Source organism: Nipponia nippon, unplaced genomic scaffold (assembly GCF_047370975.1).
Source record: "Nipponia nippon isolate SJK-2023a ecotype South Korea unplaced genomic scaffold, ASM4737097v1 scaffold_8, whole genome shotgun sequence".
Lineage (NCBI taxonomy): Eukaryota > Metazoa > Chordata > Aves > Pelecaniformes > Threskiornithidae > Nipponia > Nipponia nippon.
The window spans coordinates 18,679,925-18,752,013 of NW_028262402.1; the positions used below are offsets into that span (position 1 = coordinate 18,679,925).

A 72,089-nucleotide genomic window follows, 5' to 3' on the forward strand; every position below is an offset into this window, starting at 1 on the left:
TACTCTGAAATTATTTTTTAGAAGTCACTGAAATTAAACATTTCATTAATTTAAAGCAACATTTGAATATTTGCCTTTGGAAGATTTTTGCATTTGAAAATATGCCTTTGGAAGAAGGGGCAGGTGACTCAGGGGGACTACAAGGATGTTGTGAGGATACGCAGGGAGAAGATCAGAAAAGCGAAGGAGCAGCTGGAACTTAAACTCGCCACCGCCGTGAAAGACAATAAAAAAAGGTTTTATAAATAAGTTAGTGACAAAAGGAGGGCCAGGGAGAATCTCCCTCCTTTGTTGGATGCAGAAGGTAACCTGGCCACGAAGGATGAGGAGAAGGCAGAGGTACTTAATGCCTTCTTTGCCTCAGTCTTTAATAGTCAAACTAGTCATTCTCGGGTTTTTCAGGCCCCTGAGCTGGGAGATGGAGGTAGGACACAGAGTGAAGTCCCAGTTGTCAAAGAGGTGGCAGTCACTGACCTGCTCCTCCACCTGGATGTTCACAAGTCCATGGGCCCAGATGGGATCCACCCGAGATAATGAGGGAGCTGGCAGAGGAGCTGGCCAAGCCACTCTCCATTATTTATCAGCAGTCCTGGTCAACCGGGGAAGTCCGAGATGACTGGAAGCTAGCAAATGTGACGCCTCTCTACAAGAAGGGTCAGAAGGAGGATCCTGGGAACTACGGGCCTGTCAGCCTGACCTCGGTGCCGGGGAAGGTCATGGAGCAGATCATCTTGAGTGCCATTATGCAGCAAGTGCGGGACAATCGGGGGATCAGGCCCAGCCAGCATGGGTTTATGAAAGGGAGATCCTGTTTCACTAACCTGGTCTCCTTCTATGACAAGGTGACCTGCTTAGTGGATGAGGGGAAAGCTGTGGATGTTGTCTACTTGGACTTTAGTAAGGACTTTGACACAGTCTCCCACAGCATTCTCCTGGCTTGGATGGGTGCACTCTGCACTGGGTTAAAAACTGGCGGGACGGTCGAGCCCAGAGAGTGGTGGCTAACAGAGTCAAATCCAGTTGGCGTCTGGTCACGAGTGGTGTTCCCCAGGGCTCAGTACAGGGGCCAGTCCTGTTCAATATCTTCATTGATGACCTGGATGAGAGGATCGAGTGCACCCTCAGCAAGTTTGCAGATGACACCAAGTTGGGTGGAAGTGTCGATCTGCTGGAGGGCAGGAAGGCCCTACAGAGGGACCTGGACAGGCTAGATTGTTGGGCCAGGGCCAACTGCATGAGATTCAATAAGGCTAAGTGCCGGGTCCTGCACTTCGGTCACAACAACCCCATGCAAAGCTACAGGCTTGGGTAAAAGTGGCTGGAGAGCTGCCTGGCGGAAAAGGACCTGGGGGTGCTGGTTGACAGCTGCCTGAACGTGAGCCAGCAGTATGCTCAGGTGGCCAAGAGGGCCAATGGCATTCTGGCTTGTATCAAGAATAGTGTGGCCAGCACGACCAGGGAGGTGATAGTGTCCCTGTACTCGGCATTGGTGAGGCCGCACCTCGAGTACTGTGTTCAGTTTTGGGCCCCTCACTACAAGAAGGACATCGAGGTGCTGGAGTGTGTCCAAAGAAGGGCAACGAAGTTGGTGAAGGGTCTGGAGCACAAGTCTTATGATGAGCGGCTGGGGGAACTGGGATTGTTTAGCCTGGAGAAGAGGAGGCTGAGGGGACACCTTATTGCTCTCTACAGCTACCTGAAAGGAGGTTGTAGCGAGGTGGGGGTCAGTCTCTTCTCCTTAGTAACGAGTGATAGGATGAGAGGAAACAGCCTCAAGCTGTGACAGGGGAGGTTTAGGTTAGACATTAGGAAAAACTTCTTCACCGAGAGGGTGGTCAAGCATTGGAACAGGCTGCCCAGGGAAGTGGTTGAGTCTCCATCCCTGGAGGTATTTGAAGGATGGGTAGATTACAGTGCTTGAAGACATGGTATTGATGGACTTGGCAGTGTTAGGTTAATGGTTGGACTCGATGATCTTAAGGGTCTTTTCCAACCTTGACGATTCTATGATTCTATGATTTGACTTATTATTTCAAATGAAATTTCAAATGAAATTAAGACATAAAATAGAAGGACAAATGCATACTTCAGATTGGAAATTTTGCTTCATATCAGGAATTGAAAAATGTGTGACTTTTTTTGCTTGGAAAGAAAATAACAGTTACAAAATGTTTTTAAAAATAGAAAATATTTTTGCTGAAATTAACATTTTTCCATATAACATTTTACCTTCAACAGGTTATATTTTTGGCTAGCAACATTTTCAAATACTTTCAGTCTCTAGTGATGGGTACTGACTTCTGACAGTTGGATCCTCCATAGTCATCCACACATTGAAATATTTTGACAAGTGTCTCCAGTGATCCCATAGTTATTTTCTAACAAATTAGGGCAATTTTTTTTTCTCCCTCATACAAAACTTTGAAACATGCAAAATATCTGTTTGAAACACAACCATATTTTTCTGGCCCATACTAACTCCTGAACTATGCCTTAAAATTGTCTGGAAAGTATAAACAGAACTGTCTCAGGGGCCATTAAGAGCATAAGGATATCTTAAGTCAAGTTCCAGCATCTAGGAATGTTTCTAGAGAATATTTAATCTACTGTTGTTTTGAGTCCTTGCTGATTTAAAAGCTATAGAACATGACTGATGAGAATCCAGTTTGTTCTGAAATTTGCTAAATGAAATTTCTGAAAATGTGTTTGTAGCCCAATACCTTTATTCATTTCCTTCTATGTAAACACTGTAATTTCTGTGGAAAGTGTACATAACACTTTGTGTGGACTTTCAACTATCTCTAAGTATAGATTCCCTATTCCATCCATCTTGACTTGGTAACAGGGAAGATTCAGTGACATTGGCATGACATATTCACACCTGAGACAGTTCCCATATTTATAAATCTGTACCAAGAACATACAGACAGCTTGTGATCTTGCTGACATGTCACACAGTCAGCGATAAAAATTCCAGCTAAAATCCATACTTAATATTCTAATTAAAATTCAAAGAATTCAGCTGCTTTTTTAAAAAAAACTGTTCACCTACATAAAAGTGTATTGAACCAATACTCTACTGCAACTATTAGGCAACATTCTGTAAATACCTGATCACTAAGGGGATATTTATTGCACAGAAGCATATTCTGGCCTATTCATGGCCAGCATTATTTTTTTCCTAGAACATAGCAATGGCCTCATTTTAGACAGCTGCCAACTGCCTGAGATATGAGAGACTTTTCTTTGGGAAGAAACTTTTTCAGAGGATTGCATATGTAACAAAACTGATGCTCTCCTCCTGGGAGAAGCAGCTGATCTAAACACTGGGTTTTATTGCCACTTAGAATCATAGAATCACAGAATGGTTTGGGTTGGAAGGGATCTTTAAAGATCATCTTGTCCAACCTCCTTGCCATGGGGCAGGGACATCGTTCACTAGATTAGGTTGCTCAAAGCCCCATCCAACCTGACCTTGAACACTTCCAGGGATGGGGCATCCATAACTTCTCTGGACAACCTGTTCCAGTGTCTCACCACCCTCAAAGTAAAGAATTTGTTCCTAATATCTAATCTAAATCTACCCTCTTTCAGTTTAAAACCTTTTCCTAGCTTGTACCGAGAGAACAGAGCCTGTTTTTGCCCAAGAGCTAGAAAAACTGCTGAAGAGTTGAGAGACAAAATGTATTGCTGATCACAGTAGATTCATAGACTACACTGCCATGACAAAACAAGAACTGGGAAAACCAAGTAGATGAAGTAAGAAGGGGATAAGACGAGGAAAGCATTATTTACAAAGAACATGGCATTGCCTGAGCTCAAACAAAATCTATCACAGCTCTCAGACTCTTCTGCCTATTGTGTTGCCATAATCAGGAGCCATTTACTTGACCTTCCATGGAAGCTACTGGCTAGGAAAGGTGGCATACCATCTCCTCATACCATTTTGTGCAGAACCTGAGCCTGCCCTGAGATATACTGCATTGCACCATTAAGCCTTCAGGTAGTTTAATGACTTCAAGATTGAAAACTGGGATGCCCAATTTTGTGTCTTTGCAGGAACGGGCAGCAACTGAGAAAGAAATTTATGGAACCAGATGTTGCACTAAGATGAGGAGAATAGCAGTTGCATTTAAGACCTATTTTAAGAATCTAGCCCTGAAAAGCAACACAAATATGTGAGGTAAGAAATGGTCTTCAAAGAACATGGTGTGATTTGAAAAAGAGAAAATAATTATGCAGCAATTTATGCAGTGTAAGAGAGTAAGAAATACTAAATACCATATAAATAAATATGAAAAACCTCTGACTCTTTCAATTTCCTTTTTAAGAAGTCTTTCAAAATGTGTTTTAAAGCAACAAAATCCTTGCATTCTTTCTAGCAGACTCTCTGCCTTTTTCTTTCTCTCAAGAATAAAATGACCATCCTCCCATTTTTCAGCACCTGAGTTCTGTCTGAAATCTATTAGGAAAGCTTGGTATCATGCAATGATCCACCTGGAAAAATCTGCTTACATTAAGTATGGGATCTTATGGGAGATGGAAAATGACTGCTCTATGCCTGTTCTCAGAAATCACAGTATACGTTGTCTACAGGTATCCTTACTTGCTTTGTTTTCCGCTTGGACACTGAACACATTGCATTTCGTGGAACAAAATTTAACCAGCAGTGCTGATCTTTCCATTAGTCTTCTCTTGGGTATTTCTATTTTTCAACTTCAATTTTTTCTGCCATAGGGTTCCACTCTTCCACTTAATCTTCCATCCTGACATTTCTACATCCTCCTTCCTCTCTGGATTCTACCTTTAGGGGTGCTGAAGGATCTGAGAATTTTTCTTTTCTGTACCCAGGCTGATACTTCGCATCTCCTGCCCTCATAATTTTATTCTGGTTTTACTCCGTAGACAAAATGGAGGAAATTAAAGTGTCAGCTGCACTTATGCTTCATGTACGAGTCCAAAAAGAAGGGTAATAGTCTTACAGAAATAAATTCAAAATCTTCCACCTAGATTCAGACAGAACTGTGTCTCCTACTTACTCAAGAAACAGTCTAACCATGTTTCCTATGGAAAGAGAGGTGTAAATTAAGGAGGTTTAAAAGGAGGCATGAATCATATGATTACAGTGATTAGTGTGGTCCATTTGGGGTAGAGGACGAAAGAAGATTGTCTTTACAAATAATAACCATTTCAGTTCACATTTTTATTACACTATAGAGCCTATCAACTCAAGGGAATTAACAGAGATTTAACATCTTGCCTTTACATGGTTTCTCCTGTGCAACACTGAGTATTACGTAGTAGTTTTACAGCCTGCAAAACACGTAAGTTTCCCAGTATTTACTCACACATATCCCATTTAGGTGTTAGCTTAAGATCATGGAAGGCAGTTGAGAATCCATAGGTCAAAAGATAACAGTGATGAAGGACTAAAAGGAGACCAAGACCAGCTAAAGGTTGAGAATTGAGGGGATAAGAAAGAAACAGAAGTCCCAGTTTAGAAATGGATTAACAACGAATGTCAGTGCCAATAAAAAAACATTTAGGCTTCAGTAAGTTCTGAGTTCAAAACAGTAATGAAACTCAAAATGATGGACCGAAAATGCAATGTGCAATCAGTGATGTTGCTATGTTCATTTCATTTTTATTGTCTTGACCCTTCCCAGCTTGGAGAAGAGAAGGCTGGGGGGTGACCTCATTGCAGTCTACACTTTCCTCAAGGGGGGCAGTGAAGGGGGAGTTGCTGATCTCCTCTCTCTGATGACCAGTGAAAGGACACAAGGAAATGGAATGAAGCTGCGTCAGAGGAAGTTCAGATTGGGCGGTAGGAAAAGATTCTTCACTGAGAGGGTGGTCGGTCACTGGAACAGGTTCTATGGGAAAGCGGTCACGGTACCAAGCCTGTGAGAGTTCAAGGAGTGTCTGGATGATGCTCTTAGTCATATGCTTTAGTTTTAGGTAGTCCTGCAAGGAGCAGGGAGTGGGACTCGATGACCCTTATGCGTCCCTTCCAACTTGAGATATTCTATGATTCTGTATAAGGCAAGGGCATAGTCTGAGGTCTAAACCAAAAGTTATACTAGAGATCTAAATCTATGTGTTCAGGGTTTTTCTTCACCCTCCATTCTCCATTTCAAAACTGTAAGCTGAGCTACCATAAAACTGAAAAATTAATAATATGGAAAATAAATGCATTTTCATACTAGTACAAATCACTTCAGGGAAAAATTGTGCATAGAATTTTTTCCCTACAAAAATAAATATTTGAACATGCCCACTCCATTAAGTTGTTTTATGTATGCCACCCTCTACTTTGACATAAGTTTCTGTCTCAGAATCCACCATGAGAGATATGCGGTATATGTTGCCCATTCTCGTTTTTCATATGTCACAAAAATAGAATTGTCCATCCACTGAAAAAATGCCAGGTTAGGTTTCTTCAGAGATAATTGTCTACTGAACCAATCTTAAAAACCACATCAGTCTGTTGTACCTGTCCTAGTGGAGTTCACACACTTCCTTTTCACCATCTTTACCTTTATCTATCTTCTTCAGTGGACAATTCATTAATGTGATTATACAGAGATATTCCTTAGTGCTTTGCACTTTGCATACTGTACTTTCTCCCATAGTACACTTAACTATTTTTTCTTCATGCAACACTTACTGTGGAGTAGGGTGCTCGCTTTAAAGAAATAATATTAACACAGACATGCAATTCATGTGTCGAATTTAAAAGATTACATTCATAGATGGACAAAGGATAAAACTGCCTCTTCTATGTTCATGGACAACATGAGTTCAGGAGAACATGAGCACCAACACAGTTTATTTTGCTGTAAAGGTCAGGATGATAGTGTTTAAATAGTTTATGCGAAAGCATGGTCACTCTATAAGTTGTGAAACTGCCGTTTACAACCTTCATGATGAAAAGCCATTGATATTCTGTGACAAGAGCTTCATTTCTGAAAAGAATTATGTCTTTCATAATTCATAGCCGGAGAATTTGACTGAGTGTGCTTAAATGAAGGTATCTGAGATAACATAATATACAGGATACGGTTCTACGCATTCTGCACATTGTGGCAGAGTTGTGGCTTTTGGTGGTTCTATTTAGATGCATTAGTCTTTTCCTTTATAGGTCAGTTATAAATCACTCCTGCCAGCAGGCACACTACATAAAATAGGATTCAAATAAATACTTACATTCATTTAAGGGGCTCTTTAACTTATTCTCACCAGGATTCCTAATTGTTAGACACTAATAAAACTAAGGTTATAATTCCTGCTAGGAATTTAAAAGAACAGAAGAATCATAATAAATGCAAGCAAAACACACCTTTTACAGCAGTATTTAAGTTTTCAATAAATGAGGTTGTCATCCTTTAGTTGTCCAAATGTTAGCCGAAAAAAAAAGAAAACCCTGGCTTGTTTGAGGAAAGAGGAAAGAAAGAACCATTAAATATTTTCCATTAACTGATAATACATGAGTCATTTGATAGAACAATATTGGCCATATATTAGAATAAATACTTTCTTTACAATATGAAAGTATTTCTTCAGAGGAAGAAAAGTAAAGTCGTACTTTACTGGTCTGAAGAACAACTCAAGAATGCCAAAGCTCTCCAAAATTCAGATATATTGTGCATTTGAAGTTTTACAGTATATTTTATAAGGCATAGAGTAGTTCTGTTACATTTTTAATCATAATTTGAAAATCACTATACTTAAAATACATTATTTTAATACATCACTCAATAAAAATAGCATTATCTCTTAGAGAAAGGTAACTTCAGCTGTTCTCAACTGAGGACAATAAGATAATTTTGTAAAAGTAAAATGTATCTCATCTAAATGTAATGAAAATTATTTTTTCTCCTCATCCTTCATACCTGAAATATATTTGAAAGACTTGTTCCTGGTATTCACTCATTCACTGTTCTGGAGCAAATTCTGGAGCAAACTTGGAGAACTCATTCTCCTGGTCTATTAGTTGCTGCATCCTATTTGATTTCTTCCTTGGCAGCTTGAAAAAACTGCTTTCTTTCACTTGAATACTTAATTCCTGCCACTTTCAGCAAAAGTTAGCATCCTCATTGGTTTTGGGCACTGATCTAAATCAGACACTCCATTTGTTAACAAACCTGAAATCAGAATTGACAGTATGCTTAAGAACTGAGACTCCAAACAAAAGAAAAAGGAGATATTGAGAGCCTTACAGTTGCATCTGGGGATCATCGGAGGGTTTGGTGCTCTTCATTCCTCCCTCCAGGTCCTGGTGAACCCCTTGAAATAGGGAGCCTCGGGCTTGACGCTTAGTGCTGCCTCCCTGTGGCCAAGAAAATGACTAAGGATGATCCCTAAAATGTCTAAGCTATTACACATCAGAATACCAGGAAATCAAGGACTTTTTTTTAATTAAAAAAAAAAGTGTTTATTCTTATAGAGAATTAATCTGTATTTAATTAAAGAAAAGGAAGGAAAGGACTCACGCAAGGAAACCTTGGATACCAAATAACAAACATAAATTGCTTAACATTAAAGTGACTCAAATTAAGTATTAGCAAACATGCGTTGTAATTTTCCCACAAACTCTGGTTGATCTGCAAAGTGGAGCTCTGTATACACATCCCTTTTTAGGGATTCAACCTCCTTTCAGAAGGGTTAAGTCACCAGTGACATTAATTCCTGGCTATTCACAACTTCCTGACGCTGCAGCGGCCTAAAAGAGACAAGCAGTGCTGAAATTCATGGAGTTTGGTTGTCCCTTGTGTGGCTGAGGAGCCCAAACTCTTTTCAGGACCTCTGACTGTGGGAAGTCAAATGTTGCCTCTCGGTTTGCTGCAAGCACTTTTCACTTGCAGCTGCTCTGACTCAGACTCCGACTCCCTAAAGTGTCACGTCTGCCCACATTCAGCCCAGTATGACAAACCAGTATTACACTCAGATATGCAAATGGAAATCTGGTGCATTAATTTCTCCTCATGTCTGCCTCAAACATCAGTAGTTATGTCTAGGACTTACATGTTGGAGCAATCTCTTCCTGGTCAGCAGCTGGTCCGCTAACTTGTCTTTTAGTCCAGCCCAAGGATTGCACAGATTGTGGGTAGACTCTGCGGTGTCCTCTGGAATCCAGCATCCCCAGACTTCCTGTTAGTTCAGTATTTAGGCAATAATAGTACAGTAAGTCCTCATTCAGAATAAAAATGACCCTTTCTTATTCTCATATTTCATTATTTATCTACGTATAACTACACTGGTTAGACATACAACAGAATCTACTTTAGTATAGGAAGACCAAGCCAACCATCTAATTTATGTTACATGATAAGATGGGACATACCTTTCCCTAGTTCAGAAAAGACACCTTACTTAAAAACTGACTCGTAAATAAAGTTGTTACATCCTTTTATTACTCCTTCATAAGAAAAATAAAAGGAAAGCTTATGCTCTCATTTTTCTTGAATGAAAGAAGTGAATGATCAGAAGTGGTTACACTAGCAAAGAGTTTTTGATTTGTCCTACCTGATACAAAGTTTGTGGCAGTTGGTAGTGGACACTACATCTTATAGTTCTAAAATGAAGATGTTGCTGCTTCTCGTCTGCTATACCTTGTCTGCCTCACCTGCTTAGTTTCTAAGCTCTTGGTCTGTTATTATACTTATGTTGAACCATTTATGTTGAACCATACACAGTAAATCCTTGATTCTACCTGGGGCACCTTTATCTTTCTTGTTAGAAACATTTTGTAGGTAAAGAATAAAACCAAATACAAGTGGTTGGGAAGGAAACAAACCAGCTATGTACAAAACAGAGCACATAGCTGTATCACAGCAAGCCAGATTGCCGACATGCATCTGTTACAAACTGGAGTAAAGCATATCCTCAGACAGAATTTAAAATTTACTCCTGCCAGATAAATGGTTCCTTCAACCTTTTGGTCTGCCAAGCACTAAATTCCTGCCCAGTCTTCGTTGAGAAATAACTATTGAATTCTAGATAATTCATGCAGTTCACTGATCCAGCTTTGTAACAGGTTATTCAAAGCAAATCAATTCAGAATTAGTTTCTCTTGGAGAATGAAGTAAATTGAAACCTGTGGAAAGCACCCTCCAAAGATGGGTCTTTCTTCTCAATACATCATCTCATATCTCCTAACCTCAAAGCAATTCCCCTTCGTTCAGAAGAATCTTTAAAAAATATTCCCTTCCAAAACAATCACTAATTTAAGTTAATAGGTCCCAAGTTCATCCTCCTTTTTTCCTCCTTATTACTAGCCCAGGTCTCCAAGACAAATAACTTTCCTCTAATCATAGCAGAAAAAGTTGCCGCCTTGTGCATATGCACTGCAATACAGTCATTAATTACATAATCAGAAAGCATTTTTCCCGAAGGACCCTGCTTCTTTCAGCATACCAGATGGAGCACACTCGAGGAATGAACTAGGGATACATAGTGATTAAAGATCTATATGCTTTATTACAAGGTTAAAAGGAAAAAGAAAGGGAAACAAAATTGTACAATACTCTACAGAAAGAGATTCTACTCCAGGCTCTGCCACTGAGTTTCCAGGTGATGCTAAACAAATCTTTTAATTCAAAATTTGTCCAGTTTGCCACTTGCTATATATTTCTCATTTTCTGATTGATGAAATTAAGATTCTGGCTCTGATCTGTAAAAGTTCTTACAACATAACAATGAATAAAACAACACATACTTAGAACATGTGAAATGCTTCAACAACTTGAAAAATCATTTCTAGCTCTTTTAACTGAAGTAAACTTACTAAAATTACTAACATTGTCATCTCTCACAGTCTCAGTACCTTATCTGTAAAATGGGAATAAGAATTTCCGGTGTTTCTGTGAAAATTGATTTGGTTTTATTCATTTGAAGGTCTAAGCTACTATTGGCATGGGTGTCTTGGAATAAAGCTAAGAGGAAAGTCACCATTGTTTCTGTAGAAAAACATCTGAATTCAGGAATAAGGCCTAAATCATGCAAATATGTGAGGAAAACAGTACATTGAAAATTTATTTATTAGTTGAGTTTCTTCACCCTGCAGTAAGCAAAGAAAGTCCTGTGGAAAAACCATTATATATTCAGTAATAATGATAATATCATTATGTTTATACACATGTGAATTAAATTAAGGTTGTGCAGAAAACATGTATGATGTTTTCCAACATTTAAGCATTTGATCTTTTATTGTAACTTCAGCTATTTTTAACTTCTTTGTATGCAATGTGGACACACACATACACAAGCAGCGAGAGAAGCAAGAGTCAGAAAACTTCTATTTGAAATGTTGCTTAAATAAACATTAAGAATCAGTTCTCAACGAAGAGATCAACTATGTTATTGAAAAGGTTTTAAGATTAAAAAAAAGGTGTGTAAACCCAGACCATTGTTACTTTAAGCAAATGCAAAACAGCAAAAAAGGGAAAACCAAACTTCTGATCATGAAGAAGGCCAAAAAAAACCCTTGTGGTTACTAACATTAAAGATTACTTGGAACAGATGCTATCGAATGCATGTGAAGATTTATGTCTGTCTTAAACACAGACTTATATCGAACAAGAACCTTTAAGCAAATGAATTTATTTTTGAAGATATCAAGGAATTCGATTGCCTAGTGAAACCTGATTCAATTTTTACTTTAACACAAAACAAAGAATAATGTTTAACACAGCATGTAGCTGAATTTTCAATATTGCATACTGCCATTAAATATGTAATTGTAATTTTTAAGCTGAATGAGTGCTCCTCCTCTTGGTACACTGAAGCATCTAACCTGCTGAATATCTGATGTTGAACACATGCAATGAAAGTGGTTCGCAAGTTCTTTGTATGAAAGTAGTTTGCAAGTTCTTCGTATGTTGCAAGTCATTATTTACATACACCTACATCAGAGTGAGCCAGAACTCTATGGCCTGTTAAATTTCGCTTAGTACTGCTAAGTAACACATAATTTATTGACATGAACAGGTGTTGTGTCTGCCTGCGTACTTCCACAGGGAATGGCTTTCCAGTAGCCTGGTACAGTTACCTGATTTTTCCAGACAAACTGGAATTCCATTACCATAAATTACAATGCTTCAAGATCTTAGCTGAGCAGAAACATCAGACATAGGTTAAATCCAGTTGACTTCTGTGGGAATTAAGCACATGATTAAGTGCTTCAATAAGTTTGTTTGTTTGTTTGTTTGTTTGTTTGTTTGTTTGAAATAAGCATCAGTATTAATGTGTAGTAAAAATATTGCAAGGCAGAGCTGTGAGTAGAGCAGTTATTCAGGAGTTAAATATGTACACTGCTTGTAAATAAACTGTTCCTCCTCTTAGTACATTGTGTTGAGAACGTAGAAGAATCTGTCTCAACTAGAGCTCCTTAAGAGGGAATTAAGTACATTGTAATGAGATATAAAATCATCATGCCTAGATTGCTCCTTCACATCAAATCTAGATTTGAAATGAAAATGTTATTATCTGCTGCCTGTTTGAGCTTATATCTATGTAAAATGAGCTTGGTTGCCCAGATGCATTCACCTTAGAAAAATATCTCTCACAAATATGAGACAATGACTTACACAACTGCCCTGTTTGCATATGCCTGAGTGACTACATGCAGGTCAGTCTGCCACATTATTCCCAAGGGTTTATTTAGGCTACACCACTTCACCTATATGCATATAACATTCCCACTTGACAAGATATCAATATATCTCCTCTCTTACCTATCCTAATAAACCACAGAGGGACCACTAAATCAAGATTTAAGACATGAAGAAGGCATGATCTAAGGCAAAACTTACCAGATTTTCTCTACGTAAGTTTGCAATTCTGTTCTGGGCCTCTTCTCACTACCAACTCATCAGCACCTTTCTCATCTATCATGTAGGGTTTTTTTAAACTCTGTCTGCCATTTACTTTCAATGTCCACACAAAGCTCATTGAGCCAGTATGGTGCACCAACCTGTGATCTACAAGGCAGAGGTAGAGAAGACACAGCTTTTATCAAGTAGAACTTCAAAAGCCATCTAGTCAAGCACAAGAGAGGCAGCTACTGAATCTGCAACAACCTGGTCAGAATAAAAGAGTAAGTTGTTGTCCAAGTAGTTTTGAGTTGTTAAATGGCAGTTTGAGCCCACATCCATTATTTTTAAAAAAGTACAGGTATACAGGCTGATACCCTCAACTTCTGTATCCATAAATTTCTGGGTGCAGGAGGTTTCATTCCCGAGCCAGTTGTTGGAGCTGATGCTATGTTCAATTCAGCAACCTGCATTTTCTTGGCTTTTGTTGCAATCCAGAGGCAGGCAACACTAACCTTCAAGGAACAAGCAGCACAGCAGTTCAGTACTGCACAGTTAACATAATTATAATAAAGGTCTGTGGCACCACCTGAAATATTTAGTGTAAGAGCCACAGAATTCAGGACACATATCAGCTTCAACACTGCCAGCCCATAGACAAGAAATCCAATGACTAACACAAGGAGCCTCCTGTCACAATCAAAAGAATAAGAGAGCGAAATGACAGCAGTGTCTCAGCAGAAGTGATTCATGCATATTTACATTAAGCCTACTGGCTGTAAACAACACTGATGTGTATCAGTATCAGAACTCCAGTAGCTGTCTCTTGTGATAAGCTAGCACCTGTTTCAAACATGGGACAACTACAACATTGTGAGAAGCACTGCCTTACCTCTCTTGCTCCAGTGCCTAACAATGTTTTGTACAATCATCAAAGCTATCGGAAATTCATTGGGTCCTTAACTTCTGCCAGGTGACCATGAACGAGGCCTGCAGGCATCTCCGGTACACATCAGCTTTGCCTTCTGCACTGACAGGATTATCATGATCTGCTGCACACTTTGTAATTCACATGAGGAATGGCAAACCCATCCAACCTGGTGGCTTACAGGTTCATACATTGTTTCTGGACAGTGATCCTCCTCAGGAAGGCATCTTATAGGAAGGATATGTCTCCTTGCCAGAACTTACTACACAATAGAAAAGGGTGGATTTGTTTAAAAAGGAAGGAAGGCAGAGGAAGAGGGAGGGAGGGAGGGAGGAAGAGAGGGGGAAGGTGACCAGTGATAGGACATGAGGAAATGGTATGAAGCCGTGTCAGGGGAAGTTCAGATTGGACATCAGGAAAAGGTTCTTCACTGAGAGGGCGGTCGGTCACTGGAACAGGCTCCCCAGGGAAGTGGTCATGGTATCAAGCCTGTCAGAGTTCAAGGAGTGTCTGGATGACGCTCTTAGTCACACGGTTTAGTTTTAGGTAGTCCTGTGAGGAGTACAGAGTTGGACATGACAATCCTTATGGGTCCCTTCCAACTCAAGATATTGTATGATTCTATGACATTTTCATAGTCCAGCAAAATGCAATCATTTGCTTCATATATCTGGTATGTCCTAATGCCACCTGTGAATGATACCTACTGCAAGGAGGTTCACCTTTCCCTTTCATGGCTTCTACATGGCAAGACCCTCCATTCCACTTCATATTCTTCCAAGTGATCTGGACACAGTCTCTCTTCCTCGAGAAGCTAACAGCAGGATGAGTTACATAAAGGGTAGCATTTACATGTCACAGAAACAGAGAAAATTAGGGCCTTTTCAAGACAGAAAGCCCATATGTTGTAATGTGCAACTATTTTGTTGCTTTGTCAAGTGCCAAAATTGTACATAAATTCATAATAAAAGGTGAAGAAATATGTTGGCACTACTGCATCGGTGTTCCATTGGTAGCTGTTTATTCAGTGAAGAATACTTCCCTCTTACATTACTAGGATCAGCTCATGGAGCTTGCCTGCTGTGACGACCAAGTCCTTCACAGCAGTTTCACTGCATGACTGGAGGAGTTCACTTTCATGTTACACTGGTCAAGTGACTTGGAAAAAAAACCCACAAAAAATCCCAAACGAAACATGTTTCTTGAGTGCTTGGCTGATAAGGAAGAGGAAGCCTGGCTGATTAGAGATCAGTTTGGGAGCTGCCGCTGATGGGTCCATGCTGGCTGATCACAGACAGGTAAAAAAAAAAAAACACAACCAAAACCAGGCTTGGGCTACCAGCTAGCTCAGCCAAGGAGCTAGTAGCAGAGTGTTAGGGAATATATTCTGGAAAGAATATTTCACTACTATTTGGCAGCAACCCCAACAAGGTGGGCTCTGGTTGGTAACGTCAGCAGATGGATGCTCCGTCAGTGTTGACAGGATACCTGCAGCCACGCAACTGTGCCAGACGTATCAATGACATTATCCAGAAGTACCCCTGGGATAAAACCTTGTGAGCCCTTCTGTTTTCATCATTGTTGGTAACAGAATACCACTTCTTCCATTAAGAATATATAGGCTGAATGTTGGCTTTCCTTCTATATTTCAGGTCTTTCTGCATTAGGCAAGAGAAAGTGCCATCTTCTTCCCACAACCACCAACACTCTTGTGAAAGTCTTGCTGTAGTCAGTAGCTCATTTTGTAAACTTCAAGCTGGTACAAGGAATTAGAAAATACAACTTTGCCATGTCAGTAAAGTTCTTACAGCATACATATTTCATCCCTATGACCTCTTCCTGAGATCAAATAACACCTTAGGTACTAGATTCCTGATCGCTAGCTAGGGAGAAGAGAGACATATGTATACCTTGGATGCCTTGCATATGCTGCAGATTTTTTTACGGGGATGTTGTATTTCAGTGCATGGTCACAGAGTCCCTGGCAAGTCTGCCATGCAGATTTCTAGAATATTTGTCAACAAGATACAATTTTGAAGGGTGCAAAGGACATTACTGGCACAAGCAACAATGGTCAAAATAGGTCTGTCTATTATCAACCTCAAATGGTCTTGTTGGTCAAGCATGTGCTCTCTTCCTTCCACTGTTAGATTAGTTGCAGCTTCACTCTGAAGCATAGACAAGGTTATACTGCTTCCTCTACACACAAGACTGTAGTCTACTGTCAGTCTGATACTTTAAATGAACAATATTACCCAAACCAAATATTCAAATTGAATCCTGAAAATATCAAACTATTATCACCTTGCCATTTAACTAGAAACAGCTTTAAGAAGCTGTAGATTTAACTTTGCTCAGTAAAACACATTCACCGTAGCCTTGCCTTGCTTTTACTCACTGAGGAATGGAATGTATGCTACCCAAAACTGAACTTTCTGTTTGCTGTGCGAAAAGAAACAGAACGACAATCCTAAATGTTTCAACAGGATTTTGCTCTAAAATTTCATTTTCAAGGCAAGTCTCACACTTTGGCATAAGGAGTGTTGAGCACAGTTACTGTACTACAGAGACCATTAACACCCCTCGCACTCAAAAGCACAACTGAGATGACAGAACAGTGACAACTGCAACATTACCCAGCTAGATGGCTTGAATCTTCAGTCCTAAAATTTCCCTTTTCTGGAAGAACTGCTTGGTTAAAGTCCTAGATCATAAATCAGAGGGCGAAAAAAAAACCAAAACCAAACCTTTGTGACTTGCAATTTTTAATCGGAATTTTGCCCTTTTATGATTTTAGAAAGAAGACAAAACTGAATCTAACATGGGAATTTTTTTTTTTTCATTTAAATGTGAAACTTCACAAATAATTTTGTTTGTGGTTTGAGTTATGGTATCTAGCCATGCAAATGGGCAGAACAGTATCTACAGTGTTATAAATTGAAGAAAATATTTTAATTTCATAGGTACTGAAGACAGATGTATCTGCATCAAGGACAACGTAATGCATATTCAAATAGCAAAATAAAGAACAACACATTTCATAATTAACAAGTTTTTCATATATCCTACTTTAGCTTTCTTTTTCTTGACACTTACATCCACATAAGTGAATTTAAGGGTTTTTTTTAAAGAACAGCTAGAGTTGCCAAGGTAATCAATTAAAATCTTAATCACTCTCTGCTATTTATATCCAGAAGACTATAAACACTTTAGTTACATCAATATTGCACACTGGAGCTCAGATATTTCTGTATTACGTTAGTAGAGACCATATAACATTGGAGCTAGAAGCACCACAGCTGCTCAGGCAAATAAGCCCTGCTCTCATAGTACCTCTGGGAAAATGAATGCTGTCATGTCCTAGTTTGGATTGAACAAAGCTCTAGAACCTCCATCCTGCTTGTGAATGTAGAACAGGTGTGCATTTATTCATATTTAATTTAGAACCCTATTTTCTGCATGTTTACTTTCTAGTATTGAATGGTTCCGATGCTGCTACAAAATCTAAGGCCCTAAATCAATAAAAGTTATTTAGAGCACTAAAATGGAAAATATGATAACTTCTCATCTTTTATATGGGTAGGAGAGGAAGGAAAAGAATTTTTATTTCTTATATTTGTAAAATTCAGAAAATGAATTGAATGCAAATCACTGAAGTTACACGTAAGCCTCCAATCACTGAGCTAACAGCTAAGACTTCAGACCATCCCTTTCCATCTCATATGGGGGAAAAGCGTGCCTAAGGGGAAACACCATCCATTATTTTGACAGCTGTGAGTATTAGCAGAAAAACTCAAACATGCATGCTGCACTCAGATAAGATGCATAAGTGATTAAGGCCAAGTGTTGCTTCGGCAGGAAAAAGCAGTTGTAACTACTGCTGTCTGAAAACTAAATCTACACGGCATAAAACAGCTCTTCACAAATATCTGATCCAACCAAAAAGCTGACTTGGATAAGAAATAGACATGTTAAATAGGCCAGATAGATTACTGAACTCATGCAGATAAGCTCCTTTCAGTATTCAAATTAGCTTATTCCTGCTTTGTTGTCTTTGCACGGTCCAGCATTGCCATCTACCCAGATACAACATGCATGTAGAAGTTTTAAGATTATATATCAGTTAGCATGCTTAAGCACACTTTAATAAAAACTTTCACTGCAACACTACTGGGGTAGATTGAAAGCCCTGTACATTTGCTAGCAACCACATAGAGAGATTAGTGTGTAGACAACTGATTCCCCATTAGTTCTTTCAATAAATAAAAAAAAAAAGGAAGTAATCTTTTGCAGGGATAAGGATAGGTGGGCTCTGTACACTGATGTTGCACACATACTTTCCATTGCTGCCATCTCATAAGCAGCATCCACTGTTTTCTCTACTGAACACTACAGTTCATGGAGTGTGTGAACCAGCCAGTTCATTTCCAGAATGGAATGTATTACATACCTACGAAAGAAACTGAGGGTGCTTTGTTTAGACAAGACTGAAGGACGATATAATGATCTTGTACTATATGGCAGATATTCTACCATTCACTATAGCTTGTGTAATAGGCTTAAAATTCCTAACAAAGAGATTTAGATTACACTTCAGGAAAAACAAAGATAAAAACCAATCTACTAGAAAGGATAGTTAAGATTTTAACTACATTTCTCAACTTACCTAAACAATCTACATACTTGGAAGTGCAAGACTTTCAGAAACATTGCAACAATGTCAGTATATGTGTTCCTGCCTTGATCAGTAGGTTTAATGTATATCTTCACAAAAGTCTGTCTTCTGTGTTTAGAAAGATGAGGGGCCTTTGGACTCTTATCAGAGCACAGAATAAGAACAGCTGTATTTGTTCTGAATAGAAATCCACCTAGCCATGCATCTTTTCTTGGACAGTGACCAAAGCAGGTTCAAGAGGATAAGACCATCGCAAACATATTGCACTTCCCCTGCAGAATCTCCAGGTTTCAAAACATTAGCAGCATATAGGCTTTTGAATGAAGTAATCTCTTGTAGAAGTCTCTGCTAGTCTAAAAAACCTAAAACTATGAGTTTCATAAAGCTTCTTCATAAATACCATTTACCTTACTTATAAGCTTTTTTTGATGGATTTTTTTTTTTAAGAAAAAGCTGTGGAAGGAATAAAGAGTTTTTTCATTAGAAATGAGTAATTATTTGTACAATGCACAATCCAGTTGCATAGCTGGTGAGCTGACACCGACTTTTCTTTAAAACATGAACAATGAAAATCTTGGGTGAGAATTATCTTCCTGCTTTCATCCTCTGTCTTTACAGATTAGGTTTTCTGAAGCTGTAATGAATGAATCTTTGTTTCTATTAAACAGAATGAGGCTTAGGGAAGAAGATCAATAAACAAAGTGCCCTTTTTGAACAACAGTTCAAGAAGATCTCTAGTATAACTTTTGGTTTAGACCTCAGACTATGCCCTTGCCTTATACAGAATCATAGAATATCTCAAGTTGGAAGGGACGCATAAGGGTCATCGAGTCCCACTCCCTGCTCCTTGCAGGACTACCTAAAACTAAAGCATATGACTAAGAGCATCATCCAGACACTCCTTGAACTCTCACAGGCTTGGTACCGTGACCGCTTTCCCATAGAACCTGTTCCAGTGACCGACCACCCTCTCAGTGAAGAATCTTTTCCTACCGCCCAATCTGAACTTCCTCTGACGCAGCTTCATTCCATTTCCTTGTGTCCTTTCACTGGTCATCAGAGAGAGGAGATCAGCAACTCCCCCTTCACTGCCCCCCTTGAAGAAAGTGTAGACTGCAATGAGGTCACCCCCCAGCCTTCTCTTCTCCAAGCTGGGAAGGGTCAAGACAATAAAAATGAAATGAACATAGCAACATCACTGATTGCACATTGCATTTTCGGTCCATCATTTTGAGTTTCATTACTGTTTTGAACTCAGAACTTACTGAAGCCTAAATGGTTTTTTATTGGCACTGACATTCATTGTTAATCCATTTCTAAACTTGGATTTCTGAAGAGATAATGCTCATTCATAGGAAGATCAGAGCGCTGTAAAAAAGAAATGGATAATTTTGAGAACCTAAACAGCAGAAGTGTATCTTTTTTTTAATTTCTGCTTTTATATCTAACACTTTGGGACTTCCTGCTCTTAGCTACCAGTTTACCAGCTGGAAAGAACAGATGCATCAGGTGATTACATGATCACAGCTACTATGATGTACTCAAAATAACAAATAGCAACAATAAAAAGCAATTTTAAGGGGTATTTAGTAATTTCAACTTCTCTGCATTACAGATCTGCTTATACTAGTGTCACTATCTTCATGTGCAACATCAAGTACAGTCCCAGTCACCAGGTACAAGAAACATGTGTTCAAACTGTAAGCAGTAGGAGAAATGGCTACTGGAATCATAGAGTATCTCGAGTTGGAAGGGACCCATAAAGATCACTGAGTCCAACTCCCTGCTCCTCACAGGAATACCTAAAACTAAACCATATGACTAAGAGCATTGTCTGACAGGCTTTGTGCCGTGATCAGTTCCCTGGGCAGTCTGTTCCAGTGACCAGCCACCCTCTCACTGAAGAACCTTCTCCTGATGTCCAGTCTGAACTTCCCCTACTGCAGCTTCATTCCATTTTCTCGTGTCCTGTTGCTGGTCACCAGAGAGAGGAGATCAGCACCTCACCCTCCACTGCCCGCCTTGAGGAAGTTGTAGACTGCGATAGGTCACCCCTCAGCCTTCTCTTCTCCAAGCTGAACAAACCAAGTGACCTCAGCTGCTCCTTGTAAGTCTTGCCCTTGAGACCTTTCACCATCCTCTGGACACACTCTAATAGTTTGATGTCCTTATATTGAGGTGCCCAAAACTTCACACCGTACTTGAGGTCAGGCCACACCAGTGTAGTGTAGAGTGGGACAATCACCTTCCTCAACCGGCTAGCTATATTATGCTTGATGCACCCCAGGACAGGGTTAGCCCTTTTGGCTGCCAGTGTACACTCTTGACTCATATTCAACTTGCCATCAATGCAAAGCCCCAGATCTCTTTCCATGGGGCTGCTCTCAAGCCTTTTGTTCCCCAATTTGTATGTATAACCAGGACCACCCCATCCCAGGTGCAGAATCTGGCACCTGTTCTTGTTAAATTTCATAAAGTTTGTGATCGCCCAGCTCTCTGCTCTATCCAGATCTCTCTGGAAGGCCTCTCTACCTTCGAGGGAGTCGATAGCTCTTCCTAGTTTAGTATAATTGGTGAACTGTTAAGTTCACCAAGTATACTGTACATTTGATTCCTGCATCCAGATCATTGTAAAAACATTACACATATCACATGTTGTGCAAAGCATACTGTCTTAAGCATCTAAAATGCTTATGCCAAAAGCATAAGCCTTTTGTCTCATAGTCGCTCAATGGAAGAAAGCAAAAAATCACATTCAAAAGATTCCATGATCTGAGAACATCATTTGTATCTCTTAACAAAATCTTGAACTTAATCCATCCATCCTGATAATATCTTTAAGAAATCTTCTGTGCTGGTTTTGGCTGGGATAGAGTTAATTTTTTTCATATTAGCTAGTATGGGGCTAGGTTTTGAATTTGTGCTGAATACAGTGTAGATAATATAGGGATGTTTTCATTATTGCTAAGCAGTGCTTACACAGAGTCAAGGCCTCTTCTGCTTCTCACACCACCCCACTAGCAAGTAGGATGGGGGTGCACAAGAAGTTGGCAGTGGACACAGCTGGGACAGCTGACCCCAACTGACCAAAGGGATATTCCATATCATATGACGTCATGCTCAGCATATAAAGCTGGGGAAAGAAGGAAGGGAGGAACATTTGGAGTTATGGCATTTGTCTTCCCAAGTAATTGTTATGCATGACGGAGCCCTGCCTTCCTGCAGATGGCTGCACCTGCCTGCCAATGGGAAGCAGTGAATGAATTCCTTGTTTTGCTTTACTTGCATGTGTGGCTTTTGCTTTACCTATTAAACTGTCTTTATCGCAACCCATGAGTTTTCTCACTTTTACCCTTCCGATTCTCTCCCCCCATCCCACTAGGGGAAAGTGAGCAAGCAGCTCTATGGTGCTTAGTTGCTGGCTGAGGTTAAACCATGACATCTTCTCATTTTACTGTCTTAAAACAAGAATGCTTCAAGATATAAGCTAAACAGAGTGCAAGCCACTTGAAATAGATGAGCAACTGTGGACAGAGAAAAATCACGCAGAAATCTCATCAAGGACAGCACTCCACAAAGAGATCTGGGTCAATTCTGCAGAGGTTTAGCAGTTAACAACTTGGAACATCATCATCAGTAGTACCATGAGACAAGAGGTTTGTAGCAAAAAGCAGTCCATTCTAAAACTATGAAGCAGTCCAGCCACACTGGGTCTTTTGAGAGCTGGGTCTTTCAGTTGGCTTATATATTAGAGTCCTTTCCTGGCTCTTACTGGTCAACAAGAAAAATAAAAATGCTTTCTGTCTCTTCTGACTCATGGATTTCTCATTCTCACACCCATTCATGGTATCTGAGGGTGTATACTCCATTATCCTATCAATGCATTGAACTAATACATTCAGACTTGATCAGGAATTACGTATCGTTGTACATGCTATATCTGGACAAGTCCGAGGAAGTTCGCACCACATAGTATCCGGTATAGTAAATCTCAAGATTTACTTGCAGGAGGTGCAAGAGCTTACAAACTGAGTGTTTGCATTTCCAGTGTTTCTAACATACTTAAACAGCTCAAGTATATATGCTTAGCAATCATAACAGCTCCTCAGGATGTATTCAGCTCAGAGCATAGGAAGATTCTACAAAATTAAAACAGCTAATTCTAGATGTCAGAAAGGCAGTCTCTACTGCTAGGGCTAACATGTGCCACTGCTAGAAAAATTAAAAATCTAAAGAAAGACTGCAATTATGTTTATTTTTAAGAGTGATGGTCCCCTTTATATAGGGAAGCAACAAGCTTTGCCTTCTGTCATTTGTTTTTCTCTCACCCGCAGCCTATGACGCAGCTATCCTTCACTATGTCTCTAGATTCCCCAACTAAGCCTCTCTGAGAATCAGTGCTGTGTTTTCATTTTAATTTTATCTTTAAATATGGGCAGAAAAAGTTAGTACGAGAGGAAGCAAAATAAAGACTTGCATTTATTGTAAATACAATACATTTCCCAGCTGTGTGTGGCACATGGGCAACTGTGGATGAAAATTACCTTGGGAAGCTGATTTGGCATCCATTACTTCAGACCTCATCTGAGTTGTTGCTAGGGCAAAGTAAGTAGGTTTCAGTACAGCAAATCAGCTGGTACCAGGTTAAATAAGTCTACAGCAGACTCCCTCCCCACCCCATGACTGTAGAAATAACCTCAAAGACAAATAAGGTATTCCCATTTTGTTCAAACACCAAGAAGGGACTGAAGAAGCAGGAAAGGTAATCCTTTTCTCCCCATAGCCCACAACACAGGAACTTTAAGGAAACACAGGCAGCCCCACCAATACGGCTATAGCAAGTTTATGACTTGATAAGAGATATATACAGAATTAGCAATGTATTTACACAGTAATTTTAATGAACTGGAATTTGAATATTTTGTCTGCATTATCAAGATTCCTGTGGGAACTGCAACATATTTTTAAAAAAATTCAGTCTTCCATGTCTTAAAGCTTGTTCTACTGATTTTTATGGCACTTCCTAAAAATGAATGTAACTGTTAGATGCCAACTACATTCATGTGAATATTACCACACATTTCATAGTAACAGCTGCTTCTGATGTCACTTTTTCATTTTAGAGTTACAGAAAATTTAGTATTTGACCTAGATTGTTTAAAAAGTACAAAAGTAAACAAGGCTACTCAAAGGCTTATCTCTCCTTCACCATAGGTCTGAACACTGACACTGCATGGACTACACCAGCAGCACCCTAAAGTTGCTGCGCAACATCTGTTCCCACAAGCTGGAGATGGACCTCACAAAAAAATTGACTCAACAGTTGCAATCAGTAGTCTTAACAGCAAAAAGATGTTGCAGTACTGCGTTTTACAAGATCATATTAATATCCTTAAAATCTATAAAACGTTGAAGTATCACACTAAATGCTAGGAATGCTGTAAACAGTTTTTATTTGTTCACTAGAGTTTACAAAAAGCACGTTAATTCAGTTTAAAAAAAAGTCTCAACACAAAAGGCAGTAGTTTGGCTTTTTATTTGTAAAGGATAAAGCATCTCCTCAACTAAAACCAAGTTCTAACAATGCTGAGGAGTCCACAAAGGCTATGTTTACTTACAACTTAATAACACCAAAAAAATTGTTAACATTCCAGATTACTGTAGAAAAAGTGTATACCACACTTATGGCATACAAGATTTGTAACAAGCAAAAATTACCCTGTTTTAAAAGTAATCTCCCTTCCAAATAGGTTTCCATTTTAGAGCACTCTCTCTCTGTAGGCTTTACATTTAGAATCCTCTATATACAAAAACATACAACAAATTGTTACAGTATTTATTGCAACAAATTAAGGATGCCATAATATACACAAATTAAATTAGTCCCCCCAACTTGCATGCCCTCTTGCTTCTTATTCCTCCCATGATGCAGTCTCCTTCTCTGGTTCTAAGATTAAGTTCTTTCACTGAAAGGCACGTACTTCTCTACAACAGAAGAAACAGACTCATTAATCTGAAATGCCCTGTTCCACGGGGAACTTTAGCCTATGTTTTTGAAGGCCAAACATTATGAAAAAAATGATGGAGATGCAACATTTTATTATTAACTTTGCCTGTAAAAACTCATAGTTACCATATTACTGTGAAGCGAAGTGCCATAGAACTCTCTTCATTTAAACCTCCCAAATAGAGAGACAGCTCGCTCACTTACAAAAAAACCCGTGTTTTTACCATGTTGGACATGTTTTTAAACTTCCAAGGCTTCTGAGTCCCTATTACTGGAAAGCTATCAAAAACAGAATAAGTGCTTTTCCTTGTGCCTTGCAATGCAGTAAGTAGTGTGTGTGTAAAGTGATTTAATGAAGATTGTAAACTATTAGTGTGATACACTTTTGAAAAACAAAGATGTGATATTAGGATACCATACCTCAGTTGACATGGAGGCAAAGTTGCATGGTGAGAAACCAAAGGTTAGAATTTCAAACTTTGACACGTAATATTATGCTATTGAATAAAATGGCTAAAACATCCCATTCAGATAAGATGCCCCAAACTGAAAAGGCACAGAGACTAGACACCTGGGTAATGACAACAGTGAGAGTACACTTAAATTGCATCTATGTTACAACAGAGTACACTGTGGACTTTTTTTCATATACTGTGAAAGAAAATAGCAACGACACTCAAAGTAATAACCATATCAGCATACCAGTATACTAACACTGCTATGCTGATTTTAGGAAAGAAGTCAGTTTCTCTCCCTAACCTTGGAAAGAGTCAAATAGACCTACCAGCTAACCCTAAACAAGCCAATAGGGATTTCTAACATATGCATACTGTGCTGCAGAGTATCACCTTAAAAAACCCCCCATGATTGTTTTAGTCAAGAAAAATGAAAGCAGAGTGGACACTACTGCAGTCTATTAACAGGTCAAAGAAAGAAAAAAAAAAAAAGACAACTATTTTCTGTATAAAACAATACTTATATTCTTGTCCATAACAAATGTATATGAACCCACCAGAACATGTAGATTAGAATTTCCTGTAACAGCCTTTAGTTTTTCAGTGTCTTCCATTAGGAGTTATGAGGGTAAAACTTATGAACTGAATAAGCTGACTGTTGACTGTAGTTAAGTAAATCTGCAACTTAACAAAGGACTACACTCAAAAACCATTAAAAGCCCTGCTTCCTTGTTCCCTAATTACGTGCTCCAAGCCTGACCGCATATTTACGCTACTTTAAAAAACCTGAAACCAACCATACCTCTGAATTACTGCAAATGCCAGGACAAAGTGTAATGACATCTCCTGGGAATATCTGAGTATCATTATCATCAAGTTGTCCTCAGTGACTCTTTGATTACTTATGCATTCTGTACTCCCTTTGGTCATTCTTGGTTAAGCAGTGATATGAAGACTGATTACTAAGCTTCAATGCTGATGCAAAAGACGTAGTTGAAACAAGAGGAAAGACATTAACTGAAAAAAGTACATTCCCAATTAAGGATTTTTTTTTTTTAAAGGTACTCTGTTAGTTTTCAAACTTCCCTCCCACCAATGCCATTGCTTTGCAAAGTTTGGATAGTACTTTATCAAGCTGTTCTATGGAGAATTGTGGAGTGCATTCATATTGTTCAGTACTGTTTTCCTCCTATACACTAACACTGTTTCAAGGCAAAAAGTAGCTTTTAAAACTTTGAGAGCTTCTGCCCATAAAGGAGAACACAGCAAGCTCTCAATATACATAAACGGAATATATTTATATTATTGACTAAACATAACTGAGGTCCTTGTTTTCTCAAGCTCCCAATATCAAAATAATGATTTTGATAATTTAAGTGCTTACTTTCTGAGCTATCCTGAAACAGGAACATATTCTTCCTTTATTATCTACAGTTATGCTCCTCTGAAGGTATTACTTCTGATCTATTTAGTCAGGTTTCCTCAGCAAGTTAACAGAAACGTGTTGAAATTAAGTTTGGTTAGACCACGCAGTTACTCCAATACAACTACGTTTCTTGCAGTTTGACTGAGAAGTTGACATTATCATATCTTCTGTGAGCAAACATCAAATTTGAAGTAATTTTGCAGCCCCATAGGGCAGAAACAAAGGTATGCCTATGCCACAAATTACATTACTCTATGTATTTACTCCAGACTATGACATGTTCAAACATTACATGCCACTTCTCTCTCTATACTTTCTGGGCTCTTTGGACTTGGATCAAAACATCAGGTATTGGTTTTCCGGCTGAAGCTGATGCTTTTAAAAATCATATACTACTTATCTAGCAGAAGTTCTTTCATCAACAAGATACCACAGTGTGTGAGGAACTGTATCTATTAAAATAAATACTTGATTTATCTTACAATAGCTACACCATCAGCTAAACGAAACACTACTGATGTATTCAAGCTGTTTGTACTATATGTCATCCAAAGGACTATTTTTAAAATGGTCTGGATCAGTGAGCTACTTTCAAATACTTCCAAATTGCCTGGTATACCTAAACTAAATGATGATTTGCTGCAGTACTTCAATTTAAAGAGGGGCTGAGTATTTGGAAATTAGGACAGGGTTTTTTGGTGTGGTTTTTGGTGTTTTTGTTTCCCAACTACAACACTAATAATGTGAATTTTTTTTGGTAGTTATCACAGTTAAGGGCAAGTGCAGTTCAAAGCCTGCTGTCTATAGTTATAAAGAGTTTGCTTTAATGCAAGTCAATTTCCTAATCATAAACTGAATTAATTTCAACTACAGAACCATAGAAAGTGTAGTGGCAAAAGCATCAATTTAGGACATCATTTGACAAAATCCCTATTGGGACCAGAGATAGGGCTATCCATAAGACAATCACTTCACTGAGTATGAGTTTGCAAGATAAATTTTGAAGGGGAATGAATAGAATACACTCTACCTGATAGAGTAACCATAATAGAAATATATAGGATGTTTGATACAGTCCTATTTAGATTTTAGAAGTTCTCAGGTTTATCTCTTTACATTGATACATAGTTAACAAGCATATATACAACCCAGCATCATGTTTGCATGGCAAAAAGGGAAAAGTAAAATAAAAATAAGGACCTCAGTCTAAACCATACTTCTTTTTTTACTGTTTTCACTTTTGTTTCATCCTTATACATCCTCTCAGGGACAAGAATGAAATAACCAAGAATGAAATAACTGAAGTATGTAAACCAGATAAGAACAGTATCTATCTGCTTTACATACTTTGGTTATTTCACAAGCAGCTGCAAGACTATGATTGCAAAATGGATTTGTAACAATTTAAAATTACTGTGCATATTAGATACTACAATAAAAAACTTGAATGAAAATTTTTTCTCCCTAAAATTGAAGTGTTTAGAAACACACAGGGAATAAAAAAAAAAATCAGAAATCCACCTTCTGAAATCCTCTGATATTATTTTAGTGAACTTTCCCTCTAGGGTTTTCATTACTTCTATTCTAGGGTATGCAAAGAAGTTTCAAGAAACAGACACAATCACTTTGACACTTCAGGGTGGTTTTCTAGCTTCAGACTTCAAAAAATACAGTCTTGTTTATCTTAACATACAGTAAGCTTCAAGCTAGGTATTCTAGATTTATCTGTAGAATGTGAGTTAAATCTACTAAGGTAAACCTACTAAGGTAAAACAGTGGGGTTAAAAGACGCATGCTGCCATTTCAGTGTCTGGAAAGCTTAATATAATCCCCCAGAATTTCCACAATAGGTAAATTGGAAGTTATTATAAGCAGTTGAAAAAATCAGAACACCGATCTACATACATAAGACACATGTGTTTCAATACCACCTATTAACACAGCCTTCTCTGCAGTAAAAGATGCAGTGCATATACCTGTTTAACACATTAATAGTATAGTCCCTTTAGATAAAGTACTGCTCAAGACATAATCAGCTCCTTGAAGCTAAACAAAAATACAACCATGCTTAATCTCCAAATAAGCATATAAGAGTATGAAGTAACCTCTATAACATGAATACAACCATACTGCTGTTAATTGTATAATACTGTTTGTTAATGAAGACTAACCATATTATCATGTCCATTCCTAGTAAAAAGGTTACTTGATACTCCTGTAAACAAACATTTATGTGGAAGTATCATGTTAACTGGTCATCAAATACCTCGAAGTCTCGTAAGTATGCTGAGTTACAAGAGAACTTAAAAGATCTAGGAAAGACATCGAGGGAATTCCTGAATATAACGTGACAATTACCTATTACATAATAGGCATAATATATACTGGAACAAGTAGTAACATAGGGTAACTGTAAGTACCACATGACTCTCTAATACAGAGGAGCAGTAAGCAGAGATATTCCACCTAGTTTCTTCTAATGTACAGAGGAGAAGAAAAGGAAAGAACAACTTTTATGAAAAAAAATTAATCTGCAAGATTCTCCCTAAGGAGACAAAGTTAAAAAAGACTGAACCTTTCACTTCAAAGTGAAGTGCATCCAAAGTTGTTTCCTAATAAACAGTAGAACATCTGACTTACTAGTCCAATACTTTCAATTCATTTGAGACATGATGTATTGCATTTGTGGAATTCTTTTGCTTGAGACTTTAATTCAGTTTCACATTAAACAGTGTTGAATCAATTACTTGCTGTGACTGGCAGAATTTATCATTTTATCTCTTCTGATACTTGACAGTAGTCCTCACTATGACAATTCTATCAAAGTTTTTACTATGTCTTTGCACGTGCAGTGTGATGGCATTACTCAACAAGGAAAACTGTTTTTTAAATTTGAATTGCATAAGTTTAAGTTTGAATTGATCATAATGTTTAAGTGTAAGGACAATAAGGAAATACAACAAAATTTTCATGTATCTATAGAATTTCAGAGAGTGACTTAAGAAATGAACCTTTCTATGCAGAAGTACCAAATCTAAAACTTGGTGCAGGATCATCAGCAACTAACTGCTGACTACTTTAGCAACAGGGAAAGCAGAATGAAGCTGCTGGAATCAGAACTCATAGGAAAGAATACACAGGAAAAATGGAGGACCCTCCAAACCAAACTAAACTAAAAAAAAAAAAAAAAAAAAAAAAGAGAGAGAGAAAGGTAAAAGCTAGTTGTTGACTTAACATAAGCTTCAATAATGACACTGTATTTGTAACAAAAATATCCTACCTTCCTCTCCATTTCTCTGGAACTCACATGCTGAAGACAAATGGTGTTTATCTTCTTGCCCACTAAATTCTTGCCCATTTAAAATTCAAGTGATCTTGACATCCCTTCTCCAACTACATGCATATGAAACACAGTAGTGAGCTTTCTCAGTGAAACTGCTTATCATCCATACGCCTTCACTTCTATTGCTAGAAGTACATTCAGCTTCTATATACAAACCTTCGAGGATGGTTGGCGTCAAATAATGTTGTATCGTCATCATCATCATCTTGCTCTAATGGGGTCAGCTCCATGTTTTCTATGTTTGTATCCAAAACTCCGTATCTTCGGGTTTTTCTGTTTCGCCTTCTGAGCCTGAAATGCATTTTAAAACCTTTAAGTGCTATAAACTCTTCTCTACTTTCTGTTCCAACAATGTAAGAAAACTATCCCTTAAAATATGGCTATATTGATACTTATAATAAATTTTAAAAAATTTAAAATATAAAAAGTACACACTTAGCTCTATGAAATTCAGAGGTCAGACAATTCTAAGTGTCAAGAGTTTACATGAAATCATTAAGGCCAACAATAATGTCATCTGCAGTTTTGTACAGAATTACTGTACTGAATACAAAAAGTCTATACAGGCACTTGGCAGCTAAATGCAAGAGCCAGGTAAAAATACATGCAAAAGTATACTTGCAGCAGATCCTACAATGAGAAAAACGTTGCGCTACGTATTCTCTGTGTGTTTTATGCGTCTCCATAGAACAGCAGATCAAGTCAGAGAGAAACTCAACAAAACTATAGCAGAGATGTATCACAAGCCATGGGTGACATTGAAACTTTTTGTTATCATTTGTGAAGTTTTTTATAGCTATTAAATTAAAAACATTGTTTATAATTACAGTCTGGAATAACAGAGAACTTGTAGAGTCAATGTCTTGTATGCTTCACAAAACGTGGAAGGAAGAGGCCATGATTCATGCTTCAGCATTAAGGCACAGTGCTTATCACAGATGAACAGACTGTTTGCACCTGCTTTTCTCACTTTCCGTGGACTGTCTGCGTGGGCCCGTGTCCCACGTAAGCTCCCCACTGAACCGTTCTGTTTGGCTTTGCAGAGCTACTCCTATACGCATCGAATATGCCTTGCTCAAGTCTTTGAGGATCAGGAACTCAGATCACTAGCCGCTCAGCAAGCACTATGCACTATGCAAAGGCGTCCGTTTACAAAATGCTGACAGAGTCACCTTCAGCTACTGTATACTAGCAAACAGCAGCTACATGAAAGCTATTAGCAAAAAAAAAAAAAAAATCTGCTTTCTAGGCATTTAGTGCTAAACTCAAAGCTGACAGTAGCCCTTCCTTTTAGAAACTCCAGAAATCAACCAAAGCTAGGTGCCTAAGAAAGGTGTTTACAACATTCCGGAACTTCAATACTGCACATTTCAGAGCTAGTAATCAAAAAGATCATGTATAACGCATTATGCTGCTAGAGTATTGTCCTGGTTTCAGCTGGGATAGAGTTAATTTTCTTCGTGGTAGCCGATGTGGTGCTCCGTTTTGGGTTTAGGATGAGAACAATGTCGATAACACACTGATGTTTTTGTTCTTGCTAAGTAGTGCTAAGCTGTTGTTAAATAGGTGCTAAGCAGTGCTTACACTGGTCAAGGACTTTTCAGCTTCCCCTGCTCTGCCGGGTGCACGGCGGGGGGGGGGCGGGGCTGGAAGGGAGCACAGCCAGGGGGGCTGACCCAGACTGGCCAAAGGGCTATTCCTTACCATATGACGTCATGCTCAGTATATAAGCTGAGGGAAGAAGGAGGAAGGGGGCGATGCGCGGCGTGATGGCGTTTGTCTTCACAAGTCACCGTTACGCGTGATGGAGCCCTTGGATGGCTGAACACCTGGCTGCCGATGGGAAGTAGTGAATGAATTCCTCGTTTTGCTTTGTTTGCGTGCGCGGCTTTTGCTTTACCTATTGAACTGTTCTATTTTATTTTACTTCAATTATTAAACTGTTCTTATCTCAACCCACGAGTTTTCTCCCTTTTACCTTTTCGATTCTCTCCCCCATCCCACCGGCGGGGAATGAGTGAGCGGCTGTGTGGTGCTTAGTTGCTAGCTGGGGTTAAACCACAAGTACGTACTATCATACTGTGTATAATAGATTATACTATTATACTACGCATAATCACCTCTCTGATCACCACTGAGGCACCACTTTAACAACCTCGTAGGAGATATCAAATAGGATATTGAGACTCTCAGCTTCAGATTCTGTCCTGAACTCTGGTGTGCTTAAAGAATTTTTTTAATATGCAACTTGGAAACGCATTCACCTTTGCACACCAGGGCAACTGTGAAAGAACACAAAGCAGCATCTAGTCTTGGTTTAAACTATACTCCAGTGAATCAGACCCCCTTTTGGAATTGAGAAGCAAATGTAACCTCGTTAGGATGGGAAGGGTATAAAATACATATCTTTGTTCAAAACGCTCCAACTTCTGATATTATAAAAAGAAATCAGCATGACCATCTCCTTCATCCTCAACTATGACTTTAAACAGCAGCAACTATTGTGCCAGGCATTTAAGTGCTTTAGCACAACTTAAAGTACCTAACTTTATTGTTATTAGACATATACAGATTAGTCAAAAGACTAAAGACTAAAGCTAAAAGGACACTGGAAGTGCTTAAGCAACATACATGTATGGTCATAACTGACACTAGAGCAGTGTCCTGAGTGTTAACAAAAACTAACTTAAAATCTTCTACCCTGTGACTGTTCGGAAGAAAACCTAGGACAAAATCCCGATTTCATTAAAGTCAATAGTGCTCTCTATGCCTCTCAGGAACTTAATAGGGATAATTTTTATCTTTGTAGTTATTATGGATACCTTAGGGTCTAGTAAGATAAAGTTATGAAAATGGATTTAAAAGTACTAAAAAGTTAATGTTATATTTCTACATGCTCAGTCCCAGTCCTCCTTCAAATGCAGCTAACAGCAGCAGAGGAATCCATAAGCAAATATGCAGAGATATTATCTGCCTAACATCAGTGATGGCATAGATAATAGACTGTTAAACCAAGAGGACAGCTAAATAAGAGAAAACTAAGAAATGCTGGTGTAAAGAAGAAAAAAAAAAGAAGAAAGTATGTTAAAAAATGAGAATTTAAGCAAAACAAGAAGTCAAGTTTAAAGAACAGACAATGACTAAAGAAACATAGAACTGCAAGGGACCTGGGAGGGTAGGAAGAGTTTAAAAAAAACCCACAGAGTAAGGTAAAAACCACTTACTACATAACATGTGACTTCTTTTTGCAGGGTATACAATTCCAAAACTGACTGCTGACGGAAATCTCAAGATCTCAGTCATCTCAGGCAGTTAAATGTTAAGTTTAGATCCCAGAACTCCCTTGTACAGAAAGGTATTTTCAATTACATATCTAAGTTTTTTGAATGCTCATCTGGTGTATCAAATACAAACCTCTTCTGAACACATCTGCACCAAACAGTGGCACGAGGATCATTAAAAAGCAAAAAGCAACAGGGTAAGGTACATTTACATGAAAAAATTTTCATTTTTACACAAAGTCTTGACCGCTCATTCCTTTAGTTTTGTTTATCAACACATTGATAGGGTATATCTTGAGAAACTGCGGTATTTTCTGTGTCAAATACTACTTCACTTAGGGGAGACAAACTTCTTTCAAGGAACACGACAGTTCAAACACTATTCTTAACTGAATCTGATACCAAGTAAAAGGGTCACAGCAATACTTGTCCTTAAATCCATCCAGAAAATTAATTTAGCATAATAATTATGCAAAATATTTTTTCCAAGGACCTTTCCATTTATTTTCTGTGTAGAACATAGTGCTGCAGGATTTGCAGGATAATGGCTGCCTATAAGCTGATGTAACTTAAACAGCCTCCAAATAACGTCTGCCTTCTTTTAGGGAAATCCTGAACAACGGAGATGTAAACAGCCTGAAACAACCTACTCTGTCTTTTGACTGTACCAGAAAGAAAAAAAAACACTGTATGCATTCGAGAAAAGCCTAGCCAAACAGAAAGAAAACAGATTTTTGTTTTCTTCTCAAATCAGATGGCTTTTCAATGCCAATAATCACACAGACAAGCTATTTCTATACATCAAGTCTGTAAATGCTTTCCAAAAAGTTCAAGACTTCCTCATTCTACTGTCATAGGATTCCACTCCATGCAAACTCAAGAAACTTAAATTAAATTTAAAAGGCTAGGATAAATCCATACTGTATTAGTGCCACGAGTGAAGTCCCACTCTAGAAGCATAATCAGCAATACCTTTTCTTAAAACAAGACTGACAAATACAGCAGCACTGGTCTAACAGAATTACTTAGAATTTCTATGTATGTATTGTGAGTCCTGGTCAATCTTATTAATCTGTCATGATTACAACACATCATATATGGCATACTCATTGCAAACTGCAAGCTTAACATATAACTATCTCTAAATGGTAAAAAGAAATATTAACAGAAAATGACATTTTCCTGTAGTCATTTCCACCTGTGTAAGAGGAGAACAAAACCTAACGTGTCAAGGTGTAAGGTACTACCCTTGCTGCAAGCCACAAACACTTTAAATAAGATCAGTTCAATCAAGTAGCAATTGCTAATCACCCTGTCTTTTTAGGCAAGTGCCTTTCTACTAGAAGCTTTTTACTGTTAGTAAACTCTACAATAAACCAATGTCCCCAACTCATCACCCTTCAGCTTCACAATATTTTAGAGGATTCTGAGAAGTATGTGCCAAGGAAACTGCAGCTCTCCCATAACCTCAAGCTAGAGACAAGTCTTACTTATGGGCCAGCATATGCCTTCTCAAAAGTGAAACTCAGATTTTCTTGCTCAATAGTTCCAAAGACAGACTACTTTCAAACCGGTGGATGAGTTACGGGAAACACTCACAGCTCAGCAAAAATATCATGAAGTGTTCGGTAAGTCTGTGTGACAGAACTAAGTTTCACCTGTCCCAGAGTTGACCCAGTGCTGGGAAAGCTCCATCCTAAAGTTTTCGCATACCTTGTGCTACAAAATATGGTGGTGTTACTTCACGTTCTCTATTAATGCATATTTTTAACTAAATTCATTTCTCCTGAACTATGAGCTACAGCTGTTAGAGAAAGTATTCCCATAAAGTTATTACTTGAAGCTGAGCCCTTCTTCTGCGAAAGGCATGCATGAGCTACAGATTTCACACCCGTAAAGACATTCAGTAATTATCCTTTGAAAGGCTTATAACTAACTTCCTAGAAATTTGTTTTACGTTACAATAACGACATACAATTCACAATGAAACGTATTTTGTATGTCTCACTTGGCACGCCAAATTATGTAGCACACTTTTCTCTAAAAAGAAGAAAAGCTATTTCATCTCATCTGCTACACCTGTTTTCTCATCACCTCAGAAAGACTGAAGATCTAAGGGCATGCACTTCCTACATAAACATGGAATAAGACCTTTGTCTGCAATAGGCTTTAAGTTAAAAAAAAACAAAACAAAACAAAACCACAAAACTCTCCAGACAGAGTAACAGGGAGAAAAACCAAAAGGACATATGAACTGTAACGTTAGCCCTTCTATGCATCATGAAGGGCAATCACATACATGAGGTATTTTATGTAAGTATCAAAACTAAGAAGCAAGAAAGGCAATGAAACTATACTGGTAGACTGAAGAAGGCATTACAGTGTCTCAGTTTTCTTATTCCTAACTCTGATGGATCTGCTGTATGATCTTGGTGCTACATACTTTATTCTTGGTAAATCTTCTGTTATAGAAGGAGTTTTATATATACTGGAATAAAAATCCATAAAAGCCAAAAACTTCTATTGTAATTGGCAGAATTCGCTAATGCAGCAAAACAAGTCTCTGCAAGCAAAACCTCCAGTACAAGGAACTGTAGAAAAGACTAAGGCTTCACTACAATAAAAACTTTTTTCACCAATGTGACTGGAAAAAAACAAAAAACAGTAAGAGCATCAACAGGAAAAAAAAAAAAACAAACCTTTCTTCCTGTGACAGTGGTAAAACACAGGAACATGCTGCCCAGAGAGGCTGTAGAATCCACATCATTAGAGATATTCAAAACTCAACTGGACAAGAGCTGAGCAACCTGCTGTAGGTGACCCTGCCGTGAGCATGAAATTGGACAAGACAATCTCCAGAGCTGCCTGCCAGCCTCTGCCGCTCTGTGATCGTCCATTTCAGTTGTCACAACTATCAACAATACCTCCCAAACTAAGCTTCTTAGCTTCACAAGAAGCAGAGGCGCAAGCAGCCCAACCTTTATAATCAGTGGGTTCAAATAACAAGTCCCCATAAAAAGCTAGAAATGAAATTAAGATTTTTTTTTTCCTGACAGAGAAATTGTGCAGTATCACTTGAGAAGGTCAATGAGAGATTGCTATAGTTTACATAACCATTTCCAACCAAAATTCATCTCCTACGTGGAGAAAAGTTAAGTGATAGCCACATTAGCAAAGTTCTATCCGTGTACACAAGATTTTCTTGTCAGGGCACCATCTTCAAAGAAAGTCACATGACTCTGAAAAGAGAAAATTCATACCTTTATCAGAATGTATAAAATTGATAAAGGAAGAGATTGCTACCTTCCTGAATCAGGCAAAACTTTGGCTACAGGTGTCTCAACAGAGAATAGCTAGATTTTCCAGGTAAAGTCTTTATTAGAACTTGAAAAACATTATTTTTTATTTTAAAATTACAGATATTTCCTCTAAGAAAATGAAGTTGAAGGGTATGTATATATTAAGTTAGAACAGAATAGAACAGAACAGAATAGAACAGAACATTTCAGTTGGAAGGGACCTACAACAACCATCTGGTCCAACTGCCCGACCAATTCAGGGCTGACCAAAAGTTAAAGCATATTGTTAAGGGCGTTGTCCAAATGCCTCTTAAACACTGTAAGACTTGCAGCATCAACCACTTCCCTAGGAAGTCTGCTCCAGTGAAGGTAAAGAAATGCTTCCTAATGTCCAGTCGAAACCTCCCCGGCACAGCTTTGAACCATTCCCAGGTGTCCTGACACTGGATCCCAGGGAGAAGAGATCAACACCTCCTTCTCCACTTCCCCTCCTCACGAAGCTGTAGAGAGCTATGAGGTCACCCCTCAGCCTCCTTTTCTCCAAACTAGACAAACACAGAATCCTTAGGTGCTCCTCATAGAGCATTCCTTCCAGCCCTTCCGCCAGCCTTGTTGCTCTCCTCTCAACATATTCAAGGACCTTAACATTGTTTTTAGATTGTGGGGCCCAGAACTGCACACAACACCTATAGTGAGGCTGCACCATCACTAAATACAGTGGGATAATCACCTCTTTTGACCGGCTGGCTATCCTGCGTTTGATGTGCCCCGGGATGCGGTTTGCCCTCTTGGCTGCCGGCTGCCAGGGCACACTGCTGACTCATACTGGGTCTGTTGTCAACCAGCACCCTCAGGTCCCATTCTGCAGGGCTGCTCTCCAGCCACTCCTCTCCCAATTTATACTTGTATCCAGCATTACTCCGTCCCAGGTGCAGAGTCCAGCATTTTGGCTTGTTAAATTTCACCCCATTCATCATAGCCCAATGCTCCAATCTATCTGGATCCCTCTGCAAGGCCTCTTGTCCCCCAGGAGAGTCAACAGCACCTCCTAGTTTGGTATCATCGGCAAACTTGCTAAGGGTGCATTCAACTCCTGCCTCCAGATCATTGATAAAAATATTGAACAGGACTGGCCCTAGAATTGAGCCCTGAGGAACATCCCTGGTGACCGGTTGCCAGCCAGATGTAGCCCCATTCACTACAACCCTTTGAGCCCTGCCCTTCAGCCAGTTCTTTACCCAGCGCAGCATGAACCCACTCATCCCACAGTTGGACAACTTGTCCAGAAGGATGCTGCATCAAAAGTATTATCAAAAAAGTATAAAAAGCCTCACTAAAATCCAGAAACACTACATCTACCACCCTCCCTTCATCCACTAGGCAGGTGACCTAGCTGAAAGTCTGTAAAAAGCCCTGAAGCTTTTATGTCTGATAACAACACATACGGTTTCTTCCTGAGAATATCTTTCAAAAGGAAACTGGGAGGTTTGTACCTAAACCTTAAATTTCTTATACAACCATTGCCAAAAATATTTCAGCCACCAGTTCAAATTCAGAAGCACATGCTTCCTCTAGTCTGAATTTCAGAAGCAAGATGCAACAAAAAGATGCAGCAGAATTACAGAACATGAGGTTTAACCTTCTTGTTTATAGTAGCACCTAGAACACAGCACGCCAGTTTCAAATGCAGAACAGCAACCTTCCTATTGCTAAAAACTGAATATCAAATAATTGCCATTCATGCAGAAAATAATGACAGTAGATGAGAATTTCCTTCTCCAGCTCCTGCAATGAGATGCTTTTACTTATTTATTTACTTGGTCTTTCAATAGTACTGCCCAGAACTCCAAATCCAACAGGCTCCTGTTTGGAGGAACCCAAACACTGAGAAGTGCTCTTGTCCATTTTCACTTGCTTAAAAGATTATGCTGCTTCCTATGATATCGTCAAGATATGCATTCCAATAAAAATAAGACTGAAGGCTGCTCAAGAGTGATCTGTAAAAGCTACGGAGCAATCAGGATATCCTAGTTTACTTGGACTACACGTCTTAGTAAGTGCCCCACACAGACCACTGTCTTTCAACTACCTTCCTGGAATAAATGGTGAAGGTGCTGGACACACTAGCCACCAGTATATCTAACTACAATGAAAAGTACATAGAGAACTTGCTGCGTAATGAACGTGCTTTATGCATAGCAACACATTTGGGCGTTGCCCAGAAGAGTTCACAGTTTAAGCATGAGAGAGCAAGTAAAACTGCATGGATGACAAAACACAGAGACAAATACTATACTTAACTGTAAAATCACATAATTATGCAGTCAATAGTTTCCATGAGAAACATAAAAAGCTTGCATTACTGAGTTGCTTTTAAGGGCCCTTTTCTTAAGAAAGCCCGAAACAGAGAAGTTTACTGAAAAAGAAAGCACAAAAGAAAGATGTTTAGATGGACAAATTCAGTAGCTCAGCACGACAGAAGTTTGCGAACACGACAACCGACAGAATGTACAAAATTAAATTCAGGTGGACTGATGGATGTCAGTAGTGACAAGCCCACTTGAAGAGAACAGGAGGGAGCCAGGAAAAGCCCGACACTGACGAGTGGTATCACTGCTGCAAGCAGAGCCCGACCGAGCACCGTCCTGTCCATACGGGGCGGGGAGGCGGCACCAGGCGCTTTCCAGACGCCTCAGCCGGCGGCGCTCTCCGCAGGCAGCAGAGACATGCCCTGCTCGCCGGCCCCCGGCCAGGAGCCGAGGGGACCCTGACAGCCGAGGCAACCGGCCGGGGCCGGCGCGGCGCTGGCAGAGGCAGGGGCAGGGCCGGTCCCGGCCCCCCGGCGGCGCGCTGCCTCCCCACGGCGGCCCGGAGGGGGCAGCAGCGCCTTCCCCCGTCGCCCGCCTGCTCCCCGCGGCAGCGCTCCAGCCAGCCCGGCCCCCTCCCTCACCGCACGGTCCGGATCACGAAGTAGACGATGAGGGCGGCGCTGGCCAGCACCAGCACGGACAGGGCGCGCTGGGTCATGGGCTGGCCCTGCTCCGGCGGCGCCGAGACCTCGGCCAGGCGGCTGCTGCTGCTTCGCGTGACACCCCCGCCGGCCGCATCCGTGGGGCGCGGGGAGGCGGTAGCGGCACTCCGGGGAGGAAGGGTCGCCGCCGCAGCCTCTCCACAACGGGCAGCCAGCAGCAGCCCCGCCAGGAGCCAGGGCAGTGGCGGCGGCCACATGTTGCCCTCTCCTCCTGCCCGGCACGGACCCCGACCCGCCCCTGCCGCCCGGCGCGGCCTAAGCGCGGCCGGGCCCTGCCGCCGTCTGGCCGCCGGAAGCGGAAGCGCTCATCGCCCGGCGCTGCCATGGAAGCGCCAGCGAGCAGCCCGCCCTGCTCCCGGCGGCAGTCAAGTGGCGCAGGGCGGGACGGGACGCGGCGTGGCGTGGCGGGGCCCCGTGGGAGCCGGAGCCGGAGCCGGGGTGGGTTGGGTTGGGCAGGGCAGGGCGCGGGTTTCCCGCGTCCGCGGAGGACCCACGCCGCCCCGGCACCGCAGCGTGCTGCCTTCTGCTCAAGCGGGCCCGCGTTCCTGCCGCGCCCGCCGGGAGCGCTTCAGGTGCTGCGCGTGTGGCCGGGCCCGCCAGCTGCCGTGCCCCGCGGGCGTCTGCGGGACAGGGGCTGGGTGGGTGGGAGGCGTGGCTGCAGACGGAGGCACCCACAGCTGCCTGCTCTGCCGCCTGCTTGTTTGGCGGCATGCTGGCTTTCAAAACGTGCAGGTCGCTTTTGTAGGTCAAGCTAGTAAGGGACGTTCATCTTCTCAGTCGTAATGGCCAGACGTTAAGGATCTGGTGATGAGCTACCAGATTTGTGATCTGTTCCGCTTTTCCTATAATAAGCCTTTATGTGAAATGGTTAAGAAAAGATAAGCAAAGGGAGGGTTTGGAAAATATTAGGGCCTGAAGATTTAGAGTACAGTTTTTGCTTTGGTTGAGGTTAGATGGTGGAAAGATCAGGGAAGTGGTTGTGTCTCAGTGGACCACCACCAAAGTTGGTGGAGCAGTCAATATGTTATGAAGTTAGTGGACATTCATGAACCTGGGAGACAGGACTCTGACTGATGTTAACACTTTGTACAGAGGGAATCTGCCATGATGTTTATTACACTGTGTCACATGTGTTCCTTAAGTAAATGTCATTCCGGTAAGATAATCCTTTAATTGTTAGAGGCCATTTGTGAACAGTAAACTACAGCAAGGCTTTCAGGGGTCAGATGTGTGTATTGAAGAACAGGAAATCCACATTGACAGTGAGGTGTTTTTCATTTGTTACAGTGTAGACAGAAATGTATTTCTTTGCCAGAGTAGCAAAGCAGCCCTGTACAGTGATATTTCTGCAGTTGAAGCAACACATAAAACAACAAGATTTTGTCTATGAGCAGACTTGTTTTGATATCCCAGAGGCCTTAAACTTTTCAGTTTATCAATAAACCTTCGATTTCATCAGATCATGTAAAATCACATGTAGATAATTTCAACAGCGATTAGTTAATAAACTATTAACAACTTTGGCTGTTAGTTAACTGGGAAAACAAGTTCAAGGTCTTGTGTCACACAAACCATGAGGCAGAACTTGGAAAGGGTGAAACTGATTTAAATAGCATATGTACCATTTAACTATCATTTGTATGTCTTCCCCTTGAAAAATTGTGGTCCTTTTGGTGGGAATATTGTTTCAGATGCTTTGAACAACAGTTTTTGCTTAAAGTGCTGAAGGAGGCGTGTGAGTAAACTTTCTTGGTAGCTTTTTCCTTGGTTTATAACTTTCATAGAGCTTGACTGATTCAGGTCCCCCAGCCCCCAATATCTATCAGACTTCTTCTTCCCCATGAATTCCCTTGAGGTGTATTTCTTCCTGACAAGTCCAAGCAACTGCCTTCCAGCACAGTGGCTTATGACTGAGGAAAGCGTTATATTCAAAACTTGAGGAGGAATACTGTTAGAACGTCAGTCATTGCTGTTAAACTGTTGTAGGGAAATGTCAGTGATGCATGGACTGTGTTAGATGTAACAGTGCTGGGATGCTCACTTGGGAATGTTACGGCATATTGCATGGCAAACTGTATGTCAGATGCAAAGTGTGAGGGGAAAAAAGGGATTGTCTTGGTCAGGGAAGACTATGACATGACTTAATATTTCAGTGTCCATATTTGCAAAACTACCCTCCTTAAAACTGAGGGTTCTAGTGCTGTATGGCCAGGGAAAGTCGTCTTTTGAAGTTTTTTCCAAAATGAGAAGCTCTTATTTCAGCAAGGTAAGATAATCTTTGAATTTTCAGACTAGAAAACAAAAGTACAGCAATTTGTATTCTTTATTCTGAAACAAAAAAAAAATTAAGTCTTTGTAGATTTCTTTGGGGGTTTTTTAACCATTGAAATGCATAAATTTGTTTAGTATTCAAGTCAGGTGTAAGTAGACTTCAAGTTTGTATGTAAACATTTGCTTTGAGACAGCTGTAAGATAATTCTTCGATGAAACATGACATAACTTCGAACCTGCACGTGGAAGTTGATTTGAGAGTCATATTTAAGTTTTTTAAGTGTACATGCCTGTTAGTAATTGTTGTCTAAGGTATGGCTTGGAGCCAAAGACAGGAAAGAATTAAAAACAAATGGTGATGTTCTGTGATCATCCTGGTATACAGCAGCTTTTGAAAGAGGTGTCTTAGGGTTATATTCCCCCATTCTGTGTGTAAATTGTATAACTTTTCTCGCTTATGAAAGACATAAAGAACTTTCATATCTTACACCCAAAAGGTGAAAGAACTTGAGTGCCAGTGAAAGACCCTGAGACTGCTAAATTGTCCATTAAAATTGATGGAGCTTACTTGACTTTTACCTTTGAGAAAAACAAAATTGGCCATTTTTTTTTAGTTCCTTAAAATAGCTCTTGTAGATGAATTGAAAGAGCAGAGAAATTACTTTGCAAGATTATGTGAGTGTCAAGGATGTCTGGAAAGGGGCCTTTTCATCAGGAAATGAAATGATAATTCAGAGAAAGGCACTTAGAAGCTCTGTATATTCTTTCTTTTACTCATTTTGCTAGTTCAACTAAAATGGCGTTGTGTGCTTCCCGATACTTGTAGGGACAAAGGGCACAGTATAGAACACATTTCCCTTTCCCTCAGCCCTAGCAGTCTGTCAGTGGCATCCTTTATGAAGTCCTTGTGGACAAACTTTCAGGTGATATTGAGAAATGAAGAAACCAGAAGTGAACATGCTTCTCTGCTCTGATAGGAGGCTACCGAGGTGCAAACTGTCCTCTGCCCCTGTAAACTGTATTAAGCTCTTAAACCCTGAATAGCACTACCCAATTCTATAGGTCTCCAAACCACATTCTAATCACTATTATTTATGCTATTTTAGGACATCATTGTCCAAATATATCTATACTTACCCTTGCATAGATCAGAAATCTTTTCGAGCAATCAATTAAAAAAAGACCAGAGGTTAATCCGTCCCTTTTCTTTTAATGACATCTTCCCCCGATGATATGCATACTAAGTAACTACGCACTGTGGCAAAGGATTGCAGAAGAATATACTCTGCAAAGGATTTACAGATGTATTTTTTGAAAAAACACAAATATAACTTTTCTAAAAAAAGAAGTGATGCATTTCACATTTATGTATGATCAACTGGAGACTGGTCCCTGATTGCTTTTTAGAATGAAGCTGAGTGCCTCTTTAGGTAGGTGCCTTTAAAAATTCAGCTATTTAGGTCTACATAATTGTTATTTTAAATGTCTTCATTAGCTCTGGACCAAACTAATTAAGCTATTGTATTTAAAGACAACTTTGTGAAAAAGGCAGTATAATTTCCTGGATGTCAACATGGTATATAGAATCTGAAGGTAAGGAATCTTTCCAAAGTTTGAGAAAATACTGTCTAAGAACAAACGTTGAATGATATTCTGGTGGTTCATTCAGACGCACCCCAGAGGAGACATGGAATGGCTCTTGCTGTACGTGTGCAATTACAGAGCCCGAGACTACTGTATCTGGTACCACTGAAATAAAACAATTCTATGGTGTTCTTGCCATGATACTCCTGCCCAAAATGGTTATTGTAATTAAAATAATTGGTTGTATTTCTGTGTAAGTTTTTTACAAAATGTTTTGAAGGGAGTGAGGAATCTCATCCATGTTTAGTATTATATTTTCATGTTTGTTTATTACCTTTTATCCTTGTAGTACAAAGGCTGGTAGTGCCAGGATCAATTTCTTGCGCTCAAGAACATGAAGTAATTAAGAGGACAAAAGAACACTACAAAATAATATCTCCCTTATTCTTTTTATTGTAAATCATGAACGTATAGAATCATAGAATTGTTTTGGTTGGAAAAGACCTTTAAGATCGTCAAGTCCAACCATTAACCTAGCACTGCCAAATATATCACATAAGTTTAAATTAATTTTGGAATAGAATGTTTGGAGTGATATTTGCTAATAAAATCACAGCATTTTATGCACTCTGTATTTTGCTTTCTTATTTTAAGCAGGAGTGTAATAAGATTTAAAAATAAATGTTGCTTTTTTATAGTTCTTTTGTAAAATTGGGTTGCCAGATACAGTCTGCTTTTAGTATAATGGCAAATTGCTGAGGTAGACAAGCTACTTTAATTTGTTTCGAAGAAGAAATAATTTTATATACAATTATAAAAAATTCAGTAGTTTATAGTAGTAATAAATTGGCTTAAGGATTTTAAAATGAGTTCTTATTACTGGTCTGAACAAATTTTTGTTTGGAAAGTTTTCATCTACATCAGTGTCTTCTAGTATTCCAGTGAACAGTATTTTTCTGTCATTACTCTCACATTTATCTTTAGATCCAACAGCTTCCAGCAGAATCTAGGCTGTTTACCTAACGATGAAAGCCAGAAGCAGTCACGATTTGTGTCATGCATTGCTATAATTGACCTTCTATCGCAGTCCCTTGCTTATTTTTTCTTAACTGAATTGATCTAAATCTGTGATTCCTACGTGTCTTGAGCCTGTGGACCATTGCAGCCTCCTCCTCTGTCACAGGGACGTTGTAAACTTCCTAGAGGCACACCGTGTCTTGGTTGAAGTAAAAAAGTGTTGCTACCAAGCACTGTCAGTGCAGATGCTCTCTCCCCCATAAATCACAGCTGTGTCCTGGCCAAGTGATGAGCAAAAGGACAAAAAAGCCCCAGTAGAGAGAGACACAGTGAACGCAGCATATTAATTGTTCTCATGACAGCAGCTCATTTCTTTTCTGGGCTGCTCCAGTTTACACAGAGACTCACCTGCACAGATGTGCTGCTCTTGGCAAAATCTGTCTGCATGCTTCATGCACCCGTGGTAGTCCTGTCCCTTCCTGGAAGCACTGAATATTCTCTAGAAGGATAAGTGGCCTGTGGCTGTTTCCTGATGCTGAAAGTATGTAAGATGTCCGCTGTTGAAAATGGTTGGAGGTTGAGGCTTCAAAAGAAACAGTACTGCTTACCACTTTAATTACTTCTTAAAAGTCTAATGTATCCCTTTGAGAGATATGTGTTTATGACTGTCTCATTGATGCCAGAAATTTATAAGTAATTTCCACACGCATGGGTACTCTCTTGGTTTGCATGATTATTTACATTTTAAAGTTATACGTTCACCTGTTTTTGAAACTTTTGTGTTTTGCTTGCTTGCATTCTTCCTCGCAAAAGCATCAAGAATTCAATATGTTGCCTCAGTGGAGAAGTATACTGTTTAGGGCTTTACTGCACTCCCAAAAGATGATTTTCATGAACTGGGGGGGGGGGGGGGGGGGGGGGGGGGGGGGGAGGGGAAGGGCAAAAAAAAAAAAAGTCTCTACAGTTTTTCTTGTGTTGTAAACATCACCAGAAAAGGCTTGTTTTAGGATCAATAAAAATACAGTAGTTAAATAAATCAGTTACAGAAATCCATTTTTTTCCCTCTGTAAAACTGTGAAACAATACCACGGTTTTCTGTTTAGAACTGCCTGGACTGTTCACACGTGTGAATTAAATCTCAAATGTCTAGATTCTTAGTGTTACACACACACCTAATTTACATTAAAACTCTTAACATTAGACACAACTGTACTTTGAAGATGCAGAAAGTAGAGTTCATTATCAAATTTTACTGTAATCCTAAACAGATAATGGTGTTAAAAGAATAGTCAGTTTATTACCTAATTGGTTTTCAACATAAAAGGAAGTTAGAAATGTTTTCAGATACAGCCTACACCCATGAATCAGGGTGTCAAAAAGCCCAGCTTTACAACTGGACTTTAAGAAATGTTTTTATCTTTCCTTACTCTGTATCTTCCAAGACACACTGAATGAAAGAGGGAAATGAAGAGCAGACTATATTGGGGTAACAGTTGAATTCTATTTAAAGAAAATACGGAGAACACTTGTTTGTTTATAGCACTTGCTATTTGTCATTATTGCTAAATAGTTGGAGGTGTAACTTGTCAACAATGAAATATAATAGCGACAGAAGAGAATTTTTAATTAGTAACCTTTTGTTGAGAAATAGAAGTATAGCAAAAGAAAGTATGAAGTGTGTCTGTCCTGGTTTCAGCTGGGATAGAGTTAGTTTTCTTCTTAGTAGCTGGTAAAGTGCTGTGTTTTGGATTTAGGATGAGAATAATGTTGATAACACACTGATGTTTTGGTTCTTGCTGAGCAGAGTTTACACTAGTCAAGGACTTTGCAGCTTCCCATGCTCAGCCAGGTGCATAAGAAGCTGGGAGGGAGCATAGCTAGGACAGCTGACCCAGACTGGCCAAAGGGCTATTCCATACCATATGACGTCATGTTCAGTATATAAGCTGGGGGAAGAAGAAGGAAACGGGGGACGTTTGGAGTGATGGCGTTTGTCTTCCCAAGTAAGCATTACGCATGATGGAGCCCTGCTTTCCTGAGGATGGCTGAACACCTGCCTGCCAATGGGAAGTAGTGAATGAATTCCTTGCTTTGCTTTGCTTGTGTGCATGGCTTTTGCTTTACCTATTGAACTGTCTTTATCTCTACCCATGAAGTTTTTTTTACTCTTCTGATTCTCTCCCCTATCCCACCGGGGGGGAGTGAGCGAGCGGCTGTGTGGTGAATAGTTGCTGGCTGGGGTTAAACCATGACAGTGTCATATCCAAGCAAGATACAGCCAGAAAATAGATCCCTACAGAGGGCAGAAAATTTCATAATAGGGCCTGTCTGGACAGTACACCAAGACTCAAATGCACTTTAAATCAGGGGTTTTATGGAGATAAACCATCAAGAGTGTCTTGCACATTTACATTGTGTTCTTTCACTAGATGATCATATTACAGCAGAAAAGAGAACCTATAATTGCCATAACTAATACCTACAAACAATTCAGTCTTAAATTGTGTGATTAAATGCTGTAATACTATACTAATTTTTTATGGGAAGTAATTTGTTATAGTGAGTTTCTTTTTACATGTTAGCCCTTTTTATCATTAACAGCTTTTCCAATGTGAAAGTTTCAAGAGTGTCATTGGGGATTTTTCTCACCATCTTTTATATACGGGTTCCTTACAGACAAATTTAAAGTGAGGCTGATGACAGATGACATCGCTAAATTAGGTTCTTAGAGTCAAAACACCCATCTTTTCCATCTATAGTAGATTGGCAGAGTGTATAGAAAAAGGGGAAGAAAAAAGAACACATTCTAAATATACTCTCTTATTTACAATTTTATTCTAAAACAGTGCCTCATAGAAAGGTTGAAAATACCTTTAAAATTGTAATGTCCTTGTAATCTTTTAATGTCAGGGGAAAATACTGGTCCATGTATTTGAACCTAATACTTTATGATAGAAAAATGAAGCTTGCAGCCTTTTAACAATTATCTGCCACATTTAAATGAATATTGTAATGATTAATTCTTCCTATGTAAGAGATCATGTTGTATCAGAAGAGATTCAGGAGGAAGGTGAGAGAAAGTCTTACAGAAGTTTTCTCTGTGGCTGGGGGCAATGCAAAAGTATGTGGACTGTAGATGATGCCTGTAGTAGAATTGTTTTTCAGACCATACTTCACACTCGGTCAGAACTTCAATTTTACATCCTTATTTTGTCAGATGAATGTGTGCCTCTGAGAGACCTGTGACTTTATATATATGTGTATCATTCGTGATACAATTTACAAAATATAATTTTAAAACATAGTTAGAAGTTTGTAGTTCTTAATGAAAGCTGTGACTAACAACAAAGGAAAACAATAGCATCCTAAAAAATAACAGTCCTGCAGTAAGCAGGAACCTACTAGAAGCCAATATGATGCACCATCAATACTTGCTAACATGTAGACTTGAAAAGTCTTTTTGGGTTAGTATGAGAGGCAAATCCCCACTGCTGTTGCCTCTTTTGCCTCCAGGAAAGCTGAGTAGATGGTTGTCCTGGTTTCAGCTGCGATAGAGTTAATTTTCTTCTTGGTAGCCGGTATGGGGCTGTGTTTTGGGTTTAGGATGAGAACAATGTGGATGATACACTGATGTTTTGGTTCTTGCTAGGTAGTGCTAAGTAGTTGCTAAGTGGCACTCACACTGGTCAAGGACTTTTCAGCTTCCCGTGCTCTGCCGGGTGCACAAGAAGATGGGAGGGGGCACAGCCGGTACAGCTGACCCAGACTGGCCAAGGGGCTATTCCAGACCACACGACATCGTGCTCCGTATATGAGCCGGGGGGGTTGGCCGGGGAAGGGGCAACGATCGCTGCTTGGGGGATGTGCTGGGCATCGTCAGCAGGTGGCGAGCAATTGTACAGTGTATCGCTTGCTTTGTATTACTTGGTTTTAGTATTATTGTTATTATTACTATTACTACTGTTCTATTTTTATTTTACTTTAGTTATTAAACTGTTCTTATCTCAACCCACGAGTTTTCCCCTTTTGCCCTTCCGATTCTCTCCCCCATCCCACCGGCGGGGGAGTGAGCGAGCAGCTGCGTGGTGCTTAGTTGCTAGCTGGGGTTAAACCACGACAATGATAATGATGCTTATGTCTTTGGTCCTCCTGCTTCCTTCTCCTTCACCTACATGTATCATTCAGTCTCCCTTCCTCAACATGGTGTGCGTATTGTGTACCTCATTTCTCACGTCTGTCTTTTCCCTTCTCTGATTGCATCAGAGGGCTGGGAGCATGTTCCTTGGGCCTGTCTCTGATAGAGAAGCCACAGAGATGAATAAACGGTAACCTGCTCCTGAGGTCTGAGAGGCTCTGAAGAAGAACGTGCTGGTGGTAGTACAGGTGGTATTGGTAGAGACGGGACCTCCTGTGTCCTCATCTCACATGCCTGACATGCTGCGTATGTGGAGCCGAGTCACGACTGAGGGACAAAGGGGTGCAGAAGGGTAAGAAAGAAGAGTGGTGAGAGTACACACTTGCCTGGGTGCTGTAATGCCTGTTATGACATGGTCTGTACTCATCATGTTTCCTCCTCACCAGCCTGGTAACTGCTGCTATGCAGTGATGGCCTGCCACCTTCACGGTTCAGCTTATTTAGAAAAGTGGAGCAAAGCCTTAGAGGAAAAGCTGTTAAAACTAGCCCACAATCAGCTCCAGAGAAATCTAAATTTACATTTTAAGTTATAAAGGTAGCACTTGCCTTTTTGGGGTGCTTTAATAGCATTAACACTGGTATTTCCCCAAATGAGTTGTTTTTTCTGGACCAGATCAGTGTAACTTAAGAAAGAAATCCCATGTGAGTGAAATTCAGGCCAGATGAAAAAAAGGTCTTTTCTGGATAGCTCTTTTCAGTACCCAGCATTATCTCAGTGAGACATTTCTCCTTGCTCCTCTGGCAAAGGACTGTCCGTAATGTTCCTGAATATTTAATGTCTCTCAAAAGTATCATGAAGCTTATTTTCTATGAAAGCATGAGGCAATGATTGTAACATAAGATAAAATGAAAAATAGGTGTACAAAGATAACAGCTATCAGCCTGCAGTTCTTTTGGCTTGACTCCTTTTTCCTAACTGCAGTCACAGAAGTTTTTGCATATAGGGGGCACCCATGGGCCCTAACAAATGTATCCAGTCAGAATGAAACGTCTAAGGAAATCCCATCAAACCTTTCTTCTCTCCTGACCTTCCATTCCTTCCTTCCTCTGTCTTCCCTGGGTGGGAATGTGTGATGTGTGATAACTGCACTGAAACCATGGGCAGAAGAGAGCTTCATCTTCACAGGGAAGGTTAAGGACTGCCAATTTGAGCAAGGCATAGATATGGGGGTTCAGGAAAGGCATCCTCTTCTGGAGGGAGTCCTTGCAGATGGAGAGTACAGGAATTTAGGACAATTAACACAAGATGAAAGAATGGAAGGGCTTTTTTGAGAGTGCTGTGGCTAAAAGTGATGAAGGCAATGTAGGGCAGGACAGGAGGTCTAGGATTTAGGGAAAATGCTTAGTAGGGCAGGGGTGAGGATGGCTTTTCTAGATCTTATGATGCAAGGGTGGAGGAAGTTAGGTAGTGTAGACTCCTACAGCTAAAGACTCAGGACTGCAGTGTATTGATTTAGGGTAGGTCATTGTATGACTTGTATGTATATGGGAAAGGAAGGAAATTTCGAAGTATATGTCTGATCTCAAAAGTTTGATAACTTCTGTGTTGGATTGTTCTCCATTTAAATTTAAAGCAATATCCAGTTGCCAGTAGGTGAGGTCTAGTAGGCAAGGTCTCTGTAGTTTTCTTGCAGATTAGTTTTCTAAAGCTGTTAATTAATATTTGTAACCAGAATTCCTTGTTTGCTATTTTCTGATTTTCAGAAGCATTCAATAAATATACAAGAAAAGACAAAAGCCTTAACAGTTCCCCTAATACATCTCAGACAGTTCTCATCCTTTCTGGCAGTCTGTCCAATCATTGTCGTTTTCTGTGTTGAACATGTGGCCTTTTTTTTTTCTGTACAATTAGAAAAAGATTTTTGTACAAATTGTCATAAGCCACAATTTTCAAGATAATTTCTTCAGTTTGAAAACATGCTGTTTCTAGCTTCTAGTACACATTCTATTACACCATAAAGTTAAATCCAAATTACTAGTTCCTGCAGTTTCAACTTCCCAGACTTTTAAGCTTGAATTCCAGAAACGCAGTTTTGAAAACAAATTTCACAGTCACCAGCCTCCAGATTCAATAAGACTTTTGATGACCTATCGCCCTAGAAAATCTGATCTAACAGTTTATGACTGAGCTAGCATCTGTTAATCCTCTTCTTTTAAAAAATCCCATTGTACTTTTAATACCTAAGTGCTCCAGACTTCTGTGCAAATGCCCTGGACTAAACAGAGCAGTTGTGTATCCTTGCATATCCAGTCTTTTCTTCATTTGCTTTCCACTCACTTCCAGTGTTGCAGTAGTTGATCTTTGTGGCTAGATTCAAAATATTTGTGACAGTGTTTTCTCTGATAATTTTTTCATACTGCCAGCATTTCATTGCAATACTTAGTTGTTTGCTTGTTTCTTGCCAGTTTTCTTTGTTATATAAACTGAATGTGCTATTTTGTGTAGCAGTACTTCATTGTAGCTGTGGAAATTTAAAGATGTGAAATGAGGCTGGTGGTCGGAAGTAAGGTTTTTGGCTCAGGCTCGTACGGTTCACATGTGCTTTTCTTACTGGATTATGTCAATGTGAACACTTGCTAAGTTAGAAGGAGAGCTTTCAGTTAAATTCATGGGGGGATGGGTGGTGTTGCAACTTAATGCCAAATTAGAAGTTGTGGAGACTAAGTGGACTTAGATATTTCAGTCACAGACAGATGCACAGTGCTACTAATTATATGATTTCCTTGTCCTGTGGGACAGCACAGGCCAGACCAGGCTGGGGCAGGCCAGGGAGGCAGTTCCAGCCCTGCAGTGCATCATCTTGGGGCACGTCTGGGTGTCCCCTCTGCTCCCTCTCAGATGCCTGTGACATCTTCCTGTTCTCCCTCTGGAGTGTGTCTTGGGGTCTCTTCCAAGGAGATTGAGTAGAAGATATGTGATCTCAATTGGCATATTCATGTTCCTGCAGCACCTAACCGCTGGCTGGCGCTGGTGCTGACATTCCCAGCCTGCACCCTCAGAGGTTCTCCGCATACCACAATGACACGTTCACAGCTTTCACAGCAAATAAGAGGTTACTGTTTAGGAAGGATAGCGAGGGAAGAAGAGGAGAGAGTATCATGCTGTACATAAAGGAGCCCTGTGTCTTCACATCACTCCAGTTTGAAACTGAGGGCATGTCTGCTTAGGGTGTCTGGGTCAAGCTGAGAGGGGGACATAACATCACGGCAGAGCACAAAAGGCAGAAAAATGAGGCACGAAAAGCCAATGATCGCTGTATTAAAAGTCCTGATCTTCATGGGGGTGGCGGGGGGGGGGGGGCGGGGCAGAGTGTACCTGGTGTACCTGTCACAGATATTGAGGAAGTAATTATTCCATTCTGCCTGACTGTGGTGGGATTGCCAATGGCATGCTGGTCCATTTTTTGGCTCCTCAGTTCAAACAGAATGTTTAAGATGCTGGAGCAGGTCCAACAGGGGACTAACGATACTTAGGAGCATAGATCACATGACTTACAAGGAGCGGAGAGAACTGGGCTGTTTTAGTCTAGCAAAGAGAAGGCAAAGGGAGAAGCTAATAGCAACCTACAGGTACCTGAAGGTTAATTACAAAGGTAATGGCGTCAAACACTTTTTTTTGGTAGTGGACAGTATAAGATAGTATAGCAACACCCACAATTTGCTGCTTGGACAGTTCAGATTGAATGTTAGGAAAAACTATTGTACCAAAAGGGCAAGAACTGGAACAGGTGGGTCAAGAGTTTGTAGAATTTCCATCTGTGGACATTTCCGTGACTTGACTAGACAAAGTCATAACTGACCTGATCTAGTATTGGTGATAATCCTGCTTTGAATGGGAGATTGGATTAAATGATCTCCACCAGTCCCCTCCAATCAAATTTTCAAAGGTTCTGTGATTCTCAGTGCCTGTTTACTGTATAGAAGATGCTATTGATTCATATACCTGGTTACATAATGGAAGTTAATGCAATTTATATGCATCTCATGTGAAACGTATTAAGCAATTTCAAAGCTTATTCTTGTGCATAATAAAGCTAAAGAAATAGTAGGATTTCCATTAATAGTTAAAAATTGCAAACTGTTTTTTGCATGAATTCAGGTCAGTGTCTTATTCTCAACTGGGGTTCTTTTTCACTTAACTAATATAGCTCATTTTCTTCCATGGGCTTGTAGGAAAAGATAGGATTTTTTTGACTGATAGTTGTAAATGCATAGTTTACAATTGTCGTTTGATAATTAGAACTTGCAATACTTACTTTGCAAAGGAGAACATTTAATTATGTTAATATTTTTTCAGTGAAGTTCTGTTCAAGAGTCACATCATGTCCAGTCCTTTTTATTAAAGTACTTAAGGACATGCTTGACCTTTAGTACTTTGCTAAATTCTTATAGGTTGTAGAATCAAGGTGAAGGTTTTGTATCTGAGCTCTAGGTGAGTGCCTGCAGAGATATTATAAATAATGCATTTATCTGGTACAGGAGGCTGAAAGAATAATATACTTGTCTTCCCCAGAAAGACTGTAAAACAGTTTCTATATCTGACTTGGAATAAATTTTGTGTCCCCAGAGAAAATAAACTGGTGATGTGTAAAAAATATTTTTTTTTGTTTAGTTAAGTCATATGGTCTATGTGAATTGCTCTAAATTAAATTGTAGGTCTAAGTTGCAGTTCTCTTCTGCTCTGGAAAATGCCGAAACCATTTCCTAAAATATTCTCTGAACATGGCCCTGTGAGGCAAAGTGAAACCAGCTATTCCTGTGGAACTCAGACAGGACTCAGGATAGCCAGTTGTTTGTATTCACCAGCTCAAAGCAACCCAGTCCTTGTTGTTGATGCCCATGGCAGTTTGAGGGAGGTAGAAATAGGGTGTTCTTACTGTCCTTTCTCATAGCACATCAATATGTTTCTTTGCTAGCATGTCTGTGGGAGGTTGTGCTCAAAGCCAGTGTTATTCACAGAGGAGCAGTGGAGGAGACCTTTCTAAAATTGTAGCATCTTTGCTTATCAATCAAAGGCCAGGAAAGGATTTCCAGTGGAAACTGGAACATGGCTGTTGTATCCAGCTCTCTGCAATATAAAAGGTCTTAAGAGTTTTGCTTTTTCCCCCAAATTATGCATTGTAGCCGTCAGAGGAATCAATACAAAACACAGTATGTCATTTTTGAAAATGTTTTTCTTTTACTATTTGTCATTGAACTATCTGTAAAAAGGAGCTTTAAGCTAACTGATCCAAACCAAGGAAACGCACATGAATTATTTAGAAATTCTCATGCCTATATTTTAGAAAGGTCCTCTAATAAGCCAACTTTTTATTTCCTTTTCAATTTAGGATACGCTAAAACCTGTGGTTTTAACAGGAAGTTAAAAGTGCCGCATAAATGGCAGTGAGGAAGTGTACAATATCACTTACCTGTTAAGGAAGCTTTGCAGCTACCACTGAACTGTTTGCTGGGATTGCACAGATCACATGATATCCTTGTGTTCAGACAAAGTTAAAAAAAAAAAAATTGACAGTATAACAGGTTTTTCAGTCACATTTCTACAGGTTTTAATTAAAAAAATTAATTTAAATTTAATTTAATTTTAAAAAAAATCTGGATACACTTCTGCTATTTAGAAGAAAAATATCAAAAAGCCTAGAATATAAAGTTCTCTCTTTTCATTTGGTCCAAAAAAGCATGGTTTATTTCCATGTAAAACCATCATATTAAAATATACTGTTTGACATTCTGGCATGCAATCTTACCAATTGCAAACACTTCATAATTTTCACATTCTGTGTTGCTAAGTGTCATTAAAAAGCACTGTCTTCTGCATACATACAGATTTTCATGGTTATGCTGATCATAAAAAGATCATTTGCAGGGACTGCAAATAACATAGGTTTCACTAGTACATCAGTTTGATAGACATGATCTACCTTCTTTATAAAAAGAATTAAAATTACTAAGCCGAAAAAAAACCCTGAAGCTTAGTTTTATTGACAAAAGGGGATAGCTAATCATATCAAAAGCATTACACAAATAAACAGTGCTATCCATTTCAAAGCTTAATGCTTGTCATCTCTAAGTTTAAACAAAACAATATGTGCTGAAGAAATGAATTCTGGCTGTAATATTTCACTATTACAAACATTCCTTTAAAATTATACCTAGAATTTCAATTACCTGAAGTTTGAAAAATGATGATTTGATACAATAACTTTGGTTGCTCTCCAATACTTTAAATTGAGATGGTTCTCCATGGTCGCTTATCTTGGGTATGTTACCAGATTTAGTCTCTTACTCTGCAGCTTATTATTAGAGTTTACTCTTATGCATGGTACTTTTATTAAATCACTAAGATACAGACACGCAATCAGTGATGCCCAGAGGCCACTTCAACAAATCAATCCTTAAAGCAAGTTTAATTTAATTCACAGAAGATTAGAAATATACAAATTTTATCATAACTGTAAAAATTATCTAGTCACTACAACACAGAAAAAAATTAATGTTCAGAACTGTTTAGAAGTACTAAACTATTCCATATCGCATACAACTTCTTACCTAGTAGCTAAACACAGCAAAGTCACATTGTTGTTATTCCAAATGTTGTATTATTTGATCATTTCTCCTCCTGCCAATATTCAGCTATCTGTAGTCTGGTTCTTCCTCCATTCTTAGTCACTTTTGGACTGGCCATGATTGTGTCCTTGCATGAGGGAGAATTGAAAGGGTTTCAATATTTGACTTTCCTCTCACTCAGCTTCCACCTACAAGCAACATTCAGATCTGTTTTTTGCCTTCACAATATCTAGAAATAGATCTGCTGTGCATAATTAAATTGTAGACCTCATTGCTGCAGTGTATTCTAAACACCCAAAATACTAATAAGTTCAAAAAAATGTTAGAGAAATTCATGGAGAATTTGGCTTTCAGTCACTATTAAACATAGTCATAAAGGTACATTCTGTAGTCTCTGAGTCAGGAGCTCCTGATACATGATAAAACTGGGAAGACACACATAGAAAAAGAATATTTTGTACTTGTCCCATGCAGTTTTTCCTAAGCTGCTGCCCACTGTTAGGGACAGGATACTTTACTGGGACCGTTAGCCTGATTTAAAATCTGGCAAAGAAATACAAAAATACCAGAGGTGGCATTAGAGAAGCTAGATCAATGTCTAGAGAACAAGGGTCTTTCTTGCTGAGCACAACTATTTTGGATGCTGTGCCATGATATGCAATGCAGTTATGCTGCACCATTCAGCTCTCTCTCTTCACTCCACCAGAAATACCTAATGAAGGCCTTTGTTATTTTTCCTTTCCACTAGCTCAAAGATTCCAGAAATCCTTCATTATACGACTTTAACATGCATTATTCCTTTTCAATTTGTCCCACATTCTCACTGCTGCTTTAATTTGTGAATGAATAGATACAGCCATGGAGCACACCTCCCTCACGGGCTAGACATAATCTAAGTCCTAATATGGAGCGGGGATGCAGCCTGCCTGCATCCAGACCTGGATAGCTGAGTGCAGCAGAGATGTGGCTACACCCACCTGGACTTTTAATCAGCTCTATTATGCGTTCTTTGAATCCCTTGGCTGGAAACACCTTCTTCCTTGCAATACACTAAATCTTCTGATTGTCTTCAGAATTCTTGATGCCTGTGCCCACTCTCTACTTGCTATCTTTCTCATTTTTGTTTTTGCCTCTTACTATGCCAGTCCTTGTCCGCCACACTGGGCCTTGTCATCCTTTTTTGTTCATTTCTGGTAAATTAAACTTTCTGTATTTATCCATACAGACTTTAAACTTTTTATAACTAGCTACTACATTTTCTCCTCAGTGAATCCTTCCACAAGGCCCATTTAAACCATGTTACTGGAAAGAAATAAAAAAACCCCACAAACCTAGTAAGCGTTAAAAAATTAAACCCAGAGAAATTCAAATAATTTGTAAAAGTTAAACAAGCATTAGGTATATGTAAATTTTTATTAAGAAAGAGGAGAGAATAAAAATACCAATAAAAGAATAGTAAAGTAGGATTAATTACAGCGTGCAGCCCCAGTTCAGCACCAGAATCTGCTGGCAATGATCACTGGAGCCATGCAATCATTTAAAGGTCAAATAAATTTATGTAAATTAATCTCAGTGGAAGTTATAAACTTTAAGAGTTAAAGGCAATAGCTGCTAGAGATAGGTATGGTAATAAAAATAGAAAATCAACATAAGAAAAAAGATAATAGAAGCTGAAACTAGCTAAAAGAGAGAAAGATGTATTAAACATTAGCTAATAATATTAGCACTGCAAATGCTTCCATTCTCTAATGCAAAAGATCAGTCTTTGAGAAGGAATGATGGCCCTTTTAAGAAGGAAAAGTTGGCAACTGAAAGATTGATAGAAACCCATCACAGAAGAACATTTCATCTCAGGAAAGGAATTTGGGGACATTCAAAGTACCACCAGTCACTGAAATTGTGATCAGCTATAGTAGCTTTTTATCAAATAATGAGGAAAAAGCATTTTAATAGTTAGATTAATTTTAATAATAGGGTTAATACATGGCTATGAATGACAAGTTATCTTGGAAACGAGGCTGGATTTACCAATTACACTTTTATCTCTGCCAAATAAAGGGACAGACTGTTACCTATTGTCGTGGTTTAACCCCAGCTAGCAACTAAGCACCACGCAGCTGCTCGCTCACTCCCCCGCCGGTGGGATGGGGGAGAGAATCGGAAGGGCAAAAGGGGAAAACTCGTGGGTTGAGATAAGAACAGTTTAATAACTAAAGTAAAATAAAAATAGAACAGTAGTAATAGTAATAATAACAATAATACTAAAACCAAGTAATACAAAGCAAGCGATACACTGTACAATTGCTCGCCACCTGCTGACGATGCCCAGCACATCCCCCAAGCAGCGATCGTTGCCCCTTCCCCGGCCAACCCCCCCGGCTCATATACGGAGCACGATGTCGTGTGGTCTGGAATAGCCCCTTGGCCAGTCTGGGTCAGCTGTACCGGCTGTGCCCCCTCCCATCTTCTTGTGCACCCGGCAGAGCACGGGAAGCTGAAAAGTCCTTGACCAGTGTGAGTGCCACTTAGCAACTACTTAGCACTACTTAGCAAGAACCAAAACATCAGTGTATCATCCACGTTGTTACCAAGAAGAAAATTAACTCTATCCCAGCTGAAACTAGGACACCTATCTTGAGGAAGAAACCATGAGCTGTTATTTGATCTAAGGCACCTTAATGGCTCATTGTATTTACTATGCCAGAAGTTTTCTTGTCCCCTCTCGTGTTAGCTTTTGAAAATCATCATTATTAATACAAAGCCTCGGTATTTTGTTAAATTCTCCAAATCATACTCTTGTCTTATATTCTGGAAAGCATCAGAACTAAATTCTGCTGCATGCTGTGGCAGACTGAAGAGACTGGGGCAATTTAATACACAGTAAAGTAGAAATTGATTGCATTTTTTGTTTTCTTATTTATTTAATCAGTGAATGTCTCCTGTGTTATTTTCTTGGAGATTAAATTCAGTTTATCTTAAGCCATCTTAAGTCACTTCCAGTTTTTTTGTATGCTGAGGTTTCTGGACTGATAACACAAAGCTGCACTAATGAGGGCCATGGATCTGCAGGCTTTAATGGCTATGTAAGGGAGAGTTGTGCCATAACAGAGATGATGTCAGAGAGCTTTTGAGTTGTAATATAAATATCTTAGTTGGATGGTTTGGCTAGAATACTCACCAACTATATCATTAAGGCAGGCATTGCTTTGTAATTTTTATTTTTCCCTTAATACTCCATTGAGAATATAGGGTGTATAAATCCTCTTCAGACCTCTTGTTTCAGGCTGTCTGTAGATTTACAGAGGAAATACTGAACTGATTATGAATTCTCTGTGCTGCTCTCCATAACAGCATTTGTATGGAGACCACAGGAAAGACTTTCTTTTCTGTACACATTTTTCAGTCCCTAGGGTTGTCACTTCCCTTAACAAATGCCTCAGGTTTTGCCCAGTAGCTGCAAAAGGTCCTGATGACAAAATATTACCCAGCACCACACTGTATTCAGGGGTAACCACACCCTACCACCGTAATCTCTTTGTCATTCAGTGGAGTGCCAAAGACCCTCAGGAATTGGCTTGCACTCCACCAGTACTGCTAGTCTGCACAATGGGGATGAAGACAAGTTAAGGGATGTTGTGCATACTGTGTACTGTACACTAAATGCAGATTCTAGACAAAGATCTTTGCCAGTGAGGTATAATTCAGAGCAATCCTGAAGCCTCCCTGAAGTGTGCTGCAGCTGGGTTCCTAGAGCTAAATCCTCAGAGACCCTGCTGTTTGACTCATTGCAGAACACATCTTTGAGAGTTGCCAACTGTAACATTTCAGTTTTCATACAAATATCCAATTTATTCCCATCATCAAGGCCCATTTACCTCTATAAAAACAAGAACCCACAAAATGCAGATTTATTTATTTTAAACATTACCCTCTGGTAAGTGAAACTAACTGTAATTCCAAGATAGCTTACAGTCCTGAAGAATATTTGTATTCATGCCATTGGATAGTGGATCAGTCTCTGCTAACTGTATGATAATATACTTCCTTGATTTTAGGGATAATTTCAGTATTGATATTTATTGTAATAATATTGTATGTAAAAAAAAAATGGTTCTGCTACTACTTTCAGTCTGGAAATCAATGAAGATGTGACTAATCAGTGGTCTCACTTATTTTCCATGGTGAATTACACATTTCTTGGAATTTTTTCCATCCGTTAAAACCTGATGGGAAAAAAGCACAGGTTCTTTTCTTAGCAATGCTTAGAGACATAGCAAAACACAGGGCATTTGATGAAGCATAAATCAACCACTCCCTCCATGTACATTCTGCTTTACCCATTTTTCAAAATGAGAGGTACTTTAATAAATAGCAGCTCTTGCCACTATACAGACACAGTGATGTTGAAAAATCACCCTCATTCTCGTCAGCTAGATTTCAGTTAAAAAAAAAATCAAACTGCCGTTACCTGTATCACTGCTATATATTTGCATTTGAAATCTGTTTTTCAGAAAGGTTTTGTCAATAGGTCTATCTATACAATCAGTACAACATTAATTTAATTCATTTTACTTTTATCTTTGCTTCTGGCTATGGTTTTAATACATATTTCATTGTTTCCCAAAGATACCCAGTGTGAAGCAAGCACTAAGGAAAAACAGAGAAGGAAAAGATAAACACAGATTTGTGTAAGTAAGTGAAACAGAACAGAAGTTAAATATAAATCAAGTAAATGAATAAGATTCAGAAAGAGGCAAATTTGAAGAAATACCTAGCACCAGATTTGGAAGCTGATTAACAAAAGTCAATCTTTGATGTATGATGTGAAAATGGACAACGTATTCAGGACAGTAAGACCCATCCAAAATCAAGATGTCAGCATGAGGAAGCATACAGGGAAGAGTGGGAAGGAGTAGCAAAGTTAAAATAATGGGGGGAATACTAGGGCTAGAAACAGGGCAGTTGTAAGAGTGATTAGATGACCTAATCTTAGAAATGTAGACTAAGAACCCATCAGCATACTAGACAGAGCTCACAGCAGATTTTCAAGGGTAATTTTAGAATAATTTTAGTATATCTCCCAATTTGCCTAACCTGGAGAATATCTAAATCACACTTAGACCACTAAAGTTCCTAGGCACCTTATATTTCTGTTTTTCTTATATGCAGAACTGGCTATGTCAGAAAGGCATGTCTTAATGCCTGTCATGGGTGCTAGCGGGATTCAGTCAGGCCAACCACTCGGGCTAATTTAATAGACCTGGTCATCACATGGTCCAGAAAACAAAAGAGCATTAGACTGAGAAGACTGCAGCTCAAATTCTGTTATGTAAAATCTTTTTTATAAAAGGACAGATCTGCTTTGAAAACAAAAAAAAACATTTTTTGCCAAGCTGGAATAGGACTGGAAAAGTGAAGTTTGAGGCACAAACCTTTGCTTCACATTTCCTATAGCAAGCTTAGAAAAGTCACTTTTGAGCTTCCTGCCTTTTATTTTCCTCATTCCTGCTAAGCCTTTCCTGAATTGTGAATTCCAGTAGCTGAGAGAGCATTTTGACTAGTAGTCCAAACCTCAGACTAATTTGTGAAGCCAGTCCAACAGAGGGAATGACATGCACCTCATAGAGTCCAGGCCCTTTCAACCACGCAAAGCAGAACTAACTGTTGTTCAGTGGTGATGCAGTTCTCATACTATACCAATATTACTTATTTTGTTGTTCAAAAGTGATGCAGTTTTCATATTGTATCATTATTACTTTTTTGATGTTTTTGAAGAAATTTATTGATTTAAAAACTTATATAATTATCTTTTTCTTTCATTTGATTTCCTCTTGTGGTTTGCTTTTCCTCACCTGCTCTGACTCTGTCCCAGACACTCTATTAATCTAATAGTGAGAAATTAAGGCATGGGGACAGTACCGACTGTTTGCAATGCAAATGCAATTAAGACAGTAGACTTGAAGACTCTTCTTGAAGCTCTTCTTTGCACATGGGCTTGTACTCCTCATATAGGTACACAAACCAACTAACTTTATTGAAGCTGGTGATTGTAGTAGCATAAAACCAGGATGACAGAGAAATGCATCAGCTGTTCACCTAATAGGTACTGAAAGCTGAATTCACTACTAAATCATATTAGTAATTCTTCCCTGAACAGAGATATGTGTATGCACCTGCTCACATGCGTGCATAGATCCTGCAGGCTATCTAGGTGTTACATACCAGCCTAGGTTAAATGCAGGAAGATACTGAATGCACTTCAAGGTTTATGCCCTGTAGGTAGCAAATATCTTAAATTCAAAACCTGGCAGAATCTTTGAAGAAGCCACTAGAAAGATGACTAGATTAGCTCACAGACTTTTTTTTTTTTTTTCCCTCTTGCAGAGGATCCATTTATGGTTTGAAAATATTAATTTGAACAAGATGCAAAAATTCTGCTTAGAGACTACTGACACTGGTATTACTCATGGAGTTTATTTCATTGTAGTAGTGGTTATTTGAACATAGCAACTGAACCAATCACTGCATTTGGCAGCAGGGTGAGTTTCTTCTAATTACATACTGATGTAGGTCTTGGTGAGAAGGAGGAGAATCTGCACAAGCTGCTTTTGTCTAGCACAGAATGGGGACCATAACTGAAAACAAGTTTGCTCTCTCAGTTCACTCTGTGTCCCATACTGTTTTCCTGCAATTCCAAAAGGCTTATACTGTTCTTTTCTCATCTTTGTTTCTACACAGTCCCTGGAGAAAAAGCAAGGAAGGTAAAGGAAGCCAAGCATCCAGAAATGTATTTTAATTGGAGTCATATTTTAGAAACATGCAGCCTTACCTAGGGGGGATATATTCTGTCTCTACAAACTGCTGTAAATGTTGACGTGTTGCAGCTCACAAATTATATTGCTTCTTGATCCCTGATGCACTAAGTGGTACATGGCTATCTGAGACTACAGTGTTTCTGACACAGTGCCTCTGGCTTTCATAACTTTTCTGCTTCACTACTCTTGTCTTAGATGAGGATTTGTCTGAAATTGTTATAAATTGCAGCGTCCATTATTATTTTTGTGTGCTATTAATATATTTTATGTACATACTGTTATTGAAAAGATATACAGTTATTCAGTGAATGCTTTTGAGCTTGAAGTTCATGATTTATGTCACTAAGCAATAGAAACCACACTGGGAACTCAAAATTTTATGACAAAGTATTTGCACTTTTTCATTGGGTAAATACTAGTGAAATCATACGTTATTGTTTCTGTGTCTTGTCTACACAGTCAAAGAGCCTCTAAAAGTGGAACAGAAACACTTGATGCTTCTAACATTTTGGTGGCACTAGTGTTCACAAGCTGGTTCTTGGTAGTTTCAGCTCCACTGAAAATCAGCTCTAGACACCTGATTTCTATTAGCAGGCAAGCACAGAACTGCCTAAATTTTGAAAACTTAAGCTACTGCAAAGACTACTTTGTACCTTAGGTTTTTATTTATTATGTGTTTCTTCCACTGTCTTTCCTGAAAGATTTTATCTGGAAAGTAAGTTTTGATGCTTCTTACTCTACACAAAATGAAGGCAAGACTCAGTATCATTACCATTACAATATCTAAAATACTTAATAGTTAAACACATTTTTCTGAAAATGTTTCTATTTTCAAACCAGGGGAATATGTCAATGCAGATGTTTTATCCATTGCGTGGTTAGGCAGCATTCTGTATCTGCTTCATTTCTTTGAGGGGCTAAAAGGAAGAATTGATCTGATTTCTGTTTAATTCCAGAAGGCAGTCTGCAGCTTCACATGCAGGTTGAGGCGCCTGCCACTGAAGTGTTCGTGTTAGGCTGATATTTATTTTCAGCCTTTCCTACTCATTAGCTTAATTTTTTTTTTTCTGCTTAACATAGAGGCTTATATGAAACACAGTTTAAGTGTCTAGCTTTCTAGTGAATTGTTGATCACCTGAAACAGATGGGAGTACACCTAAGTCCCACTTGTGAGGAAAGGTGTTCATGTACGGGAAGTTGACAAACATGCTAACTCACTGTGATTACAAGGAGAAGGGAGGGCATTTAGCACATTTTGGATAGTCAGCACTTTACTGCATATAGTCTAAATACACATTATGAATTTAAAATGTTATCATTAACATATCACTTAAAGTTCAGGCATCAAATTGAAAGCCTTATAGAAAAAAAGGTTTTAGAAAGACACTAGATCTTTTATTGAATCTGTTAATATATTTGGAAAAAAACAGACAGAAAAAATCTGTCCTGTGTATCTAAAACTTTGTTTGTTTCTCCCAAGTGAATCAGTTTGCCTACAAGGAAGGTATCACATCTTCATGTCCTTATCATCACAGCTGTAACAGCACATGTGACTTTAATATTTCATATGTTTTTGTGCCACTACATGTAAAGCGCTCAAGGGTACATGGAAACAGGCTAGGAAGTGTCATTAAAAATAGTCACACTGACATTAATTTTTGAATGAATATTCTTGGATATTTTTTCTGTTATTTTCTCAGCTGTATTTAAAATAGATTAATTTGTAGTTAAGACTTGAGTCTGCCACCGTCCACCACAAAGATACAAAGAAATAGAGCCAGCTTTGCAGGGAAGCTTAAGCTAACAGGATAAGGAGCTCTACATCATATTCTGGCTAGTTTAAATGTGTCTATTCTCTCCCCATATTTAAAAACTACCGATTTCCCTCTGCTGAAAGGGATTTAATTGCTTAGACTGAGGAAACACCTGATTTTTTTCATGAGTTTTCTATTACATGGATCTGTGCTCAGACTTTAATATAATAGTCTTCTAAAGTGCACAGACTTTAAAGATTTTTTTACGAAGAAAACAGAAGATTATTATTACAGAGTATAAAAATGTTTTGGAAAATTATGCTCAGCAATACTGAAGATGTCATGCATTTTTATAATTGAAGTCTATCAGACTGTTGAGTTAATGTGCATATTCTGTATGCATATTATATGCATTATACATACTCTTTCTCTGACTTAAAAAATTTTAATATTTATACTACAGAACTCATCAAAAGAATATATTATATATAAATATATATTAATATATACATATTTCTGAATACAAATTTCACTTGCAATTTCTTCTACCAAACACTTAGTCATATAAAGCCATATATCCTTACAGTCCTTTTTATTAATATCTAAGTATATTGTTCTTTGCCACAACTCTGTATTCAATATGCCTTTGGAAAATACAATATAAATTTTAAAGATTAAATCTTTCATTTGATTTTTCTCCAAAAAGCTTTTAATTTTTGTCACTTCTTTCATTTCTTGTAATAAGAAAATTAAGGCTTGAAGATTTTATAGTCGTATTTTGGGTGAAATTATTTAAACATACTTGCTTTTAGCAATTATTCGTTTAATTGTTTGTTAACACTCAAAAAGTTGATTGTTAATAAATAACTGAACAATATTAAGGTGTCTTTTCTTTTCCAAGGAGTTAATATGCATTTAAAGCATGCTTTTTTTTAGGGGACTGTTCTGAAAAATGAGAGTTTCCATTTGGAAAACCAAAGAACAGGTGTTATTAAATATACTATTATATTTGTGATTTCAATCACGTACTCAGATTTGCTTCAATTACTGAGAGCTGTCTGTTGCCTTATGGGTTCCACAGGTCTGAAAGATGACACTTTCTTTCATTCCTTACTACCATATACTGTCTCTGTCACCTTCAGGATTTATTCATTACACCCACTTCTTCCAAACACCAGGTGAGAGTGCCAAATCAGTCAGGGCTCTAACAAAATAGAAAGGAAAGCTTCCAGAAAATTACCTGGACCTGCAGATTTTGCCTTACAGGGAGTCTGTGGCTGCTTGTATAATGCTGCTCATGAAGTCTCAAAGAACTGCAGGACCCTCTCAGATTTAGCAGAGTTCCACATCATGCCAAGCACTGGTTGCTCCGTAGACCCTGTCACCTCTTTATCCACCCCCTGCATGGGCTATTCTTAGAAACACTTGCTATGAAAACTTCTACACTTTTTTTGATAAAACTTTTACTGCTTTGTTTTAGAACATCTGAACACCATAAAATCCTTTTTACTTATTTATTTCCCAGTGATTGAGGGGAACAGTCTTACGCTGTTGTGCAGAAGAAACCACAGCAGGAAGGACAAGACTCACAAAGGAGTTTTGCTGCAGTATAGCACAGCCTTGAGTAAGATACCCATCTTAGTAGTATGTAATGACTTGCTAAGACCATGTCAGTCTTCTGCTGCATAATACACATTTGGGAAGAGGAGAAAGAACACTTACAGCAAGTTTCCCAGATGTGGAACAGTTCATCAACACTAACATGAGAAATGGAGTTGGAAATTAACTAAAGCTGGGCAAGTTAAACTCTCAAGGGATGTTCAGGCACCTATGAATTTAGGTAGCAACTGCATGAAGTATAACAACTTGATTTTGGATTAAGTGGCCCAAAGTTGCGCAATTAGGGACCTCAATTCATGTGAAGCTAGGCCAAAATGACTTGGCTAAAGTCACCTACAGCCAGGAAACTTGACCCAGGAACTCTCACTTCCAGGCCAGCAGTTTTATCATGCTTTTCCTGTCCAGAATCAAAAAAACACTGGCAATGTGTATGTTTCAGATTATCATCGCTAAGTAGTCTGCTTTTTTTAAACTTCATGACATATCTATTTCTAAAGTTATCAGAAATAGATGTGGAAACCAGACTACTCCTTTTCTATTTACGGCAACCTTTTAGTAGATAAGTAATGAAGTCATATTATTTTCTCAGAGCTACATTACCACAATTCATTCAACGCTTCCACTTTGATTTTGCTTTCTAGACTTCTGATCATTTACATTACTTTCCTGTAGACTACCCTGACTACCCTCATCTGACTTAAATAATCACTTAAAAGCTTATTCTTGCATAGATGTAGTATCTTATGCTTGCCTCTGTTAATTCCGTGTCGTGATTATTTCTTCAGTTGCTCAGGATCATTTTCCAGTGGAAACTCTTAATTCTGTTCTTCTCTGTACTGTTTGTGTATTCTGGCTTCATGACATCTTTCTGTCACTCAAATAAGTATACTATGTTGCCAAACTTCGTAATGGATAGTACAGACTTTCCTGAGTGCCACGTTATGTTTATTTTCCATTTGACACTCAATTACACTGAGTTATTTTCCAGTCAGTCTTGGATCCATGCTATGATACTTTTATCTAACCTTGCTTTCTCTTTCCACATGAAGTAGTACAAGGAGTCTAATAAAATCAAGTAAAGACATCTACTTGTTCTTATGTATTCATCAGACTTCTTGCTCTGCACATGACATTCATCTGTCATAACTTTTTCTCAACAAATCATCTTGATGGTTACTCATCTCTTGTACTAGTGCAAGTGTTTATAGGTAGGGTAGATCATCTGGTCCAGTCTATTCCCAGGAGCTGAATCTGACCGTGCCTCTTCCTTTTCCCATGGCACACTTCCATCCTTTACATTCATGATGTTAATCTACTTTGGACTTGCACTTATAGAAAATAATAGCGAATCATTTTTTTTTTAATAGCCAAATGTTTCTCATCCCAAAAAACAAATGTTTCTCATCCCAAATACCTTCCTGATATCCTCAGCACCATATTAATGTTCATTGTGTAAAAGGAGGAAGCAGGTCTTGTGATATCTAAGACTGCTGTTTGATTTCACCCCCTCCAACCATTTTTCCCCTCAAATAAAAGGATGATGCATATATTAACATGTACCAGATCCTCAGACAACGGCATGTCATTCAGCATGACCTTCCTGTGCACAGGCCATCTCAGTTTGTCATGCATCTCTTTTGCTCTTCATAGCAATTTTTTATCTCTCAGATCCCTCACTGGTATAAGCGCTGCAAGACTCAAAGCAAAACAGAGACTGTTATCACTGTTATTTAGATCAATTAAATAGCACTGCTTTTTGTCTATAATTTTGGAATGAGGGATATGCTGTAGGGATCTGTGTATCCCACCCCCAACAGCTTTTACATTAACAATAGCCAGTTGAAAAGTCTGATAAAAACACAGCTCTCTTTTCTTTTGCAGGACAGTACTTAACCAGTCTAAAAAATTCCCAGCGTTCATATTGTTTAGACTAATGGCAGGAGAATATAAAGAGTCGGGCATGCCGGCAGCTTCAAGGTGCAGCTGAGAATAATCATAAGGTTCAAAGATCTGGTGTAAATGATCAAAAAATTGTTTTACACCCTAAACAAATGTTTCATAAGATTTCTGTAGTGATATCTGATCTAAATTGACAGATATATAAATTTATTAGAAGAATATGATCTTCTAAATATTGAATAGGCCTGAACCTTTGGATTGGTCATTCCCACTGCTGCCTCTTCCACTAACAGTGCTACATCTGAGGGTAGGGGTAAAGCTGGGTTTTCAGATGACCCCTCAGGCCTTGGGAGAGCAGCGGTTGCACCCCTGGGAAATATCCTCATTGTGTTTGACAGCATCTTGCTTTGCAGGTGGCTGCAGTAACTGGAAAGACCATTTCAGGGGGTCATCTTCTACCCTAGTGGAAGACATCCCCTGGCCCATCAGGTTCAGAAGAGCAGCTTGGCAAAAAAATTACACAGATTTTGGGGGTAAAACATGCAATAGCTGAACAACAAAGAACCAAACTATTCCAGTTAGGGAATCAGTCTTTCACAGGACAAGCAGGAGAGCTTGTACAATTCGAAAACTCAAGTAATCAACATACCATAAAAAAAGAAAAACATACGAAAATGTTACCCACTCTTCTTGATGTCTCTTATTAGGTTTGGTTATAAAACATATTCTACTGGCTTTGAAATCCTGAGATTGAAAAATATATTTCCCATTTTATCCCAAGATAAAACTGAGACCTTTCAAAGTTTTTAAGGAAATTTGGAAAGAGATATTGCAAAATAGATAATAATTTGATCATCAAGGTTCTCTAGAGTAAAAGAGACTGATCAAACAAGAATTTGATGTGTAATGTAACCATCATACTATTGGCCACTAAGATCTCATGCTCATATAATAAAAATCTCAAAAACTTGATGTTTCTCAATGTCATGTTTATTAATCCTGGTATTTTCCTGTTACATTTGGGTTTGACAAAATTAAATTTTCCAATTTAAAAAAAAAAGTTTTAAAAAATATTCTCATTCTGCTCTAATAATTCTGACCATATCCCTCATTGACTACTGTAGTTTTTATCATGTTCATTAGTGAATCAGAGGTGTGAAAAATATATTTTATATCAAAATTTTGAATCTTCAGAGCTTCTGCACCTAAAATGATCACTAGAATTTCTTAATGGAATCAGTGTTATTAGTCATTCCAACACGTCAAAATAGTTTAAGGTTACAGATACTATACATCCCACTTCATCAGAAGCAGTAATTCAAATAATTTGGGAGCTTTTTGTACTCTGCTAAGAACAAAAGGCTGAACATCTACAGTATCCAGCCCAAAATAAACATCAGGAAGAGGATATAGATTGTCTGTCTATGTCAGGTGACCTCCTTCAAATTAGCAGACTGGGAAAAACTTCCAAGAACAATGTAAGTGAGCAGAATCAAGGAATGATAAAGAAATAAGTTTGCAATATTTGCACATGAGATTGGTTGGCATTAAAGTTGCAGAGTCAAATGTAGCAATACTAAGTTGTAAAGAGCTAAGAAAATATTCTGTTAAGAATATTGCCTTTGCGATCTTTAAAACACTGGGCTAAACAAAGGAGGTCCTGTCTAGCTTCTTATCTAGGTCAAGATAACAGGTACGAAAGATACACAGATACTCTTTTTTGAGTGATCTGTAGTTGCTGTAGCAGCTGATCCTTCTCAGTTGTTTTTATTGGAACAGTAGTAATAGAATATGTTTAGTATGCCATAGAAGAAATAAGAACTAAAGAAAATATGAATTTGGTTCTGGAGAATGATTTTGACATAGTAAGGAATACCTGTTGTCAATGATTTCTTAAGCCGCTCTTTACTTTTTAAAAATTCTTACATTTAGTTAAGAACAAAAACTTATGCTAAAGAACAGTGAAATCAAATTATCTTTCTGATTTGAAAAACACTTTCAAGGTTCTGCTGAGAAGATTCTTTGAATTTTATACACACAGTGTGTTTTCTGAGATATACAAATGAATTGTAAATATACTTTCAAAGGCATAAATGTAGATAATGTTATGACTGGAAAGGGCAGTTTGCATATGCGCTCATAAACCTTCAGAAGTACCAAGTCACCTAAATTTGTCAAATTGGTACTCAATTGCTTGCAGGTGATCCAAATTGATGTGACACTCCCTAAGTTTGAAAAAATAGCTAGCTGTTAAGAGTGTTCATTGCAGAGAATAGATTCTGTGCAAAAGAGAAACCTTCTTTTTCAAGTTGTTACAGAGAGTTTCTGTGTTAGTTCTAGGTAGGCTAACTAGCCTCTTTGTGCTTAGCTTATATATGATATTTCTTCTTATTACAAATTTACACAGCAGAAACAACCACTCAGTCTTTTCCAGGCATTTCTCTGGAGAAGCAGCAGGTATGTATTTCCATTACCATTCCACACTCTTCTTCTTTTCATACTCCTGCAGAAGAATACAGTGGTTGACACTAAATAATCAATATTTTGACTTTCCAGGTTATTTTTTTCACTAGCAATGCAATACCATAGTGTACTGACCAGAGTATGTTTTCCATAAACATTCCTCCAGTTCAAAAGGTCAATTTGACTGTATTCATAATCCTTTTGTGTTCACTAGCTATGAAATCCTGAAATACTTGAGATCTAACTGCATAAATACCCGTAAAAAGAAGTTGTTAAGCTTGGCTGCTTGAAGTTACCCTCACAATGAATTTTATAGTCTATATTTGATTGTAAAATTGACAGGTTTGCTTTTCATGCTGTGCTGATGCATTGTGATTATAGCATCCAGTCCAAGAACTGACAATGTAATATGATATGTTGAGCTCACTCATTCCATATGAATTATTAATTTCAGTTAATGGTCTGTACCACATAAATTATTCTTTGGATAAATGTGTGCAAAAATTACAGGAGCAGCCAACCTGAATGTTCTTCAGTTTCTTTCTGAGCAATCTGCAAACCAAAAAAGAAAAAAAAAAACAATTAATTGGTACTTCTGCTGCAGGGTAGACAATTGGAGCATTTGGCCTTTCCTGTTCTGATTTAGACAGTGCTCTGCTTGCTGTTTGGCTGGCCTAAGCTGGAGTAAGCAACAGTTTTCAATCAGAAACATACCAAGGGCATAGGCCATCCATAATCTAAGCCAATGTGGCAGCTGGCTGTTATAGTCCTGCCTTTTCCCTTAGTCCCAGTGTTGGATTCTTGCCACCTTCCCTGTGCTGGCTCTAGCACTTGTCTAACTGTTCACTCAGCAGTGCTCTGTCAGAAGGCCAACCTGCCAAAAAATGCAAATAGTTTTCTGTTGAATTTGTGTGCTAAAATAGGTCAGTGAAGGACCATAGAAGCACTGGTACTTTCAGGAACGTGAAGCCAAAAATGACATATTACCTTTGGCTGCCATGAAACCGTGGCCTACATAGTGACAGAAACAAACCTGACCAGAATAAGCCAAAACCTCTGTCTGTTTTATTGTGGTGGTCTTTCAAGGCTCTTGATGTAAAATATGAGTCAGAACTCGTAACTATAAGGTCTCTTCAGCATAACAAAGGGGACAGGTCTTTTAAGAGAGATTGCCATGCTTTTCAGTAAGCTAGTATTCCGAATAGAAAACTGATCCACCCGTTATGCTCAAAGTTTAAAGAGCCAAAATCCTTATAGAGTGTGTCACATAGCCAGTCCATTTTCCTTCACACTGTGGCAGATGCACAGCACCTGGAAATCCAGCAAAGGAAAAACATGCAATGCATGTGAAATTTTCTGAAACTTCTTTTTGATATACTTGTTAAAATCAATAAAAATTTATTCCCTCTTCCAAAAGAAATAATTAATTTTTAAAACCAGATATACAGAGTGGTTATTTCTTTTAATTTCTGTTGTTTTAATTTTTTTTCTTCCTTTTGGAGGCTGCCAGTCACTGTCTTACATAGGGTTTGAATTCAGGGGTTCCAGCATATGTCATTAGCTCCAACTTTAGGGTAACCTCTCACCCTCTTTTCTGTCACGTGACCTAATGCAGTAAATCATTGGTGCAGTCATCAGCTGCACAATTACCATGTCCAGGGGGCACACCAAAACTTGGATGCTTCGTGGCTGATAAAATATATGTGCCCATCAGTGGGAGAATGTGGTGCAGAAGCCAACTGCATGGGGTTCAGGACTAAAAGACCTGAAAAATTTGAAACCTGTATCCTGAAATTTTTTTTTTACAGAAAATTGGCATGGACAATGGCTTGGGTTTGAAGATATGTTCTCATGGAACTATGTACCAAGAAAGATTTCTTCTTATTTTGCTTTATGTTCCATTTTCAATTTTTTAATGCTTTAGAAAATAGTCAAAAAAAAGCATTGATTACTACAAGAAAACTAGGGAGCTGACTGGCCCACCACTATGTGGCAGGTTTAATTAGCCATTGCATTGTATACAACTCACACAATGATCTTGAGACTGTTTCCCACATGAAACAGAGGAATAATAATATAGCGCTATTTATTTCTAGGTGAAACTCTTATTTCGCCTGCTACCTATCTTTTCCAAATAGGTCAAAGAACCCAAAACTGATGGATTCCCCTCTCAAATCAGTTAGAACCTACTCCCATTAGTGACCTCAATAGTATCACTCTTGATTTCCTTAGGAAAAAGAAGGAAATGTTTCAGTGCTTGGTATTTGATTTCAAAGATCGCTCATCAGCCAAGGACCCTGGCATCAGAGGGACCTCCTCCAGACACACTCCTCTGAAGCTGCTGTGAACAGATCATTCTCTTCCTCAGAAGCAGTTCCCCATACAGGCTGGGCATAAGGGATTCTTCTTAGGCAGTGTTGATTTAAATCTGGGTCCAGTGAAAAGGCTGCCAGTGCTCCCTTTTTCACACCAAAGCTTCTTCTGCACTTTATTAGCAGGTGGGGAGAATCTCTCCTAAAATTTGGGTTATCGTAGAAGAGCAACTAAAAAATGCAAAGGAAAAGAGTTAGTTGACACCACCTCAAGACTGAAAAACACAAAGATATGACAACTGAGATTTTTAATTGCAATGGACAAACATGGATAT

The 72,089-nt window shown here is 38.9% G+C and overlaps 1 protein-coding gene across 2 annotated transcripts; it reads right to left on the reverse strand.

Moving 5' to 3' along the window:
• Positions 1-23,935: 23,935 nt before the first annotated feature.
• FAM174A (family with sequence similarity 174 member A) lies at positions 23,936-39,559 on the reverse strand. Of its 2 annotated transcripts, XR_015701036.1 has the most exons (4): positions 39,177-39,559; positions 29,803-29,937; positions 29,584-29,696; positions 23,936-24,400 (listed from the first exon to the last, which is right to left on the reverse strand). XR_015701036.1 is itself a non-coding variant. In XM_087742106.1 (3 exons), the coding sequence occupies exons 1-3, from the start codon at positions 39,452-39,454 to the stop codon at positions 24,379-24,381; spliced, it is 435 nt and encodes a 144-aa protein (XP_087598232.1). In that variant the 5' UTR covers positions 39,455-39,559; the 3' UTR covers positions 23,936-24,378. The 2 variants fall into 2 exon arrangements, 1 of the variants encoding a protein (XP_087598232.1); XM_087742106.1 differs by lacking the exon at positions 29,584-29,696.
• Between the last annotated feature and the right edge of the window lie 32,530 nt (positions 39,560-72,089).

Bases quoted from the DNA above. Each gene is read 5' to 3' on its own strand.
- FAM174A (XM_087742106.1), bottom strand. From the start codon at position 39,454: ATGTGGCCGCCGCCACTGCCCTGGCTCCTGGCGGGGCTGCTGCTGGCT. The intron at 29,938-39,176 runs GTGAGGGAGGGG...AATGCATTTCAG, and splicing joins TTCGTGATCCGGACCGTGCG to GCTCAGAAGGCGAAACAGAA. The intron at 24,401-29,802 runs GTTTGTATATAG...CTTCTGTTGTAG, and splicing joins GACGCCAACCATCCTCGAAG to AGAAGTACGTGCCTTTCAGT.